The 72,089-nt window shown below is 32.7% G+C and overlaps 4 protein-coding genes across 4 annotated transcripts; 1 reads left to right on the top strand and 3 right to left on the bottom strand.

The window, feature by feature from the left end:
• Positions 1-11,655: 11,655 nt before the first annotated feature.
• On the bottom strand, positions 11,656-13,278 carry LOC126891452 (uncharacterized). Its single transcript, XM_050660628.1, has one exon. The coding sequence runs from the start codon at positions 13,276-13,278 to the stop codon at positions 11,656-11,658; it is 1,623 nt and encodes a 540-aa protein (XP_050516585.1).
• Positions 13,279-13,310: 32 nt separating this feature from the next.
• LOC126891451 (uncharacterized) lies at positions 13,311-15,394 on the bottom strand. Its single transcript, XM_050660627.1, has 2 exons — positions 15,250-15,394; positions 13,311-14,095 (listed from the first exon to the last, which is right to left on the bottom strand). Exons 1-2 carry the CDS (start codon positions 15,392-15,394, stop codon positions 13,311-13,313), a joined length of 930 nt encoding a protein of 309 aa, XP_050516584.1.
• A 33,651-nt stretch (positions 15,395-49,045) lies between these two features.
• On the bottom strand, positions 49,046-49,426 carry LOC126891450 (uncharacterized). The gene has a single exon (XM_050660626.1). It carries the CDS (start codon positions 49,424-49,426, stop codon positions 49,046-49,048), a length of 381 nt encoding a protein of 126 aa, XP_050516583.1.
• A 13,554-nt stretch (positions 49,427-62,980) lies between these two features.
• Positions 62,981-64,639, top strand: LOC126891449 (GATA zinc finger domain-containing protein 4-like). The gene is made up of 2 exons (XM_050660625.1): positions 62,981-63,479; positions 63,552-64,639. Exons 1-2 carry the CDS (start codon positions 62,981-62,983, stop codon positions 64,637-64,639), a joined length of 1,587 nt encoding a protein of 528 aa, XP_050516582.1.
• The last annotated feature ends 7,450 nt before the right edge of the window (positions 64,640-72,089 follow it).

Raw genomic sequence — 72,089 nt, 5'->3', positions numbered from 1 at the left:
TTACAGTTGCATTTCCTTTATCCGCTGGTAGGATCGTTATGGAGTCATCATTTTTTAAAGTTTTTAAAGCTTTAATTTCCTCTTTACTGATGTTCTGTTCAATTTGATTTGTCTTTTCCAATTCAAGTTTACATAGTACCCTATACTGTTCTTTTTCATGAGTTGGTAAACACTGTGATATTTTTTCCACTGAACTAATTATGTCTAATTTTGGAATAGATGGATGAGTAACAGCATAGTTTAAACCCTTTGACAATACCAAATTCTCCGTTGCATTTAACTGTCTATTTGATAGATTGACAACTGTCGCTAATATGTCATTATTTCTATTTAGGTTATCAAAAGTATGTATACTATTTTGTTCTAAAAGAATATTAAATTTATTTAAATGTATATTTCTTTGTTTCTGATATGAATTTTGATAAATTATGTGTAAACTAAAAATAATTCGATCAAAATCAGAATTTGATATCATTCCGAAAAGCAAATCTTTAATACTTACGATGTCTTGTTCAATAAAAAATAAATTTGACCTGTGAAATTGTAACCTTTCCCGGATCATTGACAAACTGGCTCTATGTAGAATATTTTGGAGTCTTCTGCTTGAATATGCTGGCCGTAACCTCAAGCCCTTCGGTATTAAGTTGTTATCTCTACATCGTTTTAAGAATTTGATAGAATTTTGACAGTGTGCCAGTTTCTCTTAGAAGGTTTCCAATTTCCTAAAATTTTGACACACGCTAGGCCCATACCGGTTTCTTAATGTTGTTCTGAAGCTATTTTCTTGTGGCATTTTTACAATTTTAACTATTTAGAATGGGAAATAAGCCACAATATTATTAAAAATGATTTTTATTAACGTTTCGACGCCCAAATCGGGTGCCGTTGTCATATTTTTTTTTATTTTTTTTACATACCTCGTATAATATTGATAAAATATAATATTTTATATTTGCATATTAAGTGTTAGACCATGCACAGCTATTTATGACGAACAACTTTCTTCATAAAATTATTAATAAAATAGTTATCATAAATAATAAGTGAAAATTTAATGATGTTGGGTATAATTAATTTGAAACAATATTTAAAAAGAACACATTTTCGATTAGAAGGATATAATTGCATATTGGAACATAGTTTTTAATTCCAAACAACTTTTCTTTATAAAAATTTTCGATATTGTGAAATATAAAGGTACTTTACTCTTGAGTGAAATTAATATTTTTTGACATACCTCGTACAAAATTAACAAAATTTGATATTTGATTATTGCATCTTATGTTATGTACGATGCAAAGTATTTTATAAAGAATAACTTTTTTTCGTAAAACTGATATTAAAAAAGTTATCAATAGGTTCCAAGTTACGCAGACATACTGTATAAGAGCTAAAAAAAATTTTTTTGTTGAACATTTATTATTGTTGAACCTTATTATTAAATGTATTTTAGGTAAGTTTTACAGAAAAAAGTTTTGATCACTCTGTATATACATTTTTTCAGCTGGTAATTTTCGGTTTTTGTATTACATTTTTGTTATTTTTCTTAATTTTCTCAAAAAGAAATTATTTATTTCATTTTTAAACTAAAATAATTCAGTGTTTTTTAAAAATTACATCTTAAGCTTTAAAAAAATATCAAAAAAATTGTATTAGATTTATTCAAACTTGAGTAATACCGTCTTAAAGCGGTGGGAATTCTGTAAAACTACGAAGTTTTCAAAAATTACATTTTTTGAGACATCGTATTATTTGAATTAAATTTTTGAGATTTTTTTTGAATAAATCATCGTTTAGTAACATGATTGAGAGGTAAGTTGTGCAAATTTGAGAGTTTTATAAGTAAAATGGTATTAGTTACACATTTTTAAATCATTTTTAAACAAAATTCATGTAAGGCTCACTTTCCGCCCACACCGTACTTATGTCCATAAATTTTATTTCTTTTTATTACAACCATAAGATAGCTTATTTCAATTTCTTTCATGTTCAATTTTCAAAATTTCTTTTGATCCAGTAGTTAAAGAATTACATTTAAAAAACTCAACCGTGCACTTCTTCCAACGCTAGTTTACAGTGCGCCAATGTGTGTGAGAAGGGCGGTTTTAGCGTTATAAATAAAAAATTACAGAAGCTGGAGATTTAATTTTAGAAAAATCTTTATATAAGGTTTTTTTTGTAAAATTTTCTGAATTTTTAAACGGTCAAGTCAGTTTTTTTCTAAAGATTATATTTTCGGAATTATTTAAAAAAACATCTAACTTCGCTGTTCATTTGTTTAATAAAAAATGAAGCACCCACTTCTCGAGTAGAACTTTTTGATATGTTGTTTATTAAACATTTCTTAATGAAATTACAAAAAGTTTGATCTTGTTTGATTTTTTCCGAAGTGAAAATCTAAATGCACTCCCCTATAAAATGTATTTTGCATTAAATATATTACCTACATTCTATTTTGTCTTAATTAAATTAATTCAAAAAAAATTTTTTGGGCACCCTGTATAAATAATTATGTTAATGTTTATATCAGTGAACACAAAATTGAATAGCCTTTCGAATGAGCTATCACACGGCCCCTATTCTCATTTAAAAAAATCATCGATTGCGTCACCACGCCCAGATGGATGACGTCACTAGTATGATATGGATACCAAAAAATTAGAATTTAAAAATAGAAATCGACCTATTTCGGGATTTATCTCCAGAGACGCCCATTCTCCAGAAAATGAATTTATTCCAACTCAAACGTCCTCACTGTATTTGTTTATAAGCCAAAAAATTGTTTATAACTTTAAAACAGTGCTGAGGCCTCTTAGATAATCCGATTTTAATTCTGTAAAGTGTATTAGATAGATAGAGAGCCTCTTTATGTGTGAAAAAATTAGCAAACTTCTAAACGACTTTTTGTTCAGAAAGCTTTTAAAAAATTTGAACTTTTTTTAAAAAATTTAGATTGCAAAATTATTATGCAAAATCTATCAGGTCGATTTTAATGAAATTTGGTGGACGATTGTATGTTATAATAGCCCAATAAATGACCGTTTTGGAGTGTAATTTCCAGGGGCAACTCCGAATTGCATGAAAATTTGGATTTAGGTTCTACTTACCCTCCACTTCAAAGTTGAATTTGTGCCGTTGGTTGCTTTTACTTGGGAAGTGATATTTACCCCTTCTCGGGGGGTGAAAAACGCGTGTATAAAATAAGGCCGGAAATAGATAAATTGACTTATTTTAAGCACCTTTTGTTCTATAAAGTTTTTTACGAAAAGTCAATACTTTTCGAGTTATTCGCGATTTAAATTTTCGACAGTTTCAACTACGTTTTCAGACCGTTTTTCCGAAATAACTCAAAAAATAAATATTTTATCGAAAAAAATATTTTTAGCTAAAGTGTAGCATATAAAAAAACGAAAAAAATGGTGTACCAGTAAAGTCTACAAATTGAGTATAAGCAAAGTTGTAGCTCATGAAATATACGTTCTTATTCGTCTAATTCCAACACGAATAATTCAACGCCAAATCACCGAAGAAAGAAGCATTTTTCGGGGAAACCTTATTAACATTTTTAAAGTATCGAAAAAAGCTTATTACTTCTTTTTTACAAAAATTTTAGAGCATCAAAAATAAACGAGTTACACTCAAAAAAAAAAGTTGGCCCCTTTTTTTGGTAAAAAAAAAATCGTGAAAACCTCCCTATATTTAGCACCCTAAATGAAATTTATCGTTTGGCTTTACCATCTATTTTAACTGTATGTGTATTGTTTATATGATCTGTAAGTTTGATTGGTTTGAAGTAATTATTTTTAAAAACATTTGGTTTTATATTAAAAAAAATTTTCTAATAATTTTTGAAAAATTTAATTTTTTCAAAATAACTTAAAAAGTATTAGTGATAAGAAAAATCTTAAAGAGTAAAAAAATGTAGGTTTTGCTATTATAAATATGCTAGTTTCATTTTGTTTCTCCGTAAGACAAAAATTGGTTAAGATATGGCTGTTCAAAATTTGCATACACTCGTGATAAGTGACCCATTCAAGCTTTCTCAATTATAACCCTTTCAAAAATAAACACTTTAAACCGGTGAGACTGACAGGTCATATAAAAAATAGATAGGTAAGTAAATTGTTTATAAAGCGGTAGCGATTAATTTTATTTGGGGAGCTAAACACGGCGAGATTTTCATGATTTTTTACAAAAAAAAGTGGGCCGACTTTATTTTGAGCATAACTCGCTTATTTTTAATGCTAAAACTTTTGTTAACAATTAAAACAAAGCTTTTTATAAACACTTTAAAAAAGTTTAAATGGGGTTTTCCCGAAAAATGCTTCATTTTTCGGTGATCTCACCTTGAAATATTCGATTTGGAATTAGACGAATAAGAACGTATTTTTCATGAGCTACAACTTTGTTTTTATTTGATTGATAGACTTTACTGATACATGATTTTTTTTTGTTTTATATAAGTTACACTTTTGCTAAGGATATTTTTTGGATAAAATATTTACTTTTTAAATTATTTGCGAAAAACCGTCTGAAAACGTAGTTTTTTTGTCGAAAAATCAACATTATCAATGGCAAATAACTCGAAAAGTATTAACTTACGTAAAAAACTCTATAGAACGAAAGTTGCTTAAAATCAGTCAATTTATCCATTTCCGGTCTTATCATGAGCGTATGTTTTTTCACCCCCGAGAAGGGGTAAATATCACCCCCAAGTAAAAGCAACCAACGGCACAATTTCAACTTTGAAATGGAGGGTAAGTAGAACATAAATCCAAATGTTCATGCAATTCGGAGTTGCCCCTGAAAATTACACGGTATCGTCGAATTTCCCGTTCATTTACTGGGCTATAAGGATTTTCTATGCGAATTACGAAGGTTCTAAGTGCAACCAAAGTTGTTGAAAAACACTGAATAAAAAGAGGCTTATTTTCACCCCTTATTTTGTATTTATTGCTATTTTACAGAAACGGTAATAATTTAAGACATTTTTAACTAGTCGTGTATAATACAAAATTCAATTATCTTTATTTTATTTTCCTATGACTTTGCTCCAAAATGAATCGTTTTAAAGTTATAAGCAAAGAAAATAGAAAAAAATCAATGTTTTTCGAAATTTTTAAGGTACTATTACACTTTAGAAGACCAAAAATAATCATTTATTTCAAGAATTTTTTTTTTCAGAACCGTTATTAAAAATGAACATAAAACTTTTTCCATATTAATGTCTCTCTTATATAGTACAAAAAATTAACCTTTTTTCATTTATGCACGTACACTAATATTATAGAGGGCGCAAAAGTCGAGGCCTGGAAAAATGAGTGCGAACAGTAAATCTCAGGATTGGTATATCTGAAACAAAAAAATCGTACTGCATTTGAAAAAGAAAGGTTTCCTTCTTGACAATTTCATCAAAAAATAAAAAATTAATATTTTTTAACCTTGAAAAACTGAAAGAAAACGGACGATTTTTTCACAAAATTTGTTCAAATTTCCGTAAAATCTTTGTTTTGCAGAATTTTTTACTAACGGTGGTAAATTGTCACGTAAGAAACCTTCCTTTTTCAAATTCCGTACGATTTTTTTGTTTCAGAGATTCCAATCTGAGATTAACTGTCCGCCATCGTAACTACTTTTTTTCGAGGCCTCGACTTTGGCGCCCTCTACAATATTAGTATAAGTGCATAAATGAAAACATATATACTTTTTGTATTCTCTAAGAGATAGATATTAATATGTAAAAAAATTTTTGTTCATTTTTAATAAAGTTTCTAAAAAAAATCTTGAAAAAATGCTTATTTTTGGTCTTCTAAAGTGTACTAGTACCTTAAATATTTTAATTCTTTTTATTAATGTTCCGGGCATATTTGAGAAGGAGCATAAGTCAATTATTATTATTGAAGTTGTCACCTAACTTTATCTGCAAGAATCCGAATGCCAGCTCGCACATCCGCAAATAGACGTTTTTTACAGATCCGCCCTGGTCTATACATATCATATTGTTTCAATTATTTTATTAAGGCTATCGGTACATAATTCGCAAATATTTTACGGGTACCCCTACTTTTTCTGTCTTTACACGGCAAATTACGTGTAGTAAAATTCACACTGGTATGGATATGTAAACATTACTAGAATGTCATTCTACTTAAACATGTCACCATTAATTTAAAGAGATTGCTTTTGAATGTTCTTGGATAACTGTTACTTTTGTATTTGCAAATTATTAATTCAGTTAATAAATGTGATAATTTTTTCACTAAGTACCTATGTATTCAGTGATTGTAATAATTTATATGTACAACAAAAACTAGTACTCAATCGAGAAAAGAGGAAAAGTGTTAAAGTGATTTTTTAATAATATATTGTTACTATGGAACGCTTACAAGCATCTTTAACAACAAAACACTTGGATCACAGAATATATTATTCTGATGTATTCTCTGCTTGGATCTTCCAGAAATAATACACAATAAATGACTTTTTATAAAGTTCACGTCTTAAATCAATTATTTATCAAATACACTATATATCAATATTATTTAATCAACAACTCAAAATATTCCCGATGCCATGTCAAATATTTAAAATTGTTACTGATTGTCACTGTCTGACTGACAGTATGCTGAGAATATTCTATTCGACTGAGTGCGTTGTATGACAAAGATAGATTTGGAAATATTACCACGGACATTGTGTTTATTTTTTTCGAATCCTGAAAAAATCTATACATTTTTTTGAAAAATTTAAACGCAGAATGAAAGACTATATTATTACCGAGGACCGAAAGTCCCTTAGAATAAATAAAAAGTTTATTTTGAATGAGATATTTTAAATTAAATACCGCACTAAATTTTCTCTCAGATTTTCACCCCTGTAACTTATCAAAATAAACATTATAGAAGTTCTCAGGGACTTTCGGCCCTCTCCAATAACGTAACCTTTCATTCTGCGTTTAAATTTTTTAAAAATACTTATTAGTTTTCTCAGGATTCGAAAAAAATGAATCCCGATTTGAATAGCATTGCAGCCGAAAATACGTACTCATCCTCTTAAGAGAATTTAATTTTTGTTATTTTTTTAAAGGTACATACATATATACACAACATGTTTTTAAGCAAACCAAGAAACATTCGCTTACATAATATGCTATATTCCCCGTGTTGGCTTAATCCGTTACTGTTCAAATTTATTTCTTACCTTTTAATCTTTCTACCCAGGGTATTAAAATTAAACAATGGTTTCGAATTCACCTGTATGAAGTTGCGAGTTGGGAGAGCCAGGTAGTAAAAAAGTTACGAATTGGCCGGTGTACATTTTGATTTGAAAAAGTTTGTCATTAAGAGTTACGAGTTGGCGCGTGTCCAAACCAATATACTTTTTAATTTTTATTGTTGTAATAAAACTAACTTTACAACATAAACCAGCAGAAAAGTCCAGCGACCTGTTTTGCCAGTAAATCTGGAAATATGTAAAGGAACAAAAACTCGGAGCACACTAGTTCGCTCCCATGGTCAAAAAACTCTCTTAATTACATACTAGTTCGCTCCGAAAACCATAACCTAGTTCGCTCCCGTGGTTAAGCGGATAAGTATTTATCTATTCTATTCTAGGAAAATTAATATCAGGAAAATTGGTACTGTGACTTTTGTATTTTATATTAGAAATTATATAAAATATTGGTGGTTACCTATTTATATAAATACAGTGATAAGCGCGCTAATAACCGGCAAAATAACGCAAACGATGGAAAACATATTATGAAGTTGTAAGATAAAAGAGATGAAACTAGTAGAGATGAGAAATTTAGAGGTAGAAACCTATAAATTTACATTATAATGATTGTTTCCCATCTTTAGACGTATCGGACGAGTCTGGCAACTACCACTGTGACAGTGACAGTTTTTGTTGACATACTCATGTGATACGGATAAAGGTGGGAAACAACCAATATAATCTAAATTTATAGGTTCGTACCGCTAAATTTCCAACCTCTACTAGTTTCATGCCTTTTTATTGTTTTATATGTTTTTCATCGTTTTGCGTTATTATGCCGGTTATTAGCGCGCTCATTACTGTATAACGAGACAGTGAAATTAGATAATTTAGATTTAGCCCAATAAATGACCATTTTGGAGTGTAATTTTCGGCGTTACTACGGATTTGGTTGAAAATTTGGTTTTAGGTTCTACGTATCCTCCACTTCAAAGTTGGACTTGTGCCGTTGGCGTTGGTTGCATTTAATTGAGGGTATAAATCACCCCTTCTCGAGGGTGAAAAATCATACGTTTCAAATAAGTCCAGAAATGGATAAGTTGACTACTTCTGAGTAACTTTTGTTCTATGTAGTTCTTTAAAGAAGTCAATAATTGTTTGACTTCTTGTTTGATTTGAATAACATCAAAAATGTTTATTTTTCAACAACAAAAAATAACACGTTTTCAGACGGTTTTTCTCAAATAACTGAAAAAATAAGTATTTTATCGAAAAAAAAATACTTAGCCAAAATATAGCTTATAATAAAATGAAAAACAGTATATTCATGAAGTGTAGGTACAGACCTAGCAAAAGCAGAGTTATAGGTAGCTTATGAAAAATATGTTCCTATGAAAAATGTGTTCCAAAAATACATTTTTGCTGAGAATATTTTTTTCGATAAAATATTTACTTTCTGGTTACTTGCGAAATATCGTCCAAAAATGTGTTTTTTCGTTGAACAATAATAAACATTTTCACTCGCAGATAACTCGAAAAATATTGACTTTAAAAAACTCTATAGAACAACAGTTGCTTAGAATTAGTCAATTTATCTATTTCCGGCCATATTCTAAATGTATGTTTTTTCACCCCCGAGAAGGGGTGACTTTCACCCCCGAGAAGGGGTGACTTTCACCCCCCAAGTAAAATCAACCAACGGCATAAGTCCGACTTCGCGGTGGTAAGTAGAACGTAAATTCAAATGTTCATGCAATTCAGTGGTGACACTAAACATTACACGGTACCTATCGCCGGATTTAACGTTCCTTTACTGGGATAATAATAATTATTTTATTTACACTAAATTTTTTTCTATACAGTGATGAGCGCGCTAATAACCGGCAAAATAATGCAAAAGATGGAAAACATATTAAGTTGTGAGATAAAAAGAAGCGAAACCAATAGAGTTGGGAAATTTAGCGATAAAAACCTATAAATTTACATTCGATTCACTGTTTCCCACCTTTAGACGTATCAGAGGAGGATGTCAACTAAAACTGTCACTGTCACGGCTGTAGTTGCCAAACTCGTCTGATACGTCTAAAGGTGGGAAATAATAAATGTAATGTAAATTTATAGGTTCTATCGCTAAATTTCCCACCTCCACTAGTTTCATTTCTATTTATCTCACAACTTAATATTTCCATCTTTTGTGTTATTTTGCCGGTTATTAGCGCGCTCATTAATATATTTTGAAAAATGTTAGTGATTGAATTAGAAATTAGATTAGAAATTTTGAATTGTTTTTAAAAATTACTGAAATAATTTTTGTGCTTATTCTAAAATATAGATATAATAAGAAAGCAATACAAGTGTAAAAACTAACATAATAGGTATGGGATATCCTCTACCATTACAAAATTAAACAAATATAAATTAAAACGAGGCATTTATTTTGCTAGAAATCTAAATGAAATACATTTGACAAAATCAAATCTACTAATTTTATTTTGCTTTAATTCCGCTATTTTGTAATCAACAAACTTTTGGCGCTCTAGAAGTACTTTTCGGTACACTTTTTTTGGTTTCACCGAACTTGTATTTTTACATAAGTGTCAATTTGAATATCTTTTAAAACTTCTAAAAATTGAAATATATTAGGATGAGAATTGTAAAATAACGAATTAAATTTAGAATGGAAACTTTCACAGGCATTGGTTGTACGCTCAAGTGATGAACTGTTTTCCGCCCACATCTCAGGAGGGAAGTCTGCCTCTTCAGAAATATAGTTGTCCACCAAGTAGTCAGCAAATTGTTGTACGGCTTGGTGTTGTGCTGGTAATATTTCACTAAAGTCTAAAGCAAAACACTCACCTACTTCAAATGGATCTAGGAAAGGTAGACCAAACATATATCTAAGGTATTGCCCGACTTTATTGTCCTTTGAATACTCAGTAGCCAGACCAACTTTTTGAATTTTTCTCCACCATGATTGTCCGAGATGGAACCTACATCCTTTTATTTTCGCAGATGGAAACACTTCACTTACAGCTGCATGGATCGCTTTTTCGAAATCGGCATACACAACCTTGGGACTAAAATTTAAGTTCAATTTTTGACACTCCGTCTTTAAACAATTTAAGGCAGTCACATATGAATTTGTTAACTTATTTGAAAGCAAAAAGAATGCCAAGGGCACATAGTGTCCATTTTCGAGTCCGTCGAGTCAATAACTAACATTGACTTGCCCTTTTCACTTAACATTTCACTTACTTCAGATTTCTCCATCATGAAATAGGTATAACGACATTCAAACTGGAACTAAAGTAATGATGTTATGATTCGCACCACCCCTATTTCCAGGCCCGGTCTGGCTCCATTGGAGGCCCTCGGCTAGATGGTGATTTGAGGCCCCTCCCCCCACCCGGAAATAGAACGAGGACCATGGTGTCCTCTCACGGCAACAATAGTTAGCCTATGTTTGCTGCATGCGGCTAACGTGGTTTTAAATGCTTTTAAATTTTTAATAATTTGGTTGAAATTGAATAATTGCTAAATATTTTACAATGCAATTTGAAGATCTTAGCGATTCTATTTGGTTAGGTAATACTGTACCTCTAAATGACATTGACATTTTATATCAACAATCCAGAGGCTAAAATGATTAAAATATTTTACCTTTACATCAGCACCAAATTTTAATTTATTAATAAATGTAACTACTTCAAAAATCAATTTTAAATGCAGTACTGTTTAAGAATGGTTGACTAAAACAGAACGATAGTTAAATGAAAGGTCAACTACTAACATGACAATAAAAACACAATGAAAAAAACGCTGCATTTTACATTAAACAAAACTTTATTGCAACACTCTAGTGTACATTGATACTAAAATATGGCCTAGTATCGATAAAAACACAAGGCAAAAAAACGCTGCATTATATTAAACAAAACTTTAATGCAACGCCCTAGTGTACGTTGATACTAAAATATGGCCTAGTGTAATAGAAGTATAAGTATAACATAAATAATTATTACATAAAGAAGTTAAAAAAAAATGTGTTAACCGTATAAACACGACAAAAATTCCTACCATAGTGATAGTAGCCTTATCAACGATTGCCTAGCCTATCCCATCAGTTTTCTTTTAAGTTCGTCACTACTACTGGCCACGACATTAATGATTTCTTCTATGTCGATGTCAGAAAACAAGTCTCTCTCTATGTTCATAAAAATAAGGCTAGACATAAGGTCTTGGCGTAAACTAGCCCTAAGACGATTCTTTATTATTTTTAGCTTAGAAAAAACCCGTTCACATGTAACGTGTGTACAGGGTATCGTTAGGATAAATTTATAAACTAAGTACATATAAGTTAGTGAACAATCCTGATCCAGAGAGTTCAAAAAGAACTGAGAAGGTACATGACAAACACTTGAAACATTTTTTGCTGTCATTTCAGAAACCACGAAAATTGTCTTGTTCTGATTCAGGTTCCGAATCGAGTTCACGGTCTTTTAAAATTTCTTCTGCTTTGTTTGATTCTTCGTCTGGGATCTGTTCATCTTGAGTGTTTACAACTTTTATGAAACTTTTGTACTGATCTGCAAATTGTTTAAGTTCTATTAATAATATACTTCTTTCAACATTGCAAAGTTTTGAGATACAAGAGAGGACTCCAGCCGGAAAGTCTTTAATCGTCATTATGTCATTAAATTTTCTTGGATTTAACCAAGAAAGGTCCTCTAAAATTTCTCTGTTTGGGCAAAATCTTTCTTCTATGCTTGTTCTAGCACAGTCTAACATATTGAAAAATACATGATTGAAATGTTGAGCTACTGATATTTCAGGAGCATCATCACTTGATTGTTCCCCAGGCATTCGTTTTTTCTTTGAAATTCTTCTTTCCGTAAAGTCCAATTGTAATTCCAAATCAATATTGCTATCTTCCAATTTACTGTTAACAGCAGTCGCATACTCTTTTGTTTTCGTGTACAAAAATTCAAAATATTTGTCATTTCTTTTTTCATTGATCTGTTTAAGTAGTGTTTGAACCAAATCCCAAGCAATAGCGTAGTCCAATGTTTTAGTTTGCAAATATTTCGAAACAGGCGTTATAACAAGAAACATATCTAGTAAAACGAATGAAATAAATAGGTTTTCAAATTTCGCCCATTGACTTGCCAAATTTCTGGCCATATATCTGGATTTGCAATCAAAATTACCATCAGATATTTCTTTGAATACGGTAATGACGTTAGTTAATTTGTCCGTGGCAATTTCCCCGCTCCTTAAAACACTTTCATCAATTATCGATGACAGAGCCTTATGTTTACTCCACCACCTAGTGGCTCCTATTTTTTGCAGTCTATAAAGTTTGTCGTGAGCGGTATGTTGTTTTTTTGTTTCTTTCTCCCACACTGCCATTCGTTTGTAAGATGAACTCAGAAAAACTGCAGATTCCTCTACCAATCCAAATAAGTTTTCTGCTTGAAGCAACTTTACTGTCGAGTCAGCTACTACTAAGTTTAAGACGTGAGCCATACAGTGAGTATAAATCATATTTTCATGTGCCTTTTTGAAGTGAGCCTGTAAGCCATTGTAACACCCTTTCATATTACTTGCCCCGTCGAATGAACACGCAACTATATTTGATGCTTGAATTCCGTGCTTTGCTAATTCCGATGTTATTCGCTCGTACAATGCTTGTCCACTAGAGTCATCAATAACAGTCATCTCTAGTAGTCTTTCATAAACCTTTCCTTGGACAACGTAGCGTACGCATATAGCTAATTGGTCCATCACTGCCACATCTTGGGTAGAGTCTACCATCACGCTGTAAATAATACTATCTTTGAGGTCTTTCAATATGATATTACGTCCGATTGTAGCAATCGTTTTAATTAGCTTGTTTATAAACGATTTGGACAAAAATGTGATCAAAGAGCCTCGCCCGTATTGTCTTTTGGTTGACTTTCCGACAAGTTTTCTTTTCTCAATTGTTTTTTGCTTATGTTTCTTACTCTCCTCAATGCACTGTTTCACATGGTTTTGTAAAATGACGTCATAGTTTGCAACCATCATGGCAAGTTCGAGAAAATTGCCATGATTTTCTACAGAGTCAAGTGAGTAGGCCCCTTCTGCTTTGTCCCCTCTGTAGCAATGCCTTGTCTACCCAGAAATAAAAATATGTCAATCAAACGTTGAACAACTAATCTTCTTGTGTGAACTTCTCTTTCTCGTTGTTTAGATTGGTTCCCCGCTAGAAGACTCTCAATATCACGACCTTTTAGGCATTGAAAAGCTGCCTTGGCCGCAAGTTCATGATAATGGGAGTTTTCATGAGTTTCTACCGATTTATAAATGTGTTTTGGTGTAACATCGTGTCCAGTAATAAATGTGGAATCTCTGTTATCTTTGCCTCCGAAAGCCATACAACAAGAACAATATACTTTGTTGAGCTCAATGGAATAAAATAACCATTTTCTGTGTATTTTTTCCCCATTTGGCAAAAGACGATAGTAGAGTTTGGATGGATCAAACGGAAGTTTAGCTCCTTTTCCCTCATGAACTTGGATTGGATGTTTTTCCATAAAAGCTTTTTTTATTCCAATGTGATCACTTTCATTTGGACATATGAAACAACCAAGGTTTTGCTTAGAAGCATCAAGCGTGTCTTGTTGAGATTCTTCATCGCTGATTTCTGAATCAGAGTCAGAGCTTATCGACGAATTCCTGTCGAAATGCGTCAATGACGTTTTGGGGTGATCTAGATTTAGGTCTAGGAATTTTTGATTGCTAGTAGTAGTTTCTTCCCTCTTATTTTCACTCCCACCAGACGAAGTAGTTACAGTAGCCTCTGCTTGGATTGAAGGAGGCTTAATTTGATCTTCGTTTCCTGGAAATAAGTAATAACATCGTAGGTGCAAAATAATACGATATACAGTAGTCTTATACAAAACATCTTAAACAATTATTCTGTTTACGTTAGCCTTTTGAAATAATTTAATCTTACGATCGTAGGCGTGGCATTTGTCCCCAAAACAATATAGAAAACTAAGTATTATTAAAATTATTGATAATAAATAAACTTAAATAACGGTAATGGAAATTCGGAAAGTTAAGCATTATAATACGATTGGTCCTCTTATAGAGCTGAAAATGACGTCGGGTAAATATCAAATAAATGAACACATCTTCAGGCTTAAATGAATGAAAGAGAGCACTAACAACGGCAAAAACTGGAGGAAACGATTTCAGATGTCATTCACCTGATTATGGATTTGTTGCAAAGTATATTTAAGAAAATTACCATCAATTAAAAATTGTTTTACAGTATTTATAATTCGAATTCTAAGGTATCAATAAATTTTAATTTGTTATAAAATTTGCTCGTATTTGTATTTACCTTATAGCTGCAATAATATGTAAAGGCCTATTCTTAAAATTGTTTTAAGTCTTACATTTAAAAAATATGACCAATACCTAGTTTTCATACAACGGTAAATGATTTAAGGGAGTTTTTGACATACCCAGTAAAAAAGCCTATCACGTCCGATTTTTTAATTTTGAATACATCTATGTATGAATCACATTTACTGTTTATCACACATTTTACTCCAAATATGTACTTCAGCAACAAATACAAACAATCAAAAGTATTTTAAGTTAAGGGCTTATATCACAGATAATATACAGATCGATGGCTAGATCGATAACAGAGGTTATCCGTGAGATACGTGAGGTTATAAAGAACAAGACGTATCTCAACAAAGAAAAATAGCTGAGCCCCACGTATATCTTAAAAAATGTTTAATAAAATATGAAAATGATGTCTTTAAGAAAAATTAACTATTTAATAGTAATACAATTAACATTTTTCAGTTTTACGTTTTTTTTTATTAAATTTTAGGTTGAAAACAAGAAAATATACAGTTTTTTCTCTCTCCTGAAAAGTGATCAGTTTCGAGATAAGTGTGGTTAGAATTTTACTACATCTGTATATTGTCTGTGCTTATATGCTCATAAAAAGCTTCTGATATTTCCGTCTACCTGCTTGCGATTTTTCATTGTTTGCAGGATTGGAACTGGAACCAGCTAACCATAAATTCAAACTTTTTGAACTTTGTTTTATTTCGAAAGATTTCCTCTCCTTCTTTTTTCTTTTACTTGCACCACTTGGGTGCACACGTTTCATTTTATAAACTGAAAAATTCACCTTTCAATTTCAAACAATATGTCATAACTCACAACGCACATTAACTCATCGACAGCAGGTCAACTCAACTGACAGCAGGTGCGCGCGCAGAGAATGTCGCGTCGTAGCTGTCTGCTTGAGTCCAGGGCGCCGGCGCGGCGCTGTCGAGTCACTACCGCTGAGCGCTGAGCTTAAGCCGAACGGTGCGGCGCGGTGGGATCGGTGACTACCTCGAGCACCGAGCGACTTACTATTACTTTTTTATTATACCTAGGTAACCTAGGCCTACCCTTAGCTGTAATTTAATAAAAAGTAGGTTATTGTTTATTTAAAATTGTTTTTGCTGTATTACGTCGCTGTGAAACAGTAAAACAAAATAATTTTTTATAATAAAAAAACTTTTGTTTACTTGAATTTTTTGGCTTTTGGAGGCCCCCTTGAGCCGGAGGCCCTCGGCGATCGCCGACCAGCCGCCCTGGCCAGACCGGGCCTGCCTATTTCTTATCATAACATTTCAGGTAGACTACTAATTACCTACCAACCTTTTGAAAGAAATATATCAATTATTGTGACTTCTGATACGGAAAAACCCAATCAAATATTGAATAAGGGAATATGAGCTCTAACATCATAGATAATACTTTAGTGATATTATCGTTATAAGTTTAATATATTTTTAAGTAAGAAGTAGTGTTATATAGTAGCATTGTTTAAAAAGACTCATTCTTTTAAACAATGATAGTGTTGTTGTATTAGAAAAATACAAAGTTTGAGAAATATTTATTAAAAATTTTACTAATAAAATGTATCAAAGTACCTGCTTTATGAAGGAAACATTATCTATTTAAGCTGACCCTGGCTATTCATTATTATTCATTGTGTACCCAGTAAAGACATTATTCAACTATCTTTTCTAAGAAATATATGGCCGGAGCGAACTTACCTATGCCCCTTTTCTGTGGGGCATTAAAATCTGACCGCCGGAGCGAACTAGTATACGCCCCAAAAACTAAACAAAAAGGAAACGATGTAGAATATGGATAAAAATAGAAAAAAAAACACAATTTAAGAGTGTGCTGATTGGGATGAAAAACCTGGACTATGCATATGAGATTGTTCTCGCAAATATAATTCAACCAAAAGATAGGTCGCTTTCAATATAATAGTATTAGTTCAAATAAAGATTTTATTTTCCAATGCCCTTATAATTTTTGCCTGATATCCAAGTAACAATTTATAATCTGAAAATATATATATTTTGGAAACTTTCACAAATTCGAAGGGTAATAAATAGAAATCCTTCAACAAAAGACTATGGGTATAATAATTTGAATACGTTGTTTTGCCGATATTTGCTTTCTAATTACTGTTTAACTGAAAACTAAACCTGATATTAATTTTTAGTTCTTGATTCGGTATATTTGTCATTTGATTTAATAAAAAATAATTTTTTTAAATCATAATAGCGACTGACATTCGAGCACGAATAAAGAAAATATAAACAATATCTCTCAAAATATAATCAATACTCGCATCCGAGCCATTTCTTCTTTTCCCTTACAAAATTAAAAATATGTTTAAATTAACCTTAATTTAATGTGTACATAACAATTATGAATTGGTATAAAAAAAATACTAGTGAGCACAGCGGTTGATTTCATGAAAATGCTTTGAGCAGAGAGTTAGTGTTAAAATACACACACCGACAAAATTAGCCGAACACCTTAAAAATTCGACTTGTTTGATATCTTGAATTTCCTAAACCACTGGTACGATTTGAGTGATTATTTTAGTATGGTTTAGCCGTATTATTTAAGAATATCGTTGTAATAATATTGTTGCTAGACAGGTAAATATCATTTTATACCGGGTGTACCAAGCATACTGTGTTTTTTTCTTAAAGTTTGGAACACCCTGTGGAATATTCTAACCTATGTAAAATATTAAAATTAATACTCGATTGTAGACTTAGGCTTTCTTAACATTATCCTTTTTGATTCATTTACTTATGTAAGACAATAAAAAAGTTATGTGCGTTAACAGGTATCCATGTTTTTCATCAATAAATCCTCATAGTAGAGGAGGAAAGTATACTAAATTTGCAGTTACTCGAGCGTTATGGGGACCTATTGGATTGTAAAGAGTATGTGCTAAAATCAGAAAAAGGTTAAGTTAAGTTTTCCATAAAGTGGGGGACTTTTAATTTTTTAATTTAATTTTCCATTTGAAATAATCATTTTTCTCCGACTATAGCGCTATCTATCCATAATTCGAAAAAATGTGTCGAATAAAAGTTGCTTATTTTTACGTAAAGAATCCAAATCTGAAATAAAAATTGGGGGCTCCTATTTAAGATTTTTAATTAAATCCCCCACCCCACCTCCGTGGGGGCTCGTGACACCCCACGGAGAGGGGTGGGGGGTAAATTAAAAATTTTAAATACGAACCCTGCGATATTTCGCGAAATGAACATCAGATCGTAAAACTGCAAAATACACTTATTCAATATTTTTCAAAAATCCACCGAATGGCACCAAACACGACTCCCCACGGAGGTGGGGTGGGGGTTACTTTAAAATCTTAAATAGGAGCCCCCAATTTTTATTGCAGATTTGGATCCTTGACGTAAAAATAAGCAACTTTTATTGGCAACATTTTTTCCAATTATGGATAGATAATATAGCCTATATTTCCTATAATCGGAAAAAACGATTGGTGGAAATGGAAAATTAAATTAAAAAATGGAGGGTCCCACACTTTATGGAAAACTTAACTTAACTTTTTTGGTTTTAGCACCCACTCTTCACAATGAAATAGGTCCACATAACGCTCGAGTAACTGCAAATTTAGCATACTTTCCTCCCCTACTATGAGGATTTATTGATTAAAAGCATGGCTAGTTGTTAAAGCGCATAACTTTTTTATTTCACAACATAAGCCAATAAATCAAAAAAGAGAATGTTAAGAAAGCTTAAGTCTACAATCGAGTTTTAATTTTAATATTTTATATATGCTAGAATATTCCACAGGGTGTTCCAAACTTTAAGAAAAAAACATAGTATGATTGTAACACCCGGTATAAAATGACATTTAGCTGTATAGCAATAATATTATTACACCGATATTCTTAACTAATACGGCTATGACGTACTAAAAGAATCGCTCAAATCGGACAACAGAATTAGGAGAACCGAGACGTCAAACATGTCCCATTTTTAAGATGTTCGGCTAATTTTGCCGGTGTGTGTATTTATAAAAATCCAAAGCCTTAGGCAATTTAAACACAAGGTAGCAACAAAATTAATGGTTATTGTCCTTATAGGTGTCAAATTTTAAAACGATGGAACATGTGATGGAATTTGTTGCCATTAACACATTAGTGAAAATTTGGGACATTTAAGTTTAAACAAATCAACAAAAAAGATTTGGCTGCCAAAATTGCTTTAAAGGTCCCTTTTGAGTCAATCCTTGATGAAGTGAGGAATTCTGTAAGTGGATCTGAACTTGGCAGACTACATTTTCTATTAAAAAATATTTAGCTAATATTTAAAAATGTTTTAAATGAAGAGTCAGTTACAAGATGCTAAAATGTTGAAGCATGGATCAAAGAGGTTGAAAATAATGATTGTGCGTTGTTCTACAATCCTCAAGACACTTTGTTTATAAGATTACCCAGATTTGAAAAAAGCAGATTTTATTTTACTAATGAATAAGGCACAGAGGCAAATGCTAGAATAATATGGTAGCGATTGTATCTGTGTAAACGGAACGCACGGATTTAATGCCTGTGAATTTGAATTGGTAAAATTACTTATTCTAGACGATATGGGTGAAGGTTTTCCGTATGCGTTTTGTATATCCAACAGAATTGATGAAGTGGGTATGAATTTTTTCCTGTATTAAAGAAAAGGTAGGCAGACATGTACACTCTAAAGCAGTGGTTCCTAACTGGGGGTCTGCGAGGTATGGCTGAGGGTCCGCAGGATATAAAAATAAATATATGAAGAGCCATGGAGAAAAACGATATAAGTCCATTTTGCAAATTTTTTTAGGAGGGCGAAGACACATGTTTTCTCTCTAAATCTTTAAAATTAATAACATATATCGCGCAAACTTAAAGTTATATCAAATTTTAGATTGTTAACTATAATTTTGTTTATATACCTAAAAAAATATTTTCATGCAAGACAGATTCGGCCTCCCCTCTTCACCACCACTGGCACTGGAACTAGATGGGACCCTACTTTGGCGTTATGCCGTTAAAATTCGTCGCTGTCGCTGTCTACAGTTACACAGCCAATTCGCATTTCAGAGGTGTCAGTCGGCTATTGTTAGTAAGTTAGTTAGTTCATTGCTAGTGCGGTCCCTTGCCGTGTTGAAACGTGTGATTTTGTGCAACATTTTAAAGCTTTGTTTTTCACGGAAAGTTACATTACGCGTACGTTATGGACCGTTGGTTAAAATGTGGATCGTTAAAACGGGATAGACCTACATACGAAGAGGGAGAAAATGCATTCAATGTTAAAGTTAAAAAGTCAATGACTCTCGAATCGAACTTGTCAGTGTCTCTTGAACCCAACTCGTCGGCGTCTCTTAAATCTAATTCGACCAAGATCAGTGCTGCAAAAATTAGAAAATACAACACTGATTACTTGGAAATGGGTTTCACGTTCACTGGCCCTGAGCAGCAGCCTAAACCTCAACGTGTAATTTGCTACGAAAGCCTTTCGAATGAGTGTATGAAGCCAGCAAAACTCCGTCGGCATCTTGAGACAAAACATCCAGAGTCCAAGAGTAAGTCATTCGATTTTTTTAAAAACAAACTAGGAGACCTTAAAAATCTCGTAAAAACATTACTAAACACTATGGTGCAAATGTAAATGAAAATGCAACCCTTGCATCTTATGAGGTATCTCAGCTTATCGCTAAATGTGGAAAAAGCCATACAATTGCTGAAGAACTTATACTACAATCAGCAATAATTCTATGCAAGAGAATGTTGGGTGATGCGGATGTTAAGATAATAAGTACTGTTCCGCTCTCTAACAACACTGTCCAAAGACGAATTTCAGATATGGCCAATAACATTGACGATACATTGCTGGTCAGACTTAGCATGAGCGACATGTTTGCTCTTCAATTGGCCGAAAGCACCGACATATCAAAAAAAGCAATAATGTTGTGTTTTGTTCGATTTTTGTGGGAGGACCAGATATTGGAAGATTTTCTTTTTTCATGCGAACTACTTCACACAACAGCTGCAGATATTTTTACTGCATTGGTGATTTTTTCAATAAACATGACGTCACATGGACAAGATGTGTGGGCTTGTCTACGGATGGAGCAAAATCAATGGCTGGCCACAAAGCAGGACTTCAAGCTCGTGTCAAAGCAGTAGCTCCTGAGGTGAAATGAACACACTGTTGTATTCATCGTGAAGCCGTGGTAGCCAAAACATTGCCTGAACCTTTGCAGAAGATACTTAACGAAGTAGTTCAAATCGTTGACTACATTAAAAATCGACCAAATCGATTGGCAGTGAGCATGAACACCTTATTCATACGGAAGTAAGGTGGCTCTCTCGAGGGAGGATATTGACAAGATTTTTTGAGAGATGAAGTTCGTGTTTTTCTTCTTGACACCAAGTACGCAGATGTTCTCACTGACTTTTCTTGGCTTTGCTCAACTGCCTACTTAGCTGATGTGTTTGTAGACTTGAATGTGTTAAACTTTGTTTGCAAGTTTGCAAGGGAAAAATGTAGACATGTTCAAAGTTGAAGATAAGATCAGTGCTATGGTAAAAAAGTGCCAGCTGTGGGCGGCAAGGATTGAAAACGAGTCGTTCACTAACTTTCCTAATTTGAAACAGTTCTTGGAGTCTGCAGAGCAGAGTTTACCTGACCCGATAAAGATCAACGCAGCCGAGCAACTACGCAACCTAGATACGACTTTTAGGATATACTTCCCTGAACCTGACGATGGTTGGATTCGAAATTCTTTCAGATGTCAAGCAATTGAATAAATCCAAGGCCTCACAGAAGAAGAACAAGATAAGCTTGTGGCTTTGTCGAGTTGTGGTACGATGAAGGACATTTTTAATGGCGAGAAAATAGCAGACTTCTGGGCAACAGCACGCAAGGATTACAAAGAACTTGGAGACAAGGCCATGAAGAAAATCCTTCAGTTTGCAACAACATATCGGTGTGAGCAAGCATTTTCTTCCATGTGCTTCATGAAAGCAAATATAGGAATCGGCTTGACATTCGGTCGGATTTCAGAGTGAAAGTTTTAAGTTTGGAACCTAACATTACAGAAATAGTGGATTCTAAGGTTAAATTCAACGTATCTCATTAATTGAGGAGTGAAAATTAAAACAAATAATGTACTTGTGTAGGTATTCTGTATTTTCACAAATAGATCCTAAATAGCATTAGTTTTATTTATGTTTTCACATATTTTGGCTTTTTTCAGGTAACTTTAGGTTTGTTGAGGTCTTTAGGAAATAGTGGGGGTCCTCGTCATTGCAGTACCTTGATAAAGGGGTCCTTGGAAAAATTTAGTTGGGAACCTCTGCTCTAAAGTATTTATGTCTGATTAGGCTCAGTCATTTTACAATGCCTGGGTGTTCATAATGAGTCAAGTAAAATTTAGGTATTATACATCCATATTATATTCTTCTTATTGTTACGGATAGGGGGAATAAGTAGGAAGTGACCCCAAACCACAGAGGCAGGGTATGGTAGGTGTAGCGCCCCAGGCTCACGGGACAAGCCCTTGCAGGCCGGAGGACAACTGCGGACTGAGATGCCGAAGTTTGGAACCGCCAGCTTTTACGGAGTCCTACTCCGTCCGACTCCGAGTGAAGAAGACGGGGCGATGCACATCGCGAGCGTCGCGGTTTGAAAACCAAAGACCCGCCGATGACATTATAGTGTGTTGGCGAATTATCTCAGACTTTAAGTCAGACTTTATATCTTTTGCGGCATGAAAAAGTTTGCCAGTGTTATTTATGCCTGTCCAGTTATTTATATTTCGCAGTCGCAACATTTGCTTGCGACCTTTTCCTCTCTTGCCCTCAATCTTTCCTTGAATGATTAGTTAAGGGATTGCGTATTTTTCCTCTCTCAGGATATGACCCAGGTATCTAATTTTTCGGGCCTTTATCAAGATAAGCAATTATCTCCCACTATTTGCTCTTCTTAAGACTTCCTCGTTTTTCACCCTATCTGTCCATGCTTTGCAGAATATTCTTCGCAAGGTCCACATTTCGAAGGCCTCAAACATTAATGGAAGATATTTGCAACGTCGATGTCTCCATGCCCTATAACAATATGGACCATACAAAGCACTTAACCACTCTTTAACAGATATCGAAGGAAATATTGTGGTTACAAAGTAGCGGTTTAAATTTAATAAATACTTGTCTTACTTGTTCAGCACGGCATTTTATTTCCTGTTGAGTATCCCATTGGTCATTCACCTTTATTCCCAAGTATTTGAATATTTTCAATTGCTCAGTTGGAGCATTATCTACTTGTGTAACAAAAAGAAAGACGTCTGTTGGAGTGAATGAAAAGAGGGTGATAAACTCCAACAGAAATAGAAAACGAAAATACCTTAATGTAGATGTAGCTAATGGAATAAAAAATGAAGGGGGTTTCTGCATTGGGAAGTCGATGTACAAAAATACTACTTTTGTAGACGGAAAATGATAAGATGAAGCAAGTGGGATGAACTGATAATAAAAGTATAAATACACCGATGCAAATTGAATGGACTAGATATGCAAGAGAAAGACAACTTGACACTCAAGGATGGATACGGCCAATTTGCATGCCTGTCAAAGACGGTAGCTCGAAAGTAGATAGTGATGATGATTAAGAATGGAAATATTAAAATAAGAATAATGTTCTGAAAATGAATAAAGGAGAATAATTGCTAAAGAAGAACAATTGAATAAAAACAAATCAAGGGCGCCAGGAAATGATCTTTGGTCACTTTCCATACACTGCTGTCAAATATATTAACTCAGTAAATATAAATATAAGGAAATAAGAATAAATGATGTGTAAATATTTATTAAATATAACTATTAGATTTTTTCACAATCTCTGTGTTAAACAAATGCATATTGTGTAACTCTAAAATGTCAAAAGTTATGGACCATAACTTATGGTTTATTCTATTATATATATATAATATACCAAGAGTCATGTTATATGTTACACAATTATATACCTATTACTTATACATAGGGTACAACGTACAACTCACATGAGACTACCTTTACCAAATGATCATAGTACGCTTGCTGCGTACAATTAAATTAGATAAAAATATGAACAATAGTACTAAGATACAATGAACTCTATATGAGTTAAGCAGGCACCAGCCTGACTAAGTGAAATACAACAAAATGAATTAAGCAAAATGAACGTTAAATAAATTGAAGTGAAAATAAATATACAAACGACTTGAATTGACCGAACAAATGAAGAAAAGCAAATGAACAACAAAATAGCCGGGAAACAAGCAACTAATCTCACAAAGTAAATTTATACAAATAACCTAAACCAATCAAATCAGTAATAAAGTACAAGAACCTATTTTTCTAAGCGTATTACCTTGTGCTCAAGTAACTTACCGTTTACAAAAGTTTGAGAACTTAATATACTAATATATAAATATGTTATTTAAAAAAACCAAAGATAAGCTAAATCTTAAAAAAAGTAATTAATAAACATAGTGCAACAACCAAATGTCTGTGATATGAAACGCAAGAGTTACTAAAATCAACAAACTGATTGTTAACAAACCCACTCCTCGAACGACTAACCAAAAGGTTCCCAGAAAATGAGCACCAGGATGGTGCCAAACCATGCTTCCTGCAAGCACAGGTGAAGAAGATAGAATATGGAGCTGGAACGCCCCATGGTTTGTTTCCCAAATGACTGACTGTAGCCGGAATAGGATCCTCTCAGGTGGGTGAGGGTCTATCACTTCTCATGTTCGTTTTGTTACTTCTCCAAAAGGCTAAAACAAATATTTTCCCAGTCTTAATTTCAATGTAAAAAGTGTACGAAAAAGTCAAAAGAGAAACTAGGAAAATGTTTTAAAAAAACTAATAATGTAAAAAGGGTTATTAATCACACAAAAAAATCTGTCATTATTGAATAGTCTTGCCAAAATTTGAACCTGACAGAATGTATATGACAATTTCAAATTACAGACACGGGAATTTGGAATTTAAATGCAGAATAGATATGACTTCTTTAAAACAATTATAGGATAGGTACTTATTCATGATGGAAGACTTCAAAAGAAATTTTTGACTTAATTATAACCAAAAATCAAGACTATTAGAATTTTCTCTGAATGAATATTATCTATAGATATCGGATGTGCAAATTGTAGAGAAGAACGTGGGAATACGGCCCTCTAATTTTTTTTCGACTAGAGATTATAAACAATCAACATTTTTAAATTTTAATTTTCGTCCACATAACTATTAGTTTAATGCTAATACAGTATTATTAAAAAAAATTAAAAAATCAAGATCTAACATATAAAAAATTATTCTTGTCAATATCTAGGATACTGTGAAAAACAAAAACGTCACTCTAATATGGCCCCCAGGGGGCCATATTAAATGAATACAAAAATCTATCGGCAGAAATCGCAGATATAATGTTCAGTTTCTGCACCAGCACATTCATTATGTGCCCACAAAAGACAGCTCTGACACTTTATCCAAGTCTCCCCTCTGCAATTACTTGAATAAGACTCGTCACAAAAGATGCACACGGCGTCGTCGTTATCAGGAATTGAACCCTGTGAACTTAGTTCGGAATCTGTATCCTCTTTAATATTGGAAAGATCACTTTCTTCGGTGTCAGAATCTTCGACGGTAATACGTTTCCGAACTTTCTCTTGGGCTTTTTTGCAAATTCGACCTCGTCTTCGTCCCCTTCCGCGTCCACAACTCTGTTTACGGTCTTCAGTTTTCTCAAGAGATTGTTCTAATTCAAATTTATAAGGCGATGATGTAATTACAGTGGCTTGTGTCGATTTTCTTCCTCCATTTGAGGTTTTTATTTTAGGCTTGGGTATTGGTGAAATTTGATATGGTAGTATAAGCGAAGGGTTTACAGCTGATGATGTTCCTGGTTTTGAATAGAAGACAGAAGGCTTTATAGTTAGCAGTCTTCCATGCTCGTTAGATGATTTGGGTTGAAGAGATACTGAATCTGATGTTGACGTGCTTGGAGAGCACATGACTTTAGTTGAATGGAGGATTCAGGAACAGTGCATGAAGTGGGTTGGAGAGACGATTATATAGTTAATGTAGCAGTTTTGACAGACGACTCAGTTGGGTTCATCATCGAAGTAGTTGTACTCGATGATATATTTTTCTCTTCCAGTTGAAGCGATTGCGACGCTGCTAGAAAATCAGCATCCTTAAAAATTTGAGGATTGAAGGGATATATTCCAGTCACTTTAAAACCATTTACTGCGATCTCAGCTGTTACACATTTTAAATAAGCTTTACCCAATAACTCAGCAATATCATGAGGCTTAACCATTCTGTCAGAATGTAACAGAAATTTTCTTATTTCCTCACTATAATGAGATTTAAGTGGACCCATAAATGTGTTGTCAAGGGGTTGCAGCTTGTGCGTAGTATGAGGAGGCAAGCTGATAATGGTGACATGCTTTTCACGAGCAACTTCTAGAACAGCAATATTACGAGTGTGGCTGTAATGTCCATCAAGTATAAGAAGTACAGGAGAATCCTCTGTTGGATTTTTCTTTGATACAAAATGATTAAACCATTCAGAAAATAAATTGGTTTGTATCCAACCAGAAGGGTGTACTCTTCCGATTGCTCCTGGCGGAGCCCCTTTCATTAACACATCTGAAAAAAATTTTCTTGGAAAAATTAACATTGGTGCGATGAAAGTTCTTCCTGCGCTCATTGCGCACACCAACGTCACTAAAGACCCGCGTTCTGCTGCAGTTAACGCCACTATTTGCCTTTTACCTTTTCGTCCTATTACTTGCGGTACTTTGGATTTCACGATTGTGCGTCCAGTTTCATCTACGTTATAGACACGGTCGGGAGAATAATTTTTTCTTGTATATTCAACCACTAACAGATCAAAAAACTCCTTAACTGCTGGGCGATTGAATCCTTGCACTCGAGCGTAAGATGTTCCCATTGGTTTTCTGAGAGATAATTGCTTTTTATGTCTATTTAAGAAATGGTCGAGCCATGCTCTACCTGTTCTTTCATTTTGAAACGCATTCTGGATATTATTTCTGACTGCTAATTGATAAGCCATTCGCCTAAGATCCAAGCGTGTAAGTCCATAGAAGGTGCGCTCCATTTGCAAAAGATAATCAACTAATTGGTTCTCCAGAGTTAAAGGTAAAATAGTTTTTCTATCTAACGGTTTTCGTACTAACAGATCTAATGATAACTCAGGATCATGAACTAGCCTTCTTAACGTAGTTCTTGGCACAGCAAATGTTTTGACTGCTTTCTTAAAACCCATATGCTTATTACGAACAGCCTCTACTGCCTTTTTCATGTCGTCAGCTCTCTCTTGTCACAATTTCCTCTTTTTTTCTCCCATTTAGGAGAAAGATTAGTACGAGGCATCTGGAAATAATAAAGTGCAAACATGTAATATGGCCTCCTCAATGCAAGGGCGGTCATATATCTTAATTCAGGGGGGGGGCCATTTTGTACAATTAGATATTAGCTCTCAATTTCAATACAGACACAAAACGCAGAATGGGATGTTTTATATATTGAAAAGAGAAAATAACAATAACTCGAATGAAATAAAATTATAAACAAAAAACTAATACTCTACATGACGAACTCTATGTTTCGGCTCACTCCACTTTTAGCGAAACGTTCTATTATATTGTCTTCGTTAATAACAATGTCCTTGTGGACATGCATTAGTGCAAGGCCAGTTAACCGTTCTTCACCCATATTGGCCCTCAGCCAACTCTTAAGTCTTCTCAGTCCTGAAAAACTCCTCTCTGCAGATGTAACACTTACTGGAAGAGTACACAATATTTTTAAAATTTTATTAATGATTGCATACATCATTTCATCACATTGTATGAGAGCATTTAGATCATCGCTCGGAATTTCCGATTCTTTGCTGTGTTTCCATCTCATTTTCCATAAATGTAGCTCTGCAATAAAAGTTGACTTCAGCACGTCTCTAACTGTCTCAAACAAACTTCCATATTTTGCAATCAAAATTTCTACGGCGGAATGGATGTCATCTTCATTTGAATGAATTAATATAGCAGGAACACATATTTGCAGATTAAATACATCCATGGTTTCTTGCTGGAAACGACACTCAATGTCGGAAATGATACTTTCAAGTAAAGGAATATATATCGTTATTCGAAAGTATTCTGTGGAGGAATGAATATCTGGATTAGGTCGATTTTTCATGAATTTATTCACTCTTGGAATACATAAATCTATATTCAAATTTTCTAGACATGGCATTATTTCTTTAAGCAAAGCATTGAAATTTGTTTCTGCATTGTTGCGTTTGTCTTTCAAAACAAGCAGCGTATTTAGAACAGCATTCTGTGTAGAGCTTATAGCCAAATTTTTTGTTTGCAATAATTTGCTCAGAGGTAACGTTATTGCGAGTACTTCATTTAGACAAAACAAAGTGATAATAAAGCTGCAATTTGATGAGATCGCAAGTATATGCGTCCTAGCTTTACTGGAAGATTCTCTTTCGTTCCATTCGGAAATCAAATTCAAAGCTTGCAAAATTTTTTCAATCGATGCTTTAAACTGCAGAACGGAGTCGTGCCGTTCTACCCATCGCGTTTCACACAATCCAGAGAGCTGATCACCCAATGTTTGTTTGAGGACATAATTGCGTTTAGAAGAGGCTTTGAAAAAAGATATTATTTCCTTCATTACCCCTACAGCATTTCTCACACATTGAACGTTTGATGATTTCGACAAACTCAAATTTAAAGCATGATTGAAACATGGACATCGTACAGCTATATTCATTTCTTTTTGAATTTCTTGGACGGCTCCTTGTTGTTTTGATGTCATTACGCTGCATCCGTCTGTACAAATTCCTACACAATTTTCCAATGGTAAACGAAATTTTTGAACTTGTTTTATCACTGATTTTCCTAAAATAGTACCATTCAAAACCGGTTCCAACGTATCGGGACTGAGCTCATAGTTCTCAGAATGACAATCTATGAATGACACAAAATCCTCCCGCACGTTGTTACCTTCTAAGTATCTAATAACAATCGACATTTGGGAAACATGTGCTATGTCAGTAGTTTCGTCAAACATAATGCTGTAATATTTAGCATCACTAATTTTTTTCACGATAACAGACAAAATTTCGTCTTTACAACATTCAATCAACTCATTTTGCGTTCTTTTGCTAATATATGTGGCACGTGACGTGTTTCTTAAATGCTCTTCTAAAGTTTTGTCTCCTGCTTCGATTCTGAATCGAAGAAGCTCTCGGAAGTTTCCCTCATTATTTGTCACATTGCTTTCTTCTAACAATGGCCCGTCATCTCTATGGCCACGGAAAGGTATACATTGTTTGGCTAAAAAAATTATAGATCGAATGATTGGTTTGAGCCGATTTCGATTATCCTCTATCTGCCTGGCTCGAGCACTATCTATCAATTTTCTTATATCTAAAGATCGGTTTAGCTTCTTGCCATTTGTCCAATTTGTCGTTTGAAGACGTCTTCTAGTGCTAGGTTGAAAAGCTTTGGCGATATTACGTCTCCTTGTCTCACGCCTCTCTTAATATGGACGGGATTTGTATTTTCGTCTAGTTGTACTATCATAGTTGCATTTTCATATATATTATGTATTAGTTGTCTATATCTCGAATCTATTCTACAATTATTAATAGCTTGTTCTATGGCCCACATCTCGATACTATCAAACGCCTTTTCATAGTCTACGAAGGCAAGAAATACGGGTAGTTGGTATTCATTTGCCTTCTCTATCAATGTTCTCATTGTCAGCAGATGGTCTGATGTACTATATCCTTTGCGGAAGCCAGCCTGTTCCACTGGTTGGTAATTGTCCATTTTGTAGGTCAACCGGTTGTTAATAATCCTCATGAATAGTTTGTATACTTGACTGAGCAACGATATCGGTCTATAATTCTGTAGGTCACATTTGTCCCCTTTTTTGTGTAAAAGTATTACTAGACTTTCGTTCCAGTCTTTAGGTGATTTAATCACCTCAGATTCGCTGACGACATTGTGATTATAGCGAGCTCATTCGAGGAACTGCAAATTATGATAGAGGAACTCGCAGGCAGCTCCCAATACGTCGGCGTCGGTCTAAAAATGAACATGAAGAAAACAAAAATAATGACAAACACAGATGACCTCAGACGCATAACTATAAATGGCAGTGAGATAGAAAAAGTCCAGGAATATATCTACCTAGGCCAAATCCTGAAACTTGACAAAGAAAACCAAAGTGCGGAAATTAATAGGAGAGCAAGATAGCATGGGCAGGATTTGGAAAACTTGGTTGGATACTTAAGAACCGCAAAATACCTCAATATTTGAGGACCAAAGTGTTCAACCAGTGCATCCTTCCTATCATGACATATGGGTGTCAAACCTGGACCCTAACCAAGGCAAATATGAATAAACTAGCTACAACAGAAAGAGCTATGGAAAGAGCAATGTTAGGTATACGACTGTCAGATAAAAAGAGGAGCGACTGGGTAAGATCAAAAACAAAAGTCGAGGACATAACAACAAAAGTTGCCAAACTTAAATGGAGCTTTGCAGGCCACACTGTTAGACAAAAAGACCAACGTTGGAATGCCACGATACAACATTGGAGACCTTACCAAAGTAAACGACCGAGAGGAAGACCACAGATGAGATGGGTTGATGATATTAAAAGAGTAGCCGGAACGAATTGGAAATATGTTGCTCAGGATAGAGACCGATGGAAAGAGTTGGGAGAGGCCTATGTCCAAACGTGGACGATAGAAGGCTAAGAAGAAAGATCGGTTTTCGTAACATTTTATAAAATTATCGCTCGATAAAACCGCTTCAATGTGATATCGATTTGTATTATGTTTATCTAGCACACCATCCATTCCAAATAATTTTTTAACTGGTGTGGTAACCAAACTTTGCAAACTTGTTGCTTTATTTTTACCACCTGAATTTGCGAAGATAGCACAGTGCTTACAAAAAAGTGCTTTCTTCAAGTCCGAAAACGCAATCCAGTTATATTTTTGGAGATGATCGTATCTCAGGTACCGCTTAACTAACTTGTTATTTTTGTTATGTTCAGAAAATGGAAATGAGTAGTTTTTTTCCGGAACCCACGTATTTTTCAAATAATTATATTTTTCAAAGTCTCCCAAACCACTCAAACCATCAACAACTCGACCAATGTCGTAGTTACTAACTTCATTGGACTTTTCTACAGCGACTTGCTTTAGAGTATTTTCATTATTAACTGATGTTTGTAATGTTGATACTGTTGTAAGTCGTTCTGGCACTACGAGATTCTGTTGAGAAGACGATGAGGAAGATGACCGGGATGACCCATTATCACCCACATCTTTAATTACTTTCTTCGGAACAACAGAAAAATACGAATTCAACGTATTCGTATTGTTTGCCCTCTTCATTTTTTGAAAAAAAAAGAACATTTGTGATTCCGGCCAAACGAGAGATGGATATGCCCAGGTTTTTTAATTTGAGCCTAATAATAATTTGCAGTCACTTTTCGTTCAAATCGGAATCTATTAACTTTTGTATTTCGAAATAGCATCCTATATAGCGAACATCTGCGCTGGACGAGAGAAAACTGCAGAGTATTATTTACTCATTGCTGATGTATTCTTTCCGTTAGCAAACAGAAAATTATTCCTAACCTATCTATGGATTTTTACTCACCTGTCACCCTGGAATAAAATGATGATTACAATCCGGCAATATATATAGTGCACTGCACCTATGTCACCTCTATAACTACGATACGATAGTGTATATCGGGTAGACGATAGATACTTCAGAACGTTCAAATTTCTACACAATACACAACGATATAACTTCCATAAAAAAATATGTACATAGGCATTCTTATGTTTCTGTTTCTACACTGGACGTCGCGATGCACTTGCATTGGCGTAACCAGAGTTGAAGAGACAGGCATTATGATTAATTATCATTATTACAGATTGCAGTATCTAGGTATTTCAAAATCCGTATGTGAATCCATTCAAAATAATTAATTTACAGAGTAAATAATTTAAAATATATTAACATAACATTATCCTGTGTTACTAGACAAGTTTATTTAAGGTGCATTGCCACCTTTGGGGCCATGGCCCCCATGGCCCCCCCTTATGACCGCCCTTGCCTCAATGTGTATGTGATATGGACCCGGGTCCATAATGCATACACATTCAGGCGGCCATATTAAATAAATAGTTACATTATAAACAAAATATCAAAAACAATTTATATCTATTGCAAAATGTTCATAGTTACCTTAAAAAGTCGATATGCAATGGTTTTTCTACACACTAATCAGAGAAAGATAATGTTTATAACTGGTTTCTTAAAAAAACAACATAAACACAAGAACGGCAAAAAGTTTTGTTTAAACACGTGAATGAAGCGAGCTCTGTAAGTCGACTAAATGCTAGCCGCGGTAGTTATCGGCTCCTGACAAGTTTCGATAGATAAAGATAGATGTAGTATCAAGCGCAAATCAACAATGGCGTTGGTGGAAGTGACAAATTCAGTCGGGGGCCGACTTACCAGCATGGGCCATATTCCCACCTTCTCCTCTATTATTTCCAGCATTAATTTAGAAATTCATATGTTTGGTTATGTTAAAAAAATATTAGAAAAATAATATAGAATTTTCCTGGAAAGAATCTTAAATAAGCATTGATTAATCTACATAAAATCCAAATAGAAATTGATTTGAATCCAACAATAAGAATCAAATATCTTACAAAAACTATATAAGCAGTCATATAAAAAACCTATATAAAAAGTGAATAATTACCGGGAATAAACTCCTAGTGGACTGCCATTTTCCCTGGTTCAAGACACAGCTGGGTACTATAATATTATTTTAAACAAACTGGGAACGGTAGACAAAAGACTTAATTAATTTCTAGAGATATTCTCCGCCATTTTGGGTACTGGTGCTACACTATTCGACTTTACCTATTCCGAGCTACGAGTCGACTGGTCAGCGAACTACGCTTCTCCCACAAGGTAAACGTGAAATTCTCTCAGAACACGAAATAATGTTTCTAACTAGGTGGCACTATAGTACGTTCCGTACACCGAAGTGTGACGTCACGTAAATAGTTAATTACGAGAAAATTAGCAGTGAAAGCAGCGAGAATATCTGGTTTCCTGAGGGATATAATCTGGCGGAATAAATATATGAGCACCGAAAGCAAAGTCCGCATTTATAAGACATGTGTTAGACCCGTACTGACATACGCAGCTGAGACAAGGGCCGAGACAACAAAGACCAAACAGATAATGAGAACAACAGAGATGAAAACCCTAAGATCCATAAGAGGTATCACACTCAGAGATAGAGTACGAAACGAAGACACATTGAGAGAGCTAGGCGTTCAGGACGTAGTGAGATGGACAAGAGCGCGACGACGCATGTGGAGGGACCACGTAGATCGGATGGACCCTGAACGTATGGCGCATTGGGCGAAAACACAGAAGCCCAACACCAAGCGACCCATAGGAAGACCCAAAAAACGATGGTACGAGAGTTGAAGCTCCGGATCGCAGCAAAGACTGTAACAGAAGAAACAGGACATAGTCCTATTACAAGAAGAAGAAGAAGAGAAAATTAGTGAATTTAAAAGAGATTAAGGGAACATAATTATAAAAAATAATTAAAGCATTTTAAAAATATTTGAGTAACGGGACGCACCGTTACATTATTAAACACAGTTGTACTATTAAAAGTTCGCCCTTTCTTATTGCCATGCATTTAGTTTTTCCAGCATTTATCTTCAAGCCATATGTTTTTCTTGCAGTATTTACTTTATTTAGCATCAACTGCGGCAACAGGTGCAACCCGTTGACCTTTATACAACAGTCAGTGCCTTCAAGTGTCTCTGCAAAAACATTCTCCACATTGAGATTAAACAGCATAGGAGATAAAATACCCCCCGTTGCACTCCTGTCAAATTCCTCCGTGTTCGTTGATTTGTTTAGCCTCATTCATGCTTTTTGATTCCAATAGAGATTCTAGACAACTCTTATATCTTTCTGATCAATATTAGCATTGCGTAGCATTTTTATCATTGCATACCTTATATTTACAAATGTGGAACATTAGCCTGCCTCATTATTTTTATGTCTTGCTATTTTCATTTCATTTTTCCTTTAACTTCTCATTGTAGGAAAGCTTAATCCTAGGCTAAATAATATTGTCCAGCTTTTCTGCAATGGGATGTAAGAGCAGCTAATAAGCGCGATCATTTATAACACCTTTTATTACAGTTTTCTCGTCACAAGTTGGCTTTTTTAACACTTCACTAGATTTTTTACTCTTTTTTTTGTTGAATAGAAGACTGTTTGATTTTTAATTTTTTTATTTGGAGGTTCTGTTAGTACTTTCTCTCTAAAAGTAATTTTATTAGAAAGTAGACTTTCCTCATGAGTTGAATTTAAAATTGCCGTAGTAGCAGTCAAATTTCTTACCATTGTTTGCAAATGATTATAAGAATAATTTTCCTTTGTCCTTTTAACCTTTAAAGCAATATTTAAAGCCTTTGCTTCAATTTTTTCTTTCGGGCACATTTTTTTTCCGACTCACACTTTTTATTAATTTATTGATGTGTCTGTTTCCATCACTAGAATGCATTTCTTCATTTTTTGATGTGGATGGCATTATTTTTCACTACGTAATTTGACAAAATGAATATACTTGCATATAGTTGTTCTTATAGTAAATCGATGCAAGTACAATTCACACAATGAATGCATATTTCACAAAAATTACATTTTATTTGGCAGCATGAGGCATCTCGATTCATTTTAACAAAAAATTCATTATTATTTTGCAGATCTTTGACAATGGTTTCATGACAAGAAATAGGTTTTTGTTGTCTTCCCTTTCGTTAATTTAATTAACCTGTATGCATTAAACATACATAAGAAATGTTATTCCAAAATTTTTAATGAATTAAAAATATAAAATAAAGTTCACAAATTGCATATGTTATAGTCTATGATGTTGAATGAAGAAAGCGGCGACCTTCTCGGGGTGTCGGGGTTAGTATGTGTTCTTCTCGAGTTTATCGTGTGTGTAACCAAATGTACAAGCGGTGACACGCGGAGTGCAGGGAGATGCTGGTGATTGAATCTTGATAAGGTCAATATTTGCTCTACGGGGGTGATCGAACAGTTAAACAAACCTTTCAATGATTTTATCACGCGTGAATTTTAACAGAGTAAAAATGCTTTTATCTAACCTCTTTACCTTTCTTCCGTCAAAGTAAAAGTATTTTAGTGAGCGATGCATGCTCTATAAATGCATGTTCGTATTTATGTTGCATTGCTTTCTATAAGCATATCCTCACTGATGTTTATAGTTTAAATAATTATTTACAAAATAAATTTTAAAATCATTAGATATTCGGCCCACAAAATTTAGAAATTTGTAGTTATTTCTCAAACTCTTTCTCATCTAGTGAATACTGAAGAGATTTTAAAGCTTTGTAAACTAACTGCTATTGTTCTTTGTCAGATATTTTGTTTAAATTAACACTCCAACATCTGTCAACATGCCAAGAATAAAAAAAGGAACGTTTTACAGGTCCCGTTACTTTTTCCCAGGAATTATAAAACGACAGTGCTAGATCGCTCATAAAAGTTTTAGTGTTCAAAATAAAAACTTTTTATTTTATTTCAGTAAAGAATATTTAATAAATAAATGAATCTTTTCTATTTGAATACATAAACGCTACTAGCAGCTCTTCCCCAAATTCATTTATTACCATAATGGTCGTCATTTCGAAGTCATAACCATTTAATCCATGAGTCCCATCTATTGTAATAATATTTCCCACAAAATTATTAAAAAGTTCGATCTGAGCATCTGACATTAATATAATACAAAAATCTTGTTTTTTTAATTTATTTTCTTTACAGTCTTCATCCTGAGTATTGTAGAACAAAACAGGATTTGCTTCCATCTTAGAACATTCTAGTACAAATAGTTTCACACTAGTGGCATCATATTTGTGTCGACAACCCTCAGTTTTATTGAGGTTGTAAGATGCTTTTATGTTATGTATGACCTTTTTTACAAGCTGATAAATTATTTCTGTACCACCTTCCGAACCAAGTTCAGCTCTTGAAGAATCTAATATGCTAAAATCACGAAACATTGGGGATAATAATAACTAATAATTGGATCCTTCAGAAGTCAAACGGTCAAGTTCTCCCTAAAAATGACTTGAAATGTAACACCAAAGAATACACCAATAACAAATGAAGGGTACAGAAGAAAAACGGGTCAAGTCAAGATTTAACAAATTTAAAATATTGATGTTATCCTATAGAACATACCTTAGATTTTGTTGTAAAAATACCTTTTAGGTAGGCCGCACATCAAAGAAACATGAAACGTAAATCACGTTTCATGGAAATAAAACACTGCTAAAGAAATAGACGTCCGGCCATTTATGAAACTTTCCGAAAATAAAAATGTGTTATGAGCATGAATCACACTCGTTTCATTGGTCGGCGGACTTCAAGATTTGTTTAGCCATGTTTAATTTTTAAGAAACGTGTTTTACGTTTCATGTTTCATGTTTTTCGTTTCATGTTTCGTTGGTGTGCGGCTTGCCTTAAGACAAAAACACAATACATTACGAAACATTTAATAGGAAAAATATCCTACAATTAAACCTCATGATAAGTCCGTGCAATACCGAGCAAAAACGGGCTAAGTTGGTTTCCTCTCTTCTATTAGTGTCACGTTTTTTATTTTAAGTAATCGGCTGCATGTCAGAATACTGAAGAATTTTATTTTGAACTCCTGACTTCTGACTCCAAAAACTTTAGTATTTGTAGCATTTTAAACTTTAAAGTTGCTTTGTTTTTCCCCTGTACCCTTCAAATAGCTTGTACTTGTTTGTATTTGTGGATATAATACTTATATTATGATCAATAAAGACCTTTTATTTATTTTTAATGACTCATAATTTTTCTGCAACTATTTTCACAAAACTTATACTGATTGGCTTCTGATGCATCCAATTATTACAACTTTGTATAATAAAATTTATCAAAAGCTGAAAAGTAGGTATAAAGTACTTAATAAATTAATGAGATTAAAAAAAGCAGAATAAACAAAATATTATTTCTATTCAAGAGTTTCAACATTATAAATAGCTATTTTTAAAGACAAAGTGGATTCAGCAGAACTAGCGTACCATTTGGGCAAAACCAAATCATTAACGATTAACCTTCTGTGCCCGAATGTTACCAAATTTCACTGAAAACTAAAGATTGCAGGGTACAAATTTGTCCGATCCGCCAAATTTTTAAAAGCTGGGTGCTTATCCGATGTATTCTAGAGAGTGGTTTGGGTATTACTGCTATAAAATTCTTAAATAGTAAGTCTGAAAACTTTTATTACAGTCCGCCTTGAGGGGACTGGGGCACTAGAGGGTTAATATTTGGCCAGATCTAAATCACTGCTGTGGCACATGCTTATTCAACATGTTAACATTAGTTATAAAATTTAGGTACTTACTTAGGAACTAACACTCAAAATTATTTTGAATGCTATACTGTCGTCTGTCCACTTTATGCAATCGAACATGTTACACCACAGAATCATGTCCATAATGTTCATAAGCTATCTAAAGGTAATATCGCTAAGTTAAGGTTTAGACTTTTTTTGTTGGATACTGGGTCCTATTAAAAACGATGTCACAACTTGAGCTATTCAATGAACTACTTGAAATTACGTAGAATCCATTAAAATAATAACTTCGGTATTTTTACACATTTACTGGACAATTAAAAAAGGCATCTTTTGCGATATTTCCAACCCTTGTTGGCAATATCGCCAACCTATTATTTCCAATGCAATACGGTCTAAGAATTGAACATTATACTTAAAAATGATATATTTGCTGAAAAATAACAATAAGTAAGTATTTAAGAACAATACGATTTTTGTACCATAATCTGGAGTGGTTAGCATATCTGAAAATGAAGTGTCATGTTTTTCTTCATCTGATGTTTCCATCTCACTTAACTCTATATCATCAGAATCAATGTTGCTTGTCGATGACTCTACGGCAGAGCGCTTTTTAATTTTTCCATCCTTCGACGTAAGGCAACCTTCTCCAAGTAGGGATGGTAAGGCCAAAACGTTATTACCATCCACTGGGCTTGGCGATATTACTGACATGCACATAAATTGTTTGTAATTTGGTTTTCGAAGATAAGCAAAACTATCTTAAAAATCTGAATGCATAATTTTATTCCTTAGGAAACAAAGTACAAATCACTGAAATCAATTAATATTACTCATCAATAACGCCGCTCCAATCTAATAAACACAAAAGATGTAAAATTATAAACGGTACTCCTTCTACACCTAACAGTGATACTCAACTGTCCTAAACATTGCTGGCGAATCTAAGGTCATCGCAAACATGATCACATGATTTAGAATACTGTGAGGACGTTACTATGCTGGCGTTATTACCTGCACATACCTTAATAATATTTCACATGACATTTACCAGTAATAATATTTTGCTTGAGTATCATCTGGCTGGTACGAAACATATTTAATTTACAAGAACCTTGGCTTTTAATACCTCTTTTTCTTGATGCATCAGGATTTGCCTATAAAAAGACATAATTTAAAATAATATTGTTTTTAACTATAAATGAAATGAATACAGCTGTACCGTCTTCTGGATTTGTTTTTCAATGTTCTTCCTTCATTATGTAAAATACTACAAACCAAAGAAAAACCACATAATATACTTAAATCTACTATACTTAAATCACTATCAATAAAATCAAATTATTGAAAGGATTAACAAACAAACATCCATAGGACATTAGCTTTATTTATACACTTGCCTGATCGGTTACAGTAAAAGTATGAAAAATTTTCTTGGTTGTGTTGCTTTGATTTCAAATAGTTTGTGTTAAAATGCTTTTGTTCCATTTTATACCAATCAAGAAATTCTACAAATTGATGTAATATGTTAGAGGAATAGATAAAAAACATTTAATTTTTACTGAAAGAAATTATAAAATTAAAAATTACCATTATAAGATGTAAATTCGATTTCTTCTACAGATGTTTTAGTTATGTTATGGTCCTCTGTGAGATGCTCTCTTAGATTGCAATTATTCATGAATGAACTGATGCAATTTAGTTCTTGGCAAACAAAACTTTTATATTTACTATCTTCCCCATTGTAACTACTTATTATTGAACTTAAGTCTTTATGGACTTCCCTTCTGTGGCGATTAAGGTTGCTCTGTGTTGAAAATTGCTTCTCACAATTAAAACAAAATACGGGCATGACGGTGATCTGAGGATAATTAATAATTTAATCATTCCAATAAATTCTAGATTTACAAAATATGAGAGTTTGTTTAACATTGATAAACTTACCTTATCAACTTTATCCTATCCAAATTCTTTTATTATAAACTATTTTTATTATAAAACGAGAAAAAAGAAAACTTTTACGCTAAAACTGAAATATTAAGGAATATGACTCAAACAGAAACTACACTGGCAACGGCAACAAAACAGAAACCCACAACACAAGGTGCACAATGCCAAAAGTAAAAATAAAGTACTTTTTACAAATCCCTGATGACAGATCTGACAGACGACAGTTTTCTCAAGATCAAAGATCAACAACTGGCAACAATGGATTTCCATAAAACTCTATTACTAATATCAAAATAGGTAAGAATATAACTCAGACACAACTGGCTAGTGATTTTAGTAAGTAATTTTGCCAATTTAGTATGAAATAATTGATCCAAAAGATGGCATAACCCAGACATTCAAAGTGAAAGTTATCCTCCAACACCAAATTTTTCTATATGGTCCACATAATGTTCAGAAAAAAGTCACACCATTTTGAGCGTCGGGTTTGGGGGGTGAGGGGGGAAAATCGGCAAATTCGTAGTTTTTTACGTTTTCGTCAATATTTCTAAAACTATGCGGTTTAGCATGAACAACCTTTTATACAAAAATGTTCTACATTAAATTTGAAATAAAAAAGGCCCATGCATAATCCTTCTAAAATGAACGGTTCCAAAGTTACGGAGGTAGTATATTATAATTGGTCCAAAAAAGGCCTAACCCAGACATCCAAAGTAAAAGTTTTCCTCTTACACCAAATTGTTATATATGGTCCACATATTGTTCAGTAAAAAGTTACACCATTTTGAGCGTTCGGTTTGGGAGGGGGGGTTGGGGAATAATCGTAAATAAGTAGATTTTTTAGGTTTTTCGTCAATATTTCTAAAACTATGCTTAAGCATAAATAATGTTCTCTACATAATAGTTACAAAATCAACGGTTCCAGAGTTACGGAGGGTAAAAAGTGGAGGTTTTCGATACTTTTTATATTTTTTGGCAATTGATGATGATTTTGGGTGGTGAGGTTGACGTTTCTTCAAGGACTTACAACTAACATACAGTCGGCCACTGAAATAGCAAATCCTGTTCAAGAAAATTTCTTTCGTTAGTAATAACATTATAAATTGCTCAAAAAATATAAAAAGTATCGAAAACCTCCACTTTTCACCCTCCGTAACTCTGGAACCGTTGATTTTATAACAATTATGTATAGGACCATTTTTGTTTTAAATTTTGTGTAGAACATTTTTGCTTAGAACATTGTTTACGCTAAAGCTTAGTTTTAGAAATATTGACGAAAAACGTAAAAAACTACTAATTTACCGACTTCTCCCCCCATCTACCCCCCAAACCGGACGCTCAAAATGGTGTAACTTTTTACTAAACAATATGTGGACATATAGAACAATTTCTTGTTGGAGGAAAACTTTTACTTTGGATGTTTGGGTTAGGCCTTTTTTCGGACCAATTATTATATATTACCTCCGTAACTTTGGAACCGTTCATTTTAGAAGGATTATGCATAGGGCGTTTTTTATTTCAAATTTAATGTAGAACATTTTTGTATAGAAGGTTGTTTAAGATAAACCTCATAGTTTTAGAAATATTGACGAAAAACTTAAAAAAATACGAGTTTACCGATTTCTCCCCCCTCTCCCCCCCAAACCCGACGCTCAAAATGGTGTGACTTTTTTCTGAACAATATGTGGACCATATAGAACAATTTGGTGTTGGATGATAACTTTCACTTTGGATGTCTGGGTTTGGATCTAACTACCATACTATATCTACAAACCAAAACATCCTAGACGAACTCGCCAACAGATACGAGATGGACATCGTAGCAATTCAGGAACTAAACTTACCAACAACTTTAACTTAAAATGATGTGACTTTTTTCTGAACATTATGTGGACCATATAGAACAATTTGGTGTTGGAAGATAACTTTCACTTTGGATGTCTGGGTTTGGGTCTAGTTATACCATACTAATTTAGTAAAATTGGCAATAACATCATTACTAAATAGTTAATAATTACTAAATAGTTAGTATTTTGCTAACTTTGGCAACATTGGTCAAAAACAAAAAAATTACCTACTAAAATCACTAGCCAGTTGTGTCTGAGTTTAGCGAACTGACTATATTTCTGTTCCTTCCGTTTCTTCTTCTTTATAAGATATCTTATAACGATTTCGTATGGTTCGGCCGAACGATTGACTTCAGTTATCAAGGAAGTATATTATAAAACCCAATTTTTATTCTGGAATGTACAGTTATTTGCCCAAAATACAAAATGAGAGACATCTCTTTATTTTCTTATTACTTCTAATAAAGCTTCAACAATAGACTCAGCATTACATCCACCTAAAGCTTTTATTTTTAGATTGTTTACTTAAAGTAGCAAACCTAAGGCTGAATACGACAAGTCGGCTAGTAAAAATTGCACTTTAACTTTGATGTATAATAGACAAAAGAATCACTTTTTGTAAATCCATAGGGTATATACGTTTCGTAAAACGGTGGATTCGGTGGAGTTTATATTCTAGATTTGCCTTTTCTGCTTTAGCACGGTGAGAATTTAGCTGATCTTGAATTTTATCGTGTTCGTTATTTTCCAACGTGTTCTTTAACATTTTGCGCTCTTCACGATTTGGGTTGGCAAAGTGAAATATTAATTCTCATTTAAACTTTTTTTTATTTAAAACAAAGCCGCATCCTCCCCAGGGACATTAGCGACATAACGGCTACAATTTACAATAGATACAAATATCCGTAATGTAATATTTGTAATAGTACTTACACGATTAAATTTTGTACATATTGATACGAGATAAATACCATATTAGTTTTCTGTAATCAAAGTTCTTTCCCAGTAACGTTTGCAAGCTGTTCGAGATGCCGTATAGACGCCTTTCAATAGTATATTTAGGACAATCAATTAAGAAATTAATGATCTATACTGTCTACTACGTTACAAACCGAACACTTTGGAGCTTCGCTGTTTGTGAATAGGTGTGCGTGTGTGGGTATACCTACTATGGCCCAGTCTCAGACGTGTTAAGATTATTTGGGATTTTCTGCTTGTTGCTGTCGATTGCCATGGAGAAATGTCACTTTTAACCAGTTTTAGTTTCGAAACAGAATTTTGCCACTCCCGGATTCACGCACTTAACACTTTATTTTTGAAAAAGGCTTTTAAATCACTTGTCGCACTCCGATATTCGACCTCCGATTTGTCGCTACCAATAGCATCGCGAGAACTTATATCTGCCAATGCATTACCTTCGATACCAATGTGCGAATTTATCCACACGAAGACTGTTCTGAGATTTTCTTGAACTGTCTGAAGTTTCAATTTTATCATCTTCTCTATGGGATATTTCGGATAGAGATTTTGCATAGCTTTAATTGCGGAGAGGCAATTGGAAAGAATGACACTGTAGATGTTTTTGCTGTTAATGTATTGTAGGGCTTTGAATAAAGCAAAAAGTTCTGATGAGTATATATGGTGGAATCGGTAAGCATATTATATCAGGTGATTGCTCAGTAATAAGTAGTTGGAGAACAACGAGGTGATGGAAAAGTCCATCAATATTCCATTGAAGTAATGATGCGAATGTTATTTTTGACATACATAATTGAGAAGTGTCACTGTCAGAGTCAGAAATTTCTTTAAAAATGTAGGCATACATTTTCTTCTTAATTGACGTTAATTTTCGCTTTATACTTCTGTATTTTTAGTGGGGATATGCTTTTGAGAACATATCAATTAGACCGGTGTAATCTTTTGTGTATTCTTGAATGATACTCAAGGGATCAGCAGAGTCGGTAATGTTAGTTAGAAGCATATCCAGTTGGTTGTAATCAAGAACGAAAGATGGAGAATTTTCAATGTACGTTTTTGCGGGTTCTAGTAGCAGTGATATAGAGTTACTAATACTTTCCGTCGAAACAGTTTTAGATTTCTTGATTTTTGGAAGAATTTTAGGCTCAAGGAACGACTTGCATTCTGCTGAAGAAGACTCAATTTCAGGTGAAGTTATATCATCAACGGTGCGCTTATGAGAGTTAGATTCTTGAACAATGTTTGTTATCGGGGTTGTTGTGTTTGAATCGTTTTATGCTAACGTTGGCTCTTCTAATACCTGATGTACATGTTGGGAATCTGCATTGGTGGAAACGTGGGAGATTAACATTTCTTCAGATGGTGTTTGTGTTTGTTGCGAAGCTGCATTATCTAGGCTGAGTAAAGAGTTTTCATTATTTGAATGTTGATCTTCTAGAACTGTTGATTCGGAACACTGAGATGCTTTGTGGCCAGGCTTCTTGCAATTGTAGCAGACCAAACCATCTTGTGATATGAAAATCCTATTACTGGTATTATCAAACTTAAGTAGAAATGATTCCGGAAGTTTTAAATTGTGGGGACTGATGTATATTTGTCTCCTAAAGCTGAGAATATGGTTATATTCAGGTAAGGTGTCACTAATTTTAAGGAATGCCATAGGTGAAGCCGGTACTAAACCAATATTTTGTAAAAAGACTAAGTTTTCACTCTAATGGCATGTAAAACAACATAATGTTATTCTACATCCCACCAGGGTCCAGAGCACGCCAAATAGAATTCTATTTTGCTGACGTCACAAAATAGAATTTCATAATGGGAGAATCGACGGTTGCTAGGCAACGTGGCGTCACTAAAATAGAATTCTATTTGGCGTGCTCCCACAGCAGAATGAAAACAATGGGAACCTTATCTGGTTACACCTCCGAGGCTTCTACAATTTGCAAGCCATATGGATTCTGAGACTAAAGAAGATGAGGGAAATCTACAATTTACAATTCACGTCCCATCTGCTCAGCGCGGTAAAGTTCCAACGAGAATGGTTCCCTTCATACTCCAATCAGAGTAAATGTAAATCAAAAATGAATAACCATTTTCCATTAACCATTTTCAATGAATATTTTGTAATTCGTTGATTAGTATTTCATGAGGTATGGAGGGGCATACGTTGGAGAGGACAATCCTCTGCCGGTGTTATTAATTTCCTAGCTCGAACAATTTCGCCTTAAATTTCAATGTATCCTTTGTTGGTCATGAAATCTTCTACCAGTTGTTTGCTAGATAGGTACACACAGATGCCATTGTTAGACAGTCGAGAGCAGAATATAATATTTTTAGGTTGGATTATACTTCCTAAGGGGATAAGGTATTTTTGGAGTTTGGTATTGTCTAGTGCAGTAAAAATGATCGCGTTCTCTTTAGAAGGAAACTGAATTTTTGATGTTGCTAAAGAATATGTTTGTGAGACATTGTGTTGATATTGGATTGTATTCTGGTAACATTATTTTCCATGGTTAATTAATTTCATTAAACACTCTTTGTCAATAAAAAGGATCCGTCCCTGACCACCTGCAAAAACAGGTATATGGGTCTGTTTCACAACAGCTGTAATTAGCGTGAAACCACTGATAACAGAAAATTGTTTATACTAGATTTAACAAACTATCCCAATTTATTAAATTCAAAACATTTTTACAAAGAAATTAATGATGCTTCCGATGATTCCGATGCCTGTCTTCCCCTCAGTCACTTTTTGATATCTACCTCTGTATAGTCTTAAGGTGATACAGTAGCGATCAACAGGTAGCCAAAACGCGTTCCAAGATTGCGGCTGTAATTTTGAATATTTTTTCGAGATATTTGGCACACGTATTCGTAATATAATAAAGAATGGCGGTACAGAGCCCAATTTGAAAAATATATTAATATGTGGAAATTACTCTGTAATTAAATACAATATTAAAAAAACGAACCTGTACCGCCTTTAAGAAGAACAAAAAAATACACTTTCTTTAAATAAACTTTTTTATCCGATGCCTAGATTTTGTGTCATTTTGGAACTACTAATGAAATAAAAAATTTTAGTAGTTCCAAAATGACAAAATCTAGGCATCGGATAAAAAAGTTTATTTGAAGAAAGTGTATTTTTTTTGTTTTTCTTAATGGCGGTACAGGCTCGTTTTTTTAATATTGTATTTAATTAGAGAGTAATTTCCACATATTAATATATTTTTCAAATTGGGCTCTGTACCGCCATTCTTTATTAAATTACGAATACGTGTGCCAAATATCTCGAAAAAATATTCAAAATTACAGCCGCAATCTTGGAACGCGTTTTGGCTACCTGTTGATCGCTACTGTTCCTCTTAATTTTCCTCACGGCTGTACTTCAAGAATATTGAAAAAGGATGGTCCTTGCTTATTTTTATTTCCCTAGCTTTCAGCCAACTAACTTTTTCTCCATTTATGTCACTTTTTCGGTTGATTATCATTTTTTCCAACTCTTTGGTACTTAAAAAATCGTTTTTCTCCATTTGGTGTACTTCAGATTTTTTGGAGCTGTTTTTAATCATTTGTTTAAATTCGTTTAGAGTAAAGACTCTGAACTGGTATTTTAATCCTCGTTCTATTTGGTCAAAGTCTGTGTCATTTGGCAGGAAACTATGGCCCGGAATAAGATATTTAAAATGAATCTCTTTTAATTACTTGTGAGATTCTAGAGTACTTATATAAGTACTTGGGAAGAGATAACCAGACGTGCGAGCTCCCACGTCGCATAGGATTAGCCTGGGCAACGTTTGGTAAACTGAGCTATGTATTTAAATCGGACTTACCCATATGCCTGAAAAGGAAAATCTTTGACCAGTGTGTATTGCCTGTACTCATGTAGCGGAAACATTAACACTCACATAAAAGGTAGTGAACAAGATTCGCATAACTCACGAAGGCTATGGAGCTCCAGATGTTGGGTGTCTCTCTGAAGGCCCGAATCCCAAACGAAGAAGTACGTCGTAGAACAAAAACAACGGACGTCAACGAAAGAATTGCGTCGCTCAAGTGGAATTGGACAGGGCACGTCGCCAGATTGCCAGACAATCGATGGACAAAACGTATTGTCGAGTGGAGGCCACGAGATGAAGCACTACGGAGCAGAGGACGACCAACGACCAGATGGGCTGACGATCTGAAGCGTATTGTCGGCAACTGGATGCAAGCCGCACAAAACAGAGAAAGATGGAAAGAGCTGAGGGAGACCTATGTCCAGCAGTGGACGAGTACGGGTTGATGATGATGCTGAGATTCTAGAACGGCTTTAAGCATTAGAACAATTTTTATATTCCTGTTTTGCCCGCCACATGAGTCTGACCAAACTATTCATTTTTCCACTTATGAAGCCATATAAATGTCAATAAACTTTTTAAGGCAGGATCCAACTTCTTGCGCCACTCTTCCGGCATCTCCCTCTTTCCATAAGAAAAAGTAAGGTGTTTTTGTAGACCCTGTATGTATTCCTTCATTATACACGGATAATTGTCTTTTGTAATAGACTATTGGTAGGTATTTTTTGGCAAACTTAACACCTTCTCCATATCGTAAGTAATTACCTCGAATTTTCGTTCTTTACTTGAATTTTCCATATGCATTTTCATCACTTGTCTGGCTGTTTTCGCTATACTTCAATACTTGTGATGTAACTCAGTGTATTGATTTCTTGATTCATCACTTTCTGCATTTTTCATTTTACTGCTTAGCTCGTCACATGTGTTGCATGTCTCTTTAATTGGGGGTTTCCTTTTTAAATTAAAATTTTGGTAAAATACTTTTTTGTAAGTCGAAAACGATATTTTTGGATTGAAGTTATCTAACCCATAAGCTGTACATTTTATTTAGTGTTAAATCTGGTGCTAAATACGGATTCGTTTCGCGAATAATGAGAAACATAAGTCGGGAATTGAGCAATATGTGCCATTATTTTGGTTATAGCTTCTTGTGCTAAAGGCTACTGACACAAGCACCTGATTCTTCTCGTTCGTCTTTCATGTTGCCTGTAACAATTTTCTTTAATGCTGTATCAACTCTTTTAGTAGAGCTATGAGAAGTTTTAATATACAGATTTCTACACACGATTATATTATTCAGTTGATAAATGCGGGTCATATTTCGTTATTGCTCTCCTTTTTTCGTTTTCTTTTAAGGTACTAGTACACTTTAGAAGACCAAAAATAATAATTTTTTTTCTCAGAACCTTTATTAAAAATGAACCTAAAACATTTTAATATATTAATATCTAACTCTTAGAGAGTACAAAAATATATATCTTTTTTCATTTATGCACGTACGCTAATATTGTAGAGGGCGCAAAAGTCTAGGCCTCGAAAAATGATGGCGGACAGTTAATCTCAGGATTGGGTTATCTGAAACAAAAAAATCCATTTGAATTTGAAAAAGGAAGGTTTCTTACCTGACAATTTACCACAATTTGACCAAAAAATAAAAAAAAAATTTAACCATGAAAAACTAAAGATAAACCCGCGATTTTTTCACAAAAATTTTTCAAATTTCCGCAAAATCTATTTTTTGTGGAATTTTTCACTAAGGGCGAGTTTTATAAAGAGTAATTAACGTTAAGCATGCAGATTAAATCGAGTTTACGTTCGATTTGTGTTGTATAAAACTTTAAACCCTACATTTGGCCAGCTTAACTGTAAACCAGCTTTAGCGACGGTTTAACTTTTAAGCACGCGCTTAAAAATTTGTGTTTATTCTGTCAACTTCAACTAATGTCAACCTAAAAATTTTAATATTTGTTGTGTGACCGTTTTATGTTAAAAAAATCTTTTAAAAGCCATGAATGCTAATCAATTGGTTGTGTAGTATAATGGTTTTAGTAGTAATGGTAGCAAATAAAAACATTTACATATAAACAGAAAATTATCGTTATTGTAAAAATTATAAATTATGAACTATATGTACAGTGGCCATGTAAATTTTTGTGTTTAGCATAGTAAAGTATTGTAAGTTCAAAACCTCGTGAACCTCGTAAATACGCATGCCCGAAAAAATAAATGGAACTTAAAAACATTCACCATTTTAATTTCATAGGAAATTGGGCGACAGGGTAGGATTTGCACCTGATAAATGATGTCGAGTATTTCCAGTAAACATGAAATAATAATATGTATTCGGTTTCTCTTATCTTAAACAAATTAGTTAGTCATCACATTTTTATTTTATCTCACATTGAAAGATGTAATAAAAATTTACGACTTCCCGTCTTCACTGCCGATAAAAATTGCTGTGTATTTAAAAATGTGAAATATTTACATTGCACTAATTTGGCTTATAAATAAACCTTTTAAGAACTGAAAAAAAATCTAGAGTACAAATAAATAAATAACAAATCAATGTATGATAGAAAAATAATAGGATTTTGGTTTTAAATTCAGCAAAATAATGTTTATAGGAGACGAATTCCTTGGGAAAAGTATTCCCATGAAATTTTTTGCATAATCACTTTCATAAAATACCGCAGAATAATGTTCAAGAGGTTGCCCATATAAAAAGTGGTCCTAATTTATTAAAATGTAACATTTGTAACAAATATACCTTTTATAAAGGATTTTATCGTTTTTGTAATATATGGTATACAGCCAATTACAGGAGAACTTTTTCCTCGTGGGTTTTTAAGAATATTAATACGGCATCTACATGGAGACGGAACATTAGGTTACGCACAATAAGAAATTTGAAACTAAATAAGAAATTAAATAATTAATAAAATGTTAAAAGAACTAAAAAATATATGGAGGGACGGAACACCGAGTTTGTCACCTTGGCTAGTTTGTATTTATAGGCCGTTGTTGTAGCCGTCGCGCGTCGTCGCTATCAGACAGTTCTGTTTCAGATGATTCGCTATCGTCATCTAAATTTATAATAATCTCATGCATATCATCCAGAATGAATTCTCGGCTGAAGTACTCTTTTTCTACTTTCTCAACATGCATGCAAGTATTTGCCCATATTTCTGGCGTGATTTTATTTAGCATTATTTTTGTTAGTTCTAAAACATCTCCTAATTTATGTCGTGTTTTTTGCTGCAACTTCATTTTTTAAAATGGCCCATATCTTTTCAATCGGGTTAAGTTCCGGATGATATGGCGGTAAACGTAAAACCGAGTGGCCGTGCTGTGCTAATAATTGGTCTACAGCATACACTGGGTTTTTAGGTTTAGCAATGAGTATCTTATTGTAGAGCTCCGGTTTTGTTTCGCTTTCATCGAACAATATATTTCTTTCTGTCAACCATTGTTTCATGATGTCTTTTTTCGAAGCTGATGTAGGACATTTTTCAAGAGTCACATTATGATATGCAGCGTTGTCTATTACTAAAACTGAATTGCAAGGTAAATTGGGAAGAAGTTTGTCTTTCAACCACTTCATATAATTCTGGTGATTCATGTCATCATGATAATCACCAGTTTTTTGTCCGGATTTGAAAATGAGAGCAGCATTTTCGACAAATCCATTTTTAAAACCACAATGTAAGATGATCAGTCGTTGCCCTTTAGATACCGGAAATTTTATGCACTTGTTTCATCCATTGTAGCGTGCAACCCGCTACTTTGTAGAATTTATTTTAATAAGACCCACTCTGCATTTAGAGGTCCTCTCAGGTAGCTGTTGATTTTCATTTGTAGCAAATATTTATTAGTCGGTCCATTTATATTCTTTTCGTGCACCCTGTATATACATTTTCAATTCTATAATGAAATTAGTGATGCCTGATTTAAATTAGAAAAGTTATTTCCATCATCTCGAATAATATTTATTGAGAAAATATTATTGCCATTTTCATTTTAAACAGTTTAATTATTTCCAGTTTTCGTTCTTTCTAAATATTTTATTTCGAAGCAAAATTATTTATTAAGCCATTAATTTTTTCTAATTTTAAAACGTTCAACTTTGTCAATTTCAATGAGAGTGTCTTTTTCGTTATCAGCTAATACTGACCTTCAGTTAATTTCTTTTACCTTTATAAATACCATGCTGGTGCCTTTCTGGCTCATTTTTATATTCTTCGCCAAGTAGGTAGCAGCGAGCGCTACAGACCTAATTGGTAAGTTGTTTTTGGGTTTTATCATTTACTTTTCCGATAATATTTTTTTGTTAATTGACTAACTCGAATTTGCAGGATATATTTATATTTTTACATATTTGTATTGTAAATTTGATTCATCCAATAAGAAAATAATTTTGGGGTATTTATTTACTTATTTTCCGTGAATGCTAAATCATAACATCAGCAGTTGTGTTAAATATCAATTATTTTCAAGTTTAATTTATTACGTTAATTTTATAGAAATATGTGGGATTAAATTAATTTATTTTAGTTCATTTATTTTATTGTATTTTTTAATTGGGGTGTTCACATTAAAACATTTGGGGTCTACTGTTTGGTTTAAAAGTCACTTCTAAGATTTTCTGTGCTGCTGGTGGGGAATATTGGGGTTTTGTTGACTTGGGTGGTGGGGGCCCTTCATAAATTTATGCTGCGGGTTGTCTACATCTTGTTTTCTCTTCTAGGCACCCAGGAGAAGGGCGTGGCCCTAGCTTTTACACCATCTGTTTTGGCCCAGAGGATATAATGCCCCCCAGAAAGTAAATCACGTAAATGGTAAATAGCAGCTCCTCAAGACCCATGGGTTCGACGAACATTTAGACAACTCCGGAGGCAACAACCGATCCACCAGTACATCAGACCAGTACATCAAAACCTGACGCCTCCCGAAGAAGATCATGAGGTGTGGATAACCTAGGACAGCACCGGAACAAGCCTTCACACCACAAGTTGTCTTCCTTAGAATCTAATATTTGCCTGTCAGCAGAGACAGTTTTTTTATATAAATAACTTCATAATAACTTCACAATGATGTAGATCCTAAATTATAACCAAAGAAATGAGAAAATAAAGCATTTATACCGAAATTCATTCCTTTTTACTGATAGTGTACCGTATGCCTGGAGAATGCAGAGGAGTGGGATATAAGGACCCACATAAAGTCTCATGCTCGCCGTGTTGGTGTTGGTGATGGTATGTCGAATTTGTTTCTTGGTCCAATGTTGACTTTGGAGATAGGTTCGATATATCATTGTTAATATGAACACGACACCATCATCCCAACCTTTTGGAACTGTGTGGGAACTATGTATATGTTTCATCACTATATACAATATTTCTATCTACAAAAAATTGTGAATTATTTTAAAATTAGTTATAATGTAAATAAATAAATATCTTACTTTCAGATTTGTACTTTCTGAGTTTTCTGTTCTTTTGGCTCTTATGTCAGTTTTTTCGATTAAAATTTTCCTATTGTCTTCCACTTTTCTCCATCTAAATCCTAATTTCTTCACAATTTTTCTGAAAGAAGATAGTTTACCAGTTACAATTCCTTCGTTTCTACAGATTCGTAAACAGCTTTCATGGTAGGTCTTCTATTGTGGATAGTAGCAAACGTATAAATGGTATTTCTTATGACGTGTTCCTCAAATGGATTGACTGATGATTTGCGGCTGGGCTTGCAAATACTTGTTCTGGGGGATACAAATTGTGAAGTTGCTGGTTTGTTTTTACCTTCCTTAATTATCCTCTTCACTGTACTTTCTGAGGTACCAGTTGCTTGAGCCACTCGCTCTATTAGGGATAAAGGAGTTGTGCAATGTCCCAAATCTTTTTCCCGTTTCATAAATAAATAAACATTAAAGATAATTTGCCTCCCTTGTCTATGGACCACTTTTCCATTGTTACTTTCCCTGTAAAACCGCTCGGTTTTAGATAATAGATAAAATGTTAAATATTAGTTATGTTTAAGAAAAACGTTTACAAAAAATCCATAAGGAAAAATTTCCCGTAACTGGCTGTATACCATTAATTACAAAAATTGAAGAAAGACTTCTGTGTAAATGGTATATTTATTAAAACCCCAATAAAGGGCTACATTAAAAGACAGAACGTTTTCGCTCTAAAGAGAGCATCATCAGTGTTCTAAGCCTAAAATAAGTACAACCATAATTAGTGAAGACAAGAGTAAAAAATTTAAAGGTTGACCAAGATAAAAAATTAGGTTATACTTACAAGCTCTACATGCTAAGCCACCAAAAATACATAGGTTAAAACCCTTAAAACGCCGACCAAAAGTCTTACATTGGCGTGTATTATGTTAAACCCTGGCGATGGGTGAAAATGAAAAAGATATACCTCACAGCATTATATGACTCTACCACGTGTATGTGGGTGGTTGAGTTGATTTCTCTGTCTTCACAAAGAGAAAGGTGAAAGCCAACTAATTACAGGTGACAGGTAAGAAAGCGTTTCTGACTGATGACAGCACAAGACAGACGGTCCAACATGAAGATTTGTGAACTGATATGTAGTTAGGTACACTAGTAAATAGTTTTAAAAAATTTATTTGTAGCAAAATACGATAATAACAACAAACATTATATGCTGGGATTATAAGTATTCACTATTAAACTACCAAGAATGATATACAAAGTGGAAGTAACGTTATTTGAAAACAAATTGTCAGTGGGGTTTAATAAGTGCATAATCAAAGATAGGCAACCAACCATACATGAGTGTATTTTAAATAAAATGAAGATCTTATTTTTGTTTTAATAGTTGAAAAATAATAATTTGCCCATATGATCTAATGCATTTAGGGCAGAGAAAATAAGTGAATATTTTTTCAATACTATTAAACGTAGTGAAGGCAATGTCTAGGTTGAAGTTAGAAGTAAATACGTTAGAACTCTCTTCTTCATTAAAAGAAGTACTGGTTTTAGTCTTTCTTTCTGGCATATTATATTTTGTAGGTTTTAAATCTGCGCCATGATATATTTAATAAATATAACTATGTACTTTTATTGTGTATCATTTAATGGCAAAAAGAAATACTAAAACCGGTACTTCTTTTAATGATGAAGAGAGTTCTGACGTATTTAAATACAAAAAAGTTAAAAATATGAGGTCCATTTCCCCGATTTAAGTTGATATAGGCAACTCGAATTACACGGTTTCCCTGGCATTACCTGTCTCTCTCTCTCTCTCTAGGACCTCTCTCTTGTATGTTGGCCTCAATCTCGCTTCACTATTTGAATGGGACGGGGCCATTTCATGTTTGTTACACATTATCTTATCGAAAAAGAATGACAGTTCGCAAATTATTTATCGGAGTTGACTGTTATTCAGCTACATTGTAGCTTAGCAACACTAGATTATTGTTAAGATTTCGAACTTGTTGCAAAAATTTATAGGGATTTACACAAAATTAGCTACAAAATTAAGCAGGCTTTGAAAAACTTCAATTTTATTTCGTTTTATGGGGTTTTAGTGTTGTTCTGAAGCTATTTTCTTGTGGCATTTTTATAATCAAGTATATTCAAATGGGAAAGCCACAATTTTACCTAAAAATGATTTTATTAACGTTTCGACGCCCAAGTCGGGTGTCGTTGTCAAAATACAAAATAATACTAAATAAACAAAAATGTTGTTGCTTAGTAAAAAATTCTTCTAATAATTTATTTAATCTGACTCATTTATATCGGCAATTCAGACACGTATTATACATTTTAAAGTAGACGACTTTAAAATGATATTGCCAATATTGATGAGTTGCGTTCGTGGGACGACTTTACTAAAAGATAGTTCATTCGATTACATGAAATCAATCCCAACTCAAGAATATCCGCCACAAAAAATCATAGCATGTGATCTGTCTTTAAAAAGACAACCAAATGCAACGGTGGCACTGAAATTCTCGCGATACTATCCCGACATCGTCATAATATGCGCACACGTTTCCACACCACCTTTGAGGTAGTGTACTTAGCGCGTTTTTTTTAACGTGGTTTCCCCAGTAGGCCTACTCCACGGATCTGTTATGATTCTGTTTAATTTAAAGCTATTTAATAATTGATATTGGCAAGGGTTAAAAATGAATAAACTTTATATAAAGCGGTATAAATTAAAAAAAGTGAAATTTATCAAACTGGTTCATAATTTTGTAATACTTCTGCTTCCCTTGTTCTTCTTCTCATTGTTCTTCTTCCTCTTCCTCATCTTCTAGTTCTTCTTCTTGTTCTTCTTCTTCTTCTTTTTGTTCATCCTGGGTGCAAGTAAATTGTCCCAATAATGACACATCGCATGGCTCCTCGATAGAATCAAATGAATCCTCAATTGTTGGTGATTCAACATTGGAGCACAACCGGTTTTGACAATTAGTACATGCTACCGAACAAAACAGTCCAACTTTTTTGCAACCCCATTTAGCGCTACATCCCTTTTTACAGTTGCAAAAAATTGTGTTCAGGAGTTTTTCCGGCGCAGGGGGGAGTAAAGTTTGAATTGGGTCTAATGAACTGTCGACTAATTTCCATCCCCAGCCTTTTGGATCTAGCTGATACCCAACCCACACTTGAACTTGGTGATATACCCGAAAAAGATGTTGATGAGCAGCCTCTGAGGTTGAAGGAAGACAAGATAACTGCACTTGTTTTTTGTTTCGAGTACTTTTAAAAAAACATGCCTATCGAAACTTATCTAAGCACGTAGTTTGCTTAGGCGCTCCATACATAGAGAGAAGAAAGCTAATTCCGTTGGAAATAACTTCTTGTGGAGTTAAATTAGTTTTTTTAAAAACTTCAGCACATTCAAGTAAATCTTGTTTTTCAAACATTTTAGAAAACAGTCGTTTTACCCCTCCTGAAAAATGCAGATGTCGTATCACAGCCAGTTATTGCGTGTAAAACTAGTATATGATTTTGACATTTTGCAAAAGTAGATAAACTTTTCGATGCATATATTTCCGATTGGTGTTGAGCTTTTCCAGGTTTAAAAAAAAAAGATTGTTTTTTCGATTGGAGTTCTACCAGTGAGTAATACGAGCAAGTCTACATCTTCACCTACAACAATAGTTGTATTTGTTAAATTGAATTGCTCTATGGCTGTTTCAATTATCATTACGTCAAATAATACGCGCAAATGCGCGCAAATAAAACAATACTCTGATAATTTTGTTATAACAATGAAAATAACACGAAATAAACGATAAAAAAAATATAGGTTTAACACGTATTTTCACTCCGGAGTAGTACTCAAGACTAACTAATACCTCGAGGGTGTCATCTACCTGAAGGATTTCGCCATCCAGGAAAATTACGGTGTAATTTGCATAAGTATTTATTAGTACTTAGCAATAAACATTTTACCTAGAAAGTTGTCTTGCATTATTATGTTCAAACCCTTCGGAGAAGAGAATAGGTAGGGTGATTAGATTAGCTGACGAACGTGTTCATTCCGACAAAACCCATCTTTGCAAATTGAACTAAGGCGCATAAATAAAAAGAATTATTATAAGTTAATACTTACCGGGATCCGCTGACCTCTATCACGTCTAGCTGAAGGTCATTTCGAGGTCAAATCAAGATAAATCGACAGAATCGCTCTGAAAAAGCATATTAGGGTGTTTTTGGGGTCGCTGATCACAAAACTGGGGTCCCTTGAGCACAACCACGTTAGCTAAAGGTAACTTCAAAGTCAAATCAATTTTGTGGACACGTCCTGATTTGACCTTGAAATGACCTTTACATGACGTGGTAGAGCTCAACGGACCGCAGTTTTTATGATCAGCGACCCCAAAAGCCCCCAGTATATATTTTCAGAGCGATTGTGTCGATTTATGTTGATTTGACCATAAAATGACCTTGAACTAGACGTGATAGAGGTCAGCGGACTCTGGATTCGTCTTCAGCGACCCCAAAAACCTCCTAATATACATTTTCAGAGCGACTGTCGATTTATCTTGATTCTACCTTGAAATGACCTTTACTGGACGTGATAGAGGTGAGCGGACCCCGGATTCGTAATCAGTCACCCCAAAAACCCCCTTGTCATACGGTTTCGTCAAATAATCCGAAATTTAGTTTTTTTTTGTAAACCTGTGTTATTTATGATATGATTGATATTTATTTTACAAATACTAATATTTTATTATTGCTGTAAAATGGATTTATTGAAATTAATTAAAAAAGTGTTAATAGTAAGTCATTTATTTATGAAAGTTATATCAAAAATGTTAATAAATAAATTTGAACTTATAGAAAATTTTAATATTTATTATTTTTCTTGATTAAATTTTGAATTTTACATTTTATGACAGACACCGTCCTTTTAATTTTTGATGTACCAGTAATAATATGTAATAAGAAAATTAAATGGCTAAATACCCCAGGTGGGGATGAGCCGCTAAAAAGCTATCTAGATCTTTTTCAAGCAGATTAGTCCCAGTCTGCTACTCGATACTATTGATTGTGTTTCTCCATTTCTTTCTATCCTGTCTGTTTCTGCTAGTCTCTAATTCCTGCCCTATGTAAATCTTCCTTTACTTCGTGTAACTATTTATTCTAGTTCCTCCGCGCCTCCTTCTAGCTCCGGGTTTCCATTGTAAAAATTGAGTTTATAGTTGTTGCTCTACCTGCTCTCCATATATGCCTCAACCATCTAACACTGTGCTGAAATCTGAAAATCTGGAATAATATCTACCCGGGTCGAAACTTTTTTTTTAATTTATGAAAATAGTTATTTATGAAACAGTTCGTGAAGTATGCTTTTTGCGAACGCACGCGATGTTTAGAGCATGAGCGACAACGGAGCGAGTGCTATACATCGCGTAAGTTCGCAAAAAGTACTTCACGCACAGTTTCATACAATATTTTATCTACGATAAACAAATAAAAAAAACTGTAACTCTTCGTCACTGGAATTCATTTCTATTCTACAATTTTTATAACTTTGACATTTAGAAATTCTTATTTCTTTCAAACCACAAAACTGTCAAATTTTTTTTTGTAATTTATGCTCACTATGTCATCACCATGATAACGCGAAAGTTAAGGATATTTGATTATATAAAAGTGTGTCAAAAACAGTGCGAAAAAGTAAATCCCATTTAAAATACACTGTTACTTTACGCACACTTTAAACTAAACCCTTCACGCACTGCTATCTATAATGACAGTTTTCACAAACTAAAAACTTATACATAGTATGATATAGAGTAGATAAAAGTCATTTATTAATTATTAATTAATTATAGTCAGAAGAAAATTAGATCATGCACCCCTTGTTTTTTATAATTGTTAACATACTAAATTGCATATCCAATAATTATTGTTATCCATTAAATAGATCGATGCAGATCAGCCTTATATCGGATCCTCTACTAGTAGTCCGTTCGCTGACGGTAAAATATTGCAAAACCCATAAATTTTGAAATTTGTGGGTTTTGAAATTTGTGAAACCGCTGACATGAAATTTGGCATACACATAGGTAACATGTCAAGGAAGAAAATTGATATTGTGCCGATGTGTGCTTTTGCCATGGAGGTGACTTTCACCTCGTCTCGGGATGAAAAAATATACGTTCAAAATAAGTCCGGAAATTGATTATCTAACTAATTCTACGCAACTTTTGTTCTATAGCATGTTTTCACTTTTTTCGAGTTATTTGCGACTAATCATGTTCATTTTTCAACAAAAAAAACTCATTTTAACGTTTTTTTGCAATTAACTCAAAAAGTAAGTATTTTATCAAAAAAACCATTCTTAGGAAAAATATAGCCCATAAAAAAGTGAAAAAAATGGTGTACTTATGTATGAGATCCCTAGACCCAGTAAAATAAGAGTTGTAACTAATAAAAAATAGGTTCATACACGCCAAATTCCAAATTGAATATTTCAACGTGAACTGTCAAAAACTAAAGCACTTTTTGGGGAACACTCATTACAACTTTTTTCTAGTGTTTAAAAAAAAAGGTTAAGAAAGTTTTTAGCATTAAATTAAGGAAGGAAGTTACGCTCAAAATGAAGATCCTTTTTTTTGTAAAAACCATGAAATTCACCCCCTAATTAGCATCCTAAATGAAATTAATTGTCACCACTTCACAAGTTGATTTACTGTGTATGTATTGTTTATAAATATGATCTGTAAGCTTCATCAGTTCAAAGTTCTTATTTTTGAAGGGGATGCAATTGAAAGGGATTAAACTAGTCACTAACCAACTGTGTATGCCAATTTTGAACAGCCATATCTTAACCAATATTTGTCTCAAAGAAAAACACATAACCCTAAATATTCAGAAAGGCAAAACCTAAATTTTTTTCAAAATAAAAAAAAAATTACTTAACCAATTTTTTTCAAAAATAAGCCTTTAAGCCGATGAAATTACAGATCATATAAATATTACATAAGTTAAGTATATAACTTGTGAAGCGGTAAGTATTAATTTCATTTGAGATTTCAATTAGGTGGTGATTTTTCGGATTTTTTTAACAAAAATAGGACCTACTTTATTTTGAGCGTATGTTTAGAACTTTTTTAGAAAACATAAAAAAGATTTTTTTAAAACTTTAAAAAAGTTGTAATAAGTTTTCTCAGAACAGTGCATCATTTTTTGGTTGCTATCATTTTTCGGTTATTTCACGTGAAATCATTCGTTTTTAAATTTGACGAATATGAACCTGTTTCCTGTTTTACATTAGCTACAACTTTGCTTCTACTGATTCTAAAAGTTCATACGTACATCAATTTTGTTACTTTATAAGCTATATTTTTAATGGTTTTCCCGATAACATACTTACTTTTTGAGTTATTGGCAAAAAACCGTATAAAAGTGTTTTTTTCTTGAAAAATTGACATATTTTCGCGCAAATAACTCAAAAAGTATTAACTTAGTGAAAAAATTCTATATAACAAAAGTTGCTTAGAATTAGTCAGTTTATCTTTTTCCGAACTTATTTTGAACGTATATTTTTCACCTCCGAGAAGAGGAGAAACTCACCCCCAGGACAAAGTTTTCTTTTCACTTTTTTTCTTTGACATGTTACCTATGTGTATTCTAAATTTCACGTCAATCCGTTGTTTAAAATTTGAAGCAAATCCGTTAATGAACTATAATACTATTTCGATAAGATCGTAAAAAACGAATCAGAATATTTGTTTTGTTTGTATATTAATTATTGTTTTAGCATACAGTCAAGTCGCCCTTGAATCCAAAACGTTTTTTTTTTTAAGAAAATAAAATTTTTATTGGGTATTGGAATATGTTCAAGCAGACATTTCCGTTCAAATTTTTAGTCACAACATACAACATATCAATGTTAAATATTATTAGAGCAACCTTAGGGTGTCACATTTGTTTTAATGACCTACACAGATTTTTATTACCTACTGCTGATAAAGTGATATCAAATATCACTCGTCGACATCTCTGTATTAATTTGAAATAATAAAATATAATAATATGTAGTTTTGTATTCTAAAATATTTGTATTTTTACCTATGAAGAGTACAGGTTCAATATCGGCAAATGAGTTTTGTTTTAAATACCGTTCGTATAGAGGTGTTCGTTAAGAGATAAGCGCAAAATCTTGGTTCAATGCTAATTAAATGCACTAATTTTTTTCGAATTCTTAGAAAACTAATAAGTATTTTTGAAAAATTTAAACGCAGAATGGAAGAATACATTACCGAGGGCCGAAGTTCCCTGAAAACTTATATAATGTTTATTTTAATAAGATAACGGGATGAAAAAACAAGAGAAAAGTTAGTGTAATTTTTAATTTCGAATATTTCATTCAAAAGAAACTTTTTGTTTGATGTTATGTATTTTGATGATGCTATGTAAATGAATGCATTTACATAGCATTGGACCGAGACTGCGCCTACCCCATTAAGAGAGAGTTTACTGTATTTCATATTAATACTATAATTTATTACTTTAAACTTTTTATCGCTCTTGATTCATTTTTTCGTGTATTTAATTCCATTCAATTGTAATTGTACATTTAATTTTTTACACGTTTTATTACTTTCGAAATAACAATAACTATAAAATCGATTTTTCAGCCTACTTGGGTCAAAAAAATACGCAATTTTCGGAAATTTCGTTAAATGAGAACATTTACCTACATTTATTGTATTTAAGCTTTTAATAAGATTTTTTAAAATAATTTAGATTATTTAATAGATACATTCACCGGCACGAAAACAGGCACCCCAAAAAATGGGTCGTTTTTGATGGCTCGTATCTCCTAAACCTATTGTCCGATTTAAGTATTTTTTTAATATGTTATAGCCTTATTCTTTAACAATATCGCTGTAATAATATTGCTTCTAGACAGGTAAATTATCATTGTATACCGGGCGTACCAATCAAACTGGGTTTTTTTCTCAATTTTCACAACACCCTGTGGAATATTCTAGCCTTTATACAATATTGAAATTAAAACCTAACTATAGCCCCAGGTTTTCTTAACATTCTGTTTTTTTATTCATTCGCTTATGTTGGATAATAAAACAGTTAGCGACTTAACAAGTAGCCATGTTCTTTATCAATACATGGTGTTTCTAAATAAGTGCGACAAACTTTAAGGGGTATAATGATCGTTTACTTGATAAAGCTATGTCCGCAAATGCTTGCAAATGTAAAATTCTTTTGCCAAACGATCATTATTTTTTATGCAGAATTACTCCTTAAAGTTTGTCGCACTTATTTAGAAACACCCTGTATCGATAAAGAACATGGCTAGTTGTTAGAGTCCCTAACTTTTTCATTATCCAACGTAAGCGAATGAATAAAAAACAGAATGTTAAGAAAACCTGGAGCTATAGTCGGGTTTTAATTTCAATATTTTATTAAGGCTAGAATATTCCACAGGGTGTTGTGAAAATTGAGAAAAAAAACCCAGTTTGATTGGTACACCCGGTATACAATGAAAATTTACCTGTCTATCAACAATATTATTATAGCGATATTGTTAAAGAATAAGGCTATAACATATTAAAAATTACTTAAATCGGCCAACAGGTTTGGGAGATACGAGACATCAAAAATTACCCATTTTTTGAGGTGCCCGTTTTTCGTGCCGGTGAGTGTAGATTGAATTAGAAGTTCATTGTAAAAAAGGAAGTAAAAAAATGTATAGGTAAAATATTATAGATTAAAATAAGTACAGATAATATATAATTATAGAGATATATTATAATCACTTATTGTACCTTCGTTTAAGGCTAACTTTAAAAGTAAAGCAGATCTGCTATTATTCATGTTTAAAAAACAAAAGGCACACAAAATACTAAGTACGATTAGGACCGCGAATCTAGAACAAATGAATGTCTGGAAACCGTTACACAGGGTTGCCAAAAAACGGAAGTCACATCGAGCGGTGTGGTATACGGAAGACGCTACGCGTTGTGTACATAACCTGTATAGTAGTACGGGAGCGACACTAGCGCTGGAGATATACCGTCGAACTAAAATCTGATCTTATGAGTATGTGAGATACGATATGACTTCCGGCGAAATTTTTAATATAAGCGTTCTGATACCATTTAGTATCCAAATTCGTAAAAATATAGGCAAAACGTTGTGACTTCCGAAATCGGAAGTCATAACGGTATATATGAAGTGACAACGTATTACGAGTATCTACTTTGGAAGTCACATGGATACATGTATCAATATATATATATATATATATATTGTAACGATATGACTATGTCCTAAAACAGAGTATGTCGAAGATCGGAGAACGTAGTATCCGATTAAAGTGTTTAGAAACCAAAATGGACTGAAATGGCGATTATTGATGTAATTTATAGAAAATATATCATAGAATAGTATAAAAATTATTAAAGATCATATCATTTATATGAGGACATTCAAAATTAGCATAAGAAATTTATTAAAACCTTATGTAGGGGCTTATATTTGTTTTTTTTTAATAATTGAGATAATGTAAATAGATAAATGGACATTTCAAACAATAATTATAGGTTAAAATAATAATATTTAACATTTAAGATGTTAATTTTATACAGAAGTTATAATTCTGATCTGAAATGCCTTAAAATCAATTAAAATAAATAATAAAACAAAAATAACTCTATAGGATGGTGGATGACATAGTAATTTGACATAGTATGTTAAAAAAGAAGGAATTGAAGTTTTCTATTTGTCATAATGTTTTTTGTTTTTCGTTTGGAATGTTCTGGAATAAAAATTTGATAAAAAGGAGGAGGCAGTCAAGAAATTAGAAATGAAGCTATAAATTTGATAGAGAAAAAGATTTGAAAATTAACAGAAAATATAATAATTTAGCATAAACATGATAAATTTGGTATAATCGAAAAGAAATTAGATAAATATTTGAAGAAAACTTACTTATAATTTGGTAAAGTATCCTTTAATATATAAAAATACTATGTATCCTGAATTTGAACCAGCATAGTGTGGATAATTTATTAGAAATATAAAGAAGAATTTGTGAAGTATCCATAATTGTAAATATTAATAATTTTTGAAACAATATATTAATAATAGTATCCTGTTTCCTGATCCTGGAGTTGAAAGTTGAATTAAAATTGAGAAGAAAGAAAAGAAATATTTTATTTGACAGTTTTGACACTGACAATTGACCTGGTCTTACATCCATTAATTTTTCAGCCATCCAACAATTCAAATTTTATAAAATATTAATAAGAAGGCATTCAGTGACAGTAATTATAAGGTACTGGAATTTGTTTTATTTAATTGTAGGAAGTTTTTCAAGTTAAAGTTATTGTTTTTCAAATTTAGATTTCTATATTTTTTTTTGTTATCACATTTAAACATTCAATTTTATGTTCAATTTAGATTATAATAAAAACATATAAAAAACTATTTAACAAACTAATTCTTTCAGAACCGCGACAAAAACCCTATTTCACAATAATATCCATTATAAATATCAAAAATAATATATCATTACAAATTTGGCGTCGCAACGTAGGACCTCCTAATTAAAAGAATTAGTTTGTTAAAATAAATGCTCTCATATAATTGAAATAATTTTGATTAGAATCAATTTTAAATTTTATTTTAAATTGGATTTTAACAAGTAAGATCTCAAATATGTCTCAAGGAAGGAAAGGTTTAAGAAACAAAAAGAACGAAGAAGATGTGGAAGTGGAAGAAAATGTGGAAGTGGACGGAGAAACTCAGCAGGCGGAACAAGAGCAGAGTGTAGCTCAAGTTCTACAAGAGACAACAGGAATAACACAAGAACGAGAGGAAAATGTCAATATGACAGCATTGATGTCTTTAATGATGCAGATCAACAAAAAACTGGAAGAAAATTCTAAAGAAATCAAAAAAGATATGAAAAAAATGGAATATAACATGGAAGAGAAGTCTAAAGAAATCAAAGAAGATATGAAAAAAATGGAATATAACATGGAAGAGAATTCTAAAGAAATCAAAGAAGATATGAAAAAAATGGAACAAAAATTGGAAGAGCATTCCAGAAAAATGGAAGAAAATAATGCTAAAATTGTGAAACGATTAGAAAAACAGATGGATGAAAAATTTGATGCTTTAGAGAAAAAACTAGCAAGTGAAATAAAAGATATACGTAATGACTACAAGAAAATAATAGAAAATGAAAGGAAAGAAATAAATATGATTATTAAAGATAATAATATAGATATGGAACGGAACATAGAAATCCAAAAATATAACTTAGAAGCAAAAATTTACGAAGAAAGGAGAAAAACTGAAGAAAAATTAGATGATATGCTACAAAATATCCAAACAAACAACCATCAAATAAGGAATGTAGAACAGAGAATAGAAGACATTTCACAAATAAGAGACATAGGGAGACCTTACTTGAATTTAACAAATGAGACATGTATAAAATTCTCTGGTAACATAAAAAATTTACATCCTAGAGTATACATAAATAGTTTAAAACATAAACTAAGATCAGTGAATAATATTAATGATATAAAAGATTATATTAGAATGACATTAAGTGACAATGCAGCAACCTGGTTTGCCAGCATTGAAAACGATTTAGATAATCTGCAAACATTTGAAAATAAATTCTTAAATTATTATTGGGGTGAATTAGAACAAGCTAGATTTAGGGAAGTTTTATATTTTGGAAAGTATAATCGCAATTTAAGTTTAAATATGGTAGATTATGCTTTAAAATTAATAACTGTTGCAAAATATTTAGAACCACCTCTTAGAGAAGACGAAACAGTTTTGAATGTTTCTAGACACTTTGATGCGGACGTTGTGCAAACAGTCACAGTACAAAACATTCAAACAGTAGACAGTTTTATTAACTTTATTCAAAGAGTACAAAGAGGTTATATTACAAGTAATAATAGTAAAAATAGACAATCATATAACAATAATAGGTATGGTAGTAATTCTCAAAATTTTAATAACAACAATAATACTAGTTATGAGAGACAAGGTAATAGAGAGAATTTTAATAATAATACTAATGATAATAGACAAGAGAGACAAGGTAATAGAGAGAATTTTAATAATAATAATAATTATAATAGGCAAGACTTTAACACCAGGAGAAATGCACAAAGATATAATTACAACAGACAGGTAAATTATGTAAGGGGTCAGAGCTGCGAAGACAGTCAACGGAATAGTACATGGCAAGAAAATATGAATAGTAGAAGTGAAAGCAGTGAAAGACATCGAGAATTAGATCCAAATGATCAGACACAATCTGACAATCCTAATAATCCAAATTTTATGTAGAGGACTTTCTGAATTTCAAGTTGGGCCATTGTCATTATGAAAAACCTTCGGAATTTATTTCTTTAGATGAATATAAAAATTTTGAATCTATTAATTTAATTTATATAAATGCTATGGCCCAAAATAGCATGATTAAGGTTATGATTGATACTGGTTCAGAAAGTACTCTAGTCTCGGAAAATTTTATTTTTAATACATTAAAATTAACAGATATAATCAAGGTTCCAAAAATTAAAATAATAGGTGCAAATAATAAGAAGCTGGGAGAAATTAATAGACTGGTTAATTTTAAAATTGATATTCTTAATAAACAAATTAGTATGCAAGGATTTATTGTCAAGGACTTATGTGTTGACGTTTTAATGGGAAATGACGAACTGGAAAAGTATAAAGTAAAGATAGATTTTGAAGAAAAAATGGTAACTTTGGAAGGGCAACAAATAGGGTTTATGGAGAGAGAAGAGGTGGAACAAGGAATAAGAGTTGATGGTATAATATTACAAGAAAATAATTATGTTGATGAAGAGAAAATGTATTATGATAGGGAAATGTCCAATAATATTAAAAAGAATAATAATTATAATGAATATTTAAGGAATGGTAAATTTGAGCAGAAGGATGCCTACGGAGCGGAGTGCGTAAAATTGGAAGGAAGGACTAATGATTTTATAATGAAAAATAATTTTATTTGTAAAGAAGAAGAAGTTACAGAAAGTTTAAGTTGCCCTGAACAATATAAATTAATAGTCGTTTCCATATTGCAGCAACACAAGGGGCTTATCAATAAAGAAAATAGAATTGCACAAAATTATACCCATAGTATAAAGGTTAAGGAAGAAAAAGACTTTAAAATAAAATCATACCCAATACCATATAAATATAGAGAAGAAGTAAACAGAGAAATTAAGAACATGCTAAAAGATGGCATCATTGAAAAGGCAGATACACGTTTTATAAACCCAATAGTAGTAGTACGTAAAGCATCAGGTGAAATCAGATTATGTCTAGATGCAAGGAATATTAACAATATCACCGAAAAGCAATTTGAAGCACCAATGAGTATAGATGGAATATTAGGAAGAATTACAGGAATGTCTTTTTTCACAAAAATCGATTTGCGGCATAGTTTCTGGTTAATTCCCCTAGAAAGGAAAAGTAGACAGTATACAGGATTTCAGATAGATGGAGTTGTCTATCAGTTCAAAGTAGTACCATTTGGACTTCAATCATCTTGCAGTGCTTTATGTAGATGTCTTCATGATATATTGGATCAATATGAACATTTTGTAATTCACTACATTGATGATATATTAATTTTTTCTAAAACGGCTGAGGATCACAAAAAACACCTAAAAATTATAATTGACAGATTAGATGAAGTTGGACTAAAAATAAATCAAGAAAAATGTAAATTTTTTCAAAAAGAAGTAATATATCTAGGATATAAACTTAACACTAAAGGAATAGAGATGGATCCAGAACGAATACAGGTTATTCAAGAATATAAAACACCACACAATTTAAGAACTTTAAGAGGATTTATTGGTATAGTTAATTATTATAAAAGGATGATACCAGACCTAAGTAAAAAAGAAATTCCATTACTTGAACTATTAAGAAAAGATGTACGATGGAAATGGAACGAGAGGAGAGAACTAGCATTCCAAGAAATAAAAAATATTTTTCTGACAAATTTACAAGTATACCATCCTGACTATACAAAACCATTCACGTTAAGAACAGATGCATCAATTGAGAGATTATCGGGGGTATTATTACAAACATATAATGGAGTAGATTACCCGATACAATTTATTTCAAGAATTACAAAGCCACACGAAAAGGGGTACTCAGTATCAGAATTAGAATTAGCAAGTATCATACACTGTGTCACAAAATTAAGATTTTATTTATTGGGTAATGATTTTACCATCGAAACAGATCATCAAGCATTAACATCTATATTAAAAAACAAATATGGAAACAGTCGAGTCCACCGTTGGAGCCTACTACTAAGTGAATATAGTTTTGAAATCAAATATATTTCAGGAAAATCAAACATAGTGGCAGATGCTTTGTCAAGGTTAGAAAATATACCACAAAATGGACAAAGAACACTAAAAGTTGGAATAAATCAATTAGTAGAAAGCACAGGGTTATACTCTAAAAAACAGATAATGAGAGATCAAATCAATCTTGAGGAAAAGGAAAAGCAACTTAGTAAAGATGGGGTGTATTATAAAATAATCAATGGAATAGAAGTATATGTAATCAGTAGAAGTTTGACCAAGGAAATAATGAAAGATTTACATAACAATTACGTGCATATAGGATCAAGAAAGCTTTGGATGCTCTTTAGGGATAATTATTTTACAAAGAATGATCTGAGCATAGCAAAAGAAATCACTACACAGTGTCATGTATGTCAATTAAATAAAGAAAAGAATTTCAAAAATAAAAACACATATAAGTCTAATGTTTCATATGAAAAACTAAACACAGTTTCCATGGATTTTATTTCAAATTTAATTCCCAGTCCAACAGGAAAAAAGCATATACTAGTGATAGTTGATTTATATACAAAATTTATTAAGCTATATCCATGCTCAAGAACAAATGTTAAAACATTAAAGATATATATTAATCAATTTTCTGAAGAAATAGGACCATTTAGAAATTGTATCATTGATAACGCTACCTATTTTAACAACCAAAATCTTCGAACATTTTGTGAGAAAAAGGGTATCAAGATGCATTTTACAAGTATAAGGCATCCACAGGCAAACCCAGCAGAAAGATATATTAAAGAAGTAATTAAATATTTAAGGATTGTATGTTATGAAAATCATCTAACTTGGGAGCAGCATGTACATGAAGTAGAATATTTTTTAAATAATACCCATAATTTAAATACAGAAGAAATACCAGAATATTTAATGTTTGGACATATAGGAAACAGAAAATGGATTAGTGAATATAATAAAGATAAGTATGAAGCAGTGTTACAAAAAGTAAATCAAAGAATCATGAGGAAAGCTGAAAAATATGTGAGAAAACATAATCGAAAAATAAAGAAACCAATAACATTTCAAAGAGGAGAACAAGTACTAGTCAGAAATCTCAGAAGAGGAAATTTGAGAGAAAATCTATGTAAAAAATTTCAACCCTTATTTGAAGGCCCTTATATCATAACAAATCAGAATGCAATAAATAGTTATGTGTTGATGGATGCAGATAATAAAATTAGAGGCATATTCCACATTAATGATATTTTCAAATATTATCATGATGAGACTGAATAACTTTCAAAAGTATGTAATACTTACTATAAATCACATTGTTTGCCAGAGATTTTCTGTATAAAATTTGTAATTCCAACTGCTAAGAACGACACAGTCTAGCGTTTAAAAAAACACAGAATGGTATAGGTTTTAAAATATCACATATTTGCATTGATATAAATATAAAAATACAGTAATTAGAAGCATTAGAAGATGTAAATACATACAAAATGTAAATGTAAACATGTAAACACTAAACACAAAATGGCATCTGAATTGACATTGACAATTTTGACATAGATAAATTTAAGGTATGTTCAGTATGTTCCATGAGTGACAGTTAGTAGTCAGGTTATTTGTGTTACGTCATGAGGCATTTTTTTACATAAAAGAGTATTAGATGATAGCAGATGAATGGGATGAATGTATTAGTTTGTTTATGAATTTTTTTGAGTTATTTTATTAGATTAATATTAGATTTAAGAATTTGCATAGAATAAAGGAAAATTAATGTTTGAAAAAATTTTAATTACATTCAATTTTTTTAACATTATTTTGGGGTAATTGTAACGATATGACTATGTCCTAAAACAGAGTATGTCGAAGATCGGAGAACGTAGTATCCGATTAAAGTGTTTAGAAACCAAAATGGACTGAAATGGCGATTATTGATGTAATTTATAGAAAATATATCATAGAATAGTATAAAAATTATTAAAGATCATATCATTTATATGAGGACATTCAAAATTAGCATAAGAAATTTATTAAAACCTTATGTAGGGACTTATATTTGTTTTTTTTTTAATAATTGAGATAATGTAAATAGATAAATGGACATTTCAAACAATAATTATAGGTTAAAATAATAATATTTAACATTTAAGATGTTAATTTTATACAGAAGTTATAATTCTGATCTGAAATGCCTTAAAATCAATTAAAATAAATAATAAAACAAAAATAACTCTATAGGATGGTGGATGACATAGTAATTTGACATAGTATGTTAAAAAAGAAGGAATTGAAGTTTTCTATTTGTCATAATGTTTTTTGTTTTTCGTTTGGAATGTTCTGGAATAAAAATTTGATAAAAAGGAGGAGGCAGTCAAGAAATTAGAAATGAAGCTATAAATTTGATAGAGAAAAAGATTTGAAAATTAACAGAAAATTAATAATTTAGCATAAACATGATAAATTTGGTATAATCGAAAAGAAATTAGATAAATATTTGAAGAAAACTTACTTATAATTTGGTAAAGTATCCTTTAATATATAAAAATACTATGTATCCTGAATTTGAACCAGCATAGTGTGGATAATTTATTAGAAATATAAAGAAGAATTTGTGAAGTATCCATAATTGTAAATATTAATAATTTTTGAAACAATATATTAATAATAGTATCCTGTTTCCTGATCCTGGAGTTGAAAGTTGAATTAAAATTGAGAAGAAAGAAAAGAAATATTTTATTTGACAGTTTTGACACTGACAATTGACCTGGTCTTACATCCATTAATTTTTCAGCCATCCAACAATTCAAATTTTATAAAATATTAATAAGAAGGCATTCAGTGACAGTAATTATAAGGTACTGGAATTTGTTTTATTTAATTGTAGGAAGTTTTTCAAGTTAAAGTTATTGTTTTTCAAATTTAGATTTCTATATTTTTTTTTGTTATCACATTTAAACATTCAATTTTATGTTCAATTTAGATTATAATAAAAACATATAAAAAACTATTTAACAAACTAATTCTTTCAGAACCGCGACAAAAACCCTATTTCACAATAATATCCATTATAAATATCAAAAATAATATATCATTACAATATATATATATATATATATATATATATATATATATATATGTTATATGAGAAAATATATATATATATATATATATATATATATATATATATATATATATATATATATGTTATATGAGAAAATATTAACCTTGAACTAGCCTAAGTTCGCCGACTTCATATTTCATCATACCATTCCCACAGAAACCGCTGAGCAAGCAGCAGAGGAACTTTGTACGAACCGTTGGCCAACATTCATGGGAACAGCGATTCAGCACTTTATACCAAACCTATAAATTACCATTTTCAGATGCCGGGACCACTCTTAGCTGCAACTTCGACCAGTCCAGTTATTGTAGTCATTTTAAATTAATTTAACTTTGTACTATTATGTAAACTTATTGTGTAACAAATAAAATCTTTTTTTAAAAAGTCAAATACGTGATCAGTGATCTAACAATTGGCGCAGTCAGTAGGATCCGTTTAACGTTGCTAGAACACGTGTATACTCACTGGCAGCGGCGGATTCTCATCCCTTAACGGATCAAAGAATCTACGGAAGTCCTCACTCCTGTGAACTACGGAAGGAACACCCAGTGAAGCCCCTGGTAGCCGATCAGAGAGAACAAGACGACACTTAAAGAAGAAAGCATCTCCGAACAACCTCACTCCTGTGATCTACGGAAGGAACACCTAGTGAAGCCCCTGGTAGCTGAGCAGAGAGAACAAGGCGTCCCGATGTTCTTCTTTATGTAAGTGGATTTTGAATCATCTCGTTAATAATTTTGTTTTAATAATTTACGAAATTGACTATACTGCAAGTCAATTATTAATCAAGATACATAAAAAAAATAAAATACAATTTGATTATCTAATATTTGAAAGTATTAATATTGACATTTTTCTTTATACTATTTTATACTGATATTTTATTGACATATTTTTATTACTTGGTATATTTCTACCATATTTTATTGACATATTTTTACTTGCTATATTTTGGTATATTTTCTCTTGATATTTTTATTGATACATTTTGTCTCTATATAACATTTTTATTTTTATTGATACATTTTGCCCTTTATATACCACTACATATTTTTTTTTCTCCCTTACATACAGATATTTTATATTTCTCCAGACTTCTTTTTTTTCATATTCGTTTAAAAATATCCCGCAAAATGCCCGAGACACGTTCCCAAACTCAACAAGAAATCGAACCATATAAGCTTTCGGAAATTTTTTCCATTATCCCAGAATTTGAAGGCGATCCGATTTCTCTTTCAACATTTTTAGATGCGTGCGACTGTGCTATTAAGATGGCTACAGGCGATCAGCGCGTTCTTTTAACGATTCACATAAAAAATAAACTCAAAGGTAAAGCTGCACAGCTAATTAATTCTAGAAAACCACTTTCTTATAAAGAAATAAAACAATTACTAAATCTACATTTCGGAGACAGTAGAGACCTGACCTCCTTAATACAAGACTTACAAAGACTAAGACAACTATCTAACGAATCTCCTCTAACTTTCTTTAATCGCTTACAAATTTTGAATGCAAAAATGTACGCCTCGATCCAAATTGCAGATTTATCCGCAGAACAAAAAACCGCCCAATGTGACTTAATCGATACCATGGCCCTAAACACACTTTTAACCGGTTTAGAACCTCGTCTAGGACAAATTATTAGGGCTAGTAACCCTAAAGATCTCATTGAAGCAAGCAATCGTATCCGACGCGAACTTCAATTGTCATATTTTGAAGAACAAAAATCCAATTCTAAGACAACTATTCCTAAACCCTCTCAGCCAATGAGAAGACCCTCGTCTCAATTTACAAAATGCACAAATTGTGGCCGAATAGGTCATCAAAATTTTGAATGCCGTTCTTCCCGTTTCGTACAACCAAATCAATCTTTTTCTAGGCCTAACGGTTATCAAAACCAATATAATAATGGACCTAACAACTATCAAAACAATCAAAACCCTAATAGGAATCAATATTCCTCCAACAATCCAAATTTCAACCAACAGAGACCTTCCTTTTCATCTCAAAATCAAAATCAAAATCGTCCATCCGTTATTCAAAGAAACCCAAATTTTCAAAGGGCACATGTTCTAAATGAATACCCTGATGAAATGACGACTAACTATTATACAGACGATTACTATACAGATAATAATTATTATAATACCGATAACTACGAAAACTATGAAACAGATTATTATACAGAAAATAATCCACAAACAGATAACTTTTACGAAACCAATAACACACTCGACACAGAAAATTATCAGGATTTTCTTTCACTTCAGAATCAAAATCATCCTCCCAACCATACGAACCATTCAACGGA

The sequence above is a fragment of the Diabrotica virgifera genome, chromosome 9, assembly GCF_917563875.1.
Source record: "Diabrotica virgifera virgifera chromosome 9, PGI_DIABVI_V3a".
Taxonomy (NCBI): Eukaryota; Metazoa; Arthropoda; class Insecta; order Coleoptera; family Chrysomelidae; genus Diabrotica; species Diabrotica virgifera.
Note: the sequence above shows the minus strand (reverse complement) of the source record. Positions and strands in the feature narration are given on the sequence as shown.

Excerpts from the sequence above, each read along its gene's own strand:
- LOC126891452 (XM_050660628.1), bottom strand. The coding sequence starts at position 13,278 with ATGGTTGCAAACTATGACGTCATTTTACAAAACCATGTGAAACAGTGC.
- LOC126891451 (XM_050660627.1), bottom strand. The coding sequence starts at position 15,394 with ATGAAACGTGTGCACCCAAGTGGTGCAAGTAAAAGAAAAAAGAAGGAG. Across the intron at positions 14,096-15,249 it reads CAATGAAAAATCGCAAGCAG|GAAACGAAGATCAAATTAAG; the intron begins GTAGACGGAAAT and ends ACTTATTTCCAG.
- LOC126891450 (XM_050660626.1), bottom strand. The coding sequence starts at position 49,426 with ATGAATCACCAGAATTATATGAAGTGGTTGAAAGACAAACTTCTTCCC.
- LOC126891449 (XM_050660625.1), top strand. The coding sequence starts at position 62,981 with ATGTCTCAAGGAAGGAAAGGTTTAAGAAACAAAAAGAACGAAGAAGAT. Across the intron at positions 63,480-63,551 it reads AAGTGAAATAAAAGATATAC|ATATGGAACGGAACATAGAA; the intron begins GTAATGACTACA and ends ATAATAATATAG.